This window comes from Carcharhinus amblyrhynchos, unplaced genomic scaffold, assembly GCF_965287045.1.
Source record: "Carcharhinus amblyrhynchos unplaced genomic scaffold, sCarAmb.v2.hapA scaffold_40, whole genome shotgun sequence".
NCBI classification, from domain to species: Eukaryota; Metazoa; Chordata; class Chondrichthyes; order Carcharhiniformes; family Carcharhinidae; genus Carcharhinus; species Carcharhinus amblyrhynchos.
The window spans coordinates 1,768,359-1,840,447 of NW_027649781.1; positions in this window are offsets into that span (position 1 = coordinate 1,768,359).

Consider the following 72,089-nt stretch of genomic DNA (forward strand, 5'->3'; position numbering starts at 1 on the left):
ACTATTTCTTCCCTGAATCTGACTGAGTAGGGTCCCATTCGTAGACATGCAGGGTAGAATAGGTGTAGGGTGATGCGGCGGCGTGGGCTCGTTGGGCCGAAGGGCCTGTTTCCCGTGCTGGGTTGTTCTTTGTTCTTTGTTCTTTGTACTTCATCAGGTCCCAGCGATTTATCGATTTGGTGCATTTTAAGACTTAAACACCTTCTTCTCAGTGATACGTACACTCCTCAAGACATCACTATTTATTTCCCCAAGTTCCCAAACATTCATGATTTTCACAGATGTGAATATTGATGAGAAATATTCATTTAGGATCTCACCCATCTCTTGTGGATCTGCACAGAGATGACTTTGTTGCTCCTTAAGAGGTCCTACTCTCTCCCGAGTTACTCTTTTGTCCTTTATGTATTTGGAGAAGCTGTTTGGATTCTCCTTTGCCTGATCTGACAAAACAAGCTTGTGACCCCTTTTTGCCCCCCTGATGCCTCCTTAACTATCGATTTTACTTCATTCCTTACTGACAATACAACCCCCGCCCCCTTTGTCCATCTGCCTGTCCTTTCGATAGGACACATATCCTTGGATATTTAGATCCCAGCCCTGATCACCTTGTCTCTGTGATGCCCACAACATCGTACCGGCCAATTTCAATGTGTACAACAAGCTCATTTAAATTGTTCCGTATACTGCGTGCATTTAGGTACAACACCATCAGTCCTGCATTGACCATTTCCCTTCTCGGACTTGTCACCTTGTTTGCTCTGCTGGAGGTTAGATTCCTGCCGCCTTCTATACCCTCTGTTCTATTACATGTTCTGGAAACATTACTAATCTCTCCTGAGCCCTCGGCTCCTTTAACTCATTGAAAGTCCTCAGCTTATGGTATGTTAACCTTGATAGGAAGGGGTGTAGAGTACAAGAGCTGGTGTTGAATGTTGCAGTTGTATAGAACGTTGGTTGGGCCGCCTTTGGAGTGATGCGTCCAGTTCTGGAGGCAGGCACGCTGGAGTTGTTTAAGGGATACTTAGATAGGCACATGAGTGGGATGGCGATGGAGGGATGTAGGACACTGTTTTCAATCAGAATCAAGAGCCTTGGGACGTCCCTGGGAATCAATTGATTCCTATGGACCTTCCAACATATTTTCTGCCTCACTTGTTTTACCTTTGAGCTTCTGGGGATTCCCTTGAATGTTTGCGTTAGGATGTACATGTTATTGATGTTTTTCTCTTTTAATCCACAGGTGCTGCGGTCCGCCTTGTTGTCCAACAAGGGGCAGACACGCGGTGGGTCGTGCGAGGGCTGCTCTTGGATGTTTCGAGAGTAGCCGAGTGCTTCACGTCGTCAGTGTACGCTTAAACTGGACCAGCTGATGGGCACCACGACAGCTCAGTGACTATCACTGTTTGCTGAGCAGATACATGGATTTGGGCCAGTATCTGTGGGAGTTTGCGCATTCTCCCCATGCTTGCGTGGGTTTTCTCCGGGTGGTCCGGTTTCCTCCCACACCCCACACACATTGGTGTAACGAATTGTCCCTATATTAGTCTCCCCCCAATCTGGTTTCCAATGTGGAGCGCCATTAGCGTAGGCAAGGGTCATGGGTGGAAGAGGGATTCGCAACATTGAAATGGCGGTGAGGGCTCGTTGGACCGAAGGGCCTGTTTCTCGTGCTGTGTTGTTCTTTGTTCTTTGTTTATCATTAACCTACACTTCTAATCTCTCCTTTAACTATGATTTTCTAATTCTTGATACAGCTGAACCCTCTCCCTCACTATTTAGTTGAAAGCCCTATTTACAGCCCTAGTTATACGGCTCACCAGGACTCTGGACCCAGTTTCAGATGAAGACCGTCCCATCGGAACAGGTTCCCTATTCCCCAATAGTGGTGCCAATGTCACATGAATTCAAACCCATTCCTCCCACACCAATCTGTGAGACACACATTTCCCTCCTCAATCTTATTGACCCTGTGCCAATTAGCTCGTGGCTCAGGTAGTAATCCAGAGATTATTACCTTTATCGTTCTCTTTTGAAATTTAGCTCCAAACTGTTCATACTCCCTGAGGAGAACCTTTGTTCCTGTTCTAGCGATGTCATTGGTATCTACACTGACCACGAGGACTGGATCTTTACCTCCCTTACTCCAAGTTCCTCTGCAGCCCAGATGAGAAATCCCGAACCCGAGCACCAGGCAGACAACACAATCACAGGTCACAGTCTGAGGATTCTGGATAGAGCCTTTAGAACGGAGATGAGGAGACATTTCTTCACCCAGAGAGTGGTGAGCCTGTGGGATTCATTACCACAGGAAGTAGCTGATGCCAAAACATTGAAGGTATTCAAGAGGCAGCTGGATATAGCACTGGGGGCGAATGGGATCAAAGGTTATGGGGAGAAAGCAGGATTAGGTTATAGAGTTGGATGATCAGCCATTAGAGTGATGAATGATGGAGCAGGCTCGAAGGGCAAATGGCCTCATCCTGCTCCAATCTCCCATATTTCTATGTTTCTATGTAATGGACATGTCCCTCGTGTTAAATCCGAATATTGGAATGTAAGTTAGATATTGTAGATTGTTTGACTTTGCAGACTTTGCAGAGTGAATTTTACATTGTTTGTTCCAAACCGTTGTTTATTCTCCGAGCGGTTAACTGGCATTTCAAACTTGTGCCTCCTCGAAGCACAACGTTACTGGTCATTAAATGGACTGTGAGAAAACCGAGTCAGGAGTTCTTTCATGGACAAACACGGTGCAGAAAAAGAGCGATTGATCTGTACACAGCCAGTACCGAGCGGGAGAGTCATGTCAATACCTGTCCGATTGGAAATACAGTGAGTAACAGAATACTGAAAGGCCTGGATAGAGTGGATGTGTAGAAGATGTCTCCATTATTAGGGGAGACTGGGAGCCTAGGGCACAGCCTCAGAGGAAAGGGACAACATTCAGAACTGAGATGAGGAGGAATTTCTTCAACCAGAGGTTGGTGAATCTGTGGAATTCATTTCCACAGAAGGCTGTGTAGAGGAAGGGTCAATCAGTGTAATTAAGACAGAGATAGATGGATTCTTGATGGGAAATGGAATCAAAGGTTACGGGAGAATTGGATTGAGAATCTTATCAGCCATGATGGAATGGTGAAGCAGATTCGATGGAGCGAATGGCCCAATTCTGCTCCTTGTGGTCTCATGGTATAAAAGGCTATTGGATTATGAGGTAAATCAAGAGAACATAATTCTCAAAAACACCCTGAACAGGTCAAGACGCTGCGATGAACAACAGTCTAAAAGCCAGGGGAATAGTGAACCTGCAACTCTCCAAATTACTGTTACTGGTGATGAAATTATCCCCTGATCTGAAAATCATTTCATTAATGATGTTTTGCTGGATTGTCTGTGTCCCCGCTGGCAGCTGTTAGGTAACTTCACCGAGTTATTGGAGGATTGGTTCAGGTATAAATCTGTGTGCTGCTTCCAATGCATTACGCAGAGCGCCAGTTGGAGGCTTGATCTCGGGAAGTTTCAATAATCTCCGTGTAAAATGGGAGCAACCAAATCTGTAGACATCACTGTGATTGGTTATCCAATTCTTGTCATTATCAGTATCCCTGGTGAGTAACAGTAAACAACTATTTATTTTAGAAAGCCCTGGTTTCGATGTGTTGTCTTTTTCTTCCCCCTTGCTGTCTGTTGCTGAATCCACGTTGACCGTTGCTGCTCCCGTTTCTACGAACAGTCCTGCTGAGAATAGAATCGTGTTTTTCCTCATTTACATGGATCTGTGGATCTGAGTCAGGATTTTAACAGGATGCTGTGATTCATAGAGGACTTTGATATATGGGTGAGTCGGTGAGAAATCCATGGAATCTGCCTTGGTCGCATCTGCCATTTAATGTGCAGTGTGGTGAGCTTGAGCACAGTTTGCCTGTTAACTCACATGTACCTCATGTTAATCATGTTAAGGCGATGGCACGGTGGCACAGTTTTTAGCATTGCAACCTCACAGTGCCAGGGACCGTGTACCATTCACGGCTTATATAACTGTGTGTTCAGACTCTGCAAGTTGTCCCCTGTCTGCATGGGTTTCCTCCGGGTGCTCCGCTTTCCTCATACGGTCTGAAACACGTACTGGTTAGTTGCATGGGTAATGCTAATTTCTCCCTCAGTGTACCCGAACAGGCATCAGAGTGTGGCGACAAGAGGAGTAATTTTTTTCCCAATTTCTTACAGCGAACCTGATGGCGATTGTGGTCCTGTCCCGGGGAAGGTGCGGCCTCTCCAAAGGGATCACCTGTTATATGATCACCATGGCGATAGCCGATCTCCTGGTCTGCATTTTTAACGTCACTCTGGGTGGCATCTTTCGCTATCATTTCCCACATTCATTCCTGAGGTACACCAGTGTCTGCCGTGTCAGCACTTTCATGCAAGTATCCAGCGTCCAAACGTCCGTCTGGTCCACAACATTATTTACTTTTGACCGTTTTGTGGCCATTTCTTGTCCAAAACTAAAATTAAAATACTGCACCAGGAGAACTGCCACTGTGATTCTAACGGCCGTGAGTGTACTCAGTTTTGTCATGAATATTCCGGTCTATTTCCGTTATGAACCCTACTCTCTTGTTGGCAATGTGCAGTGGGGCTGCCGCACGGTCAAAAATTATTCTTCTTCTCCAGCATGGTTAGCTTACAAGTGGATCTCTATCCTCAAAGTGCCAATACTGCCATTCTCCTTGATGCTGCTGTTGAATTCTCTCACCATCCGTCACATCTTGGTGGCCAGTAGGTCTCGCAGGGCCCTGAAGGCTCACGGCCCTGGGGAGGGCAGCAGTGACCCCGTGTTGAAGAGCAGAAGAATGACTATCGTCCTGCTCTTCACTGTCTCCGGGAGCTTTATGGTTCTGTGGACACCAATCGTAATAATTGACCTCCTGTTCGACTTCACCGAGGTGCCTCCCTTGGAAGATGTCAGTTCGTTTCACTTAGTAATGAGTATCACACTCCTGATGATGTATTCCAGCACCTGTACAAACACATGCATTTATATATTGACCCAGAGGAGGTTCCGGGAAGAGATTCTGAACATGGTGAAATTTCCATTGACTCTCCTGTTCAAATTTTTTAAGTAATTTGAGAATAATGAAAAACTGGATAGGGTGGACGTAGGAAAGATGTTTCCATTAGTCGGAGAGACTGATATCGGAGGGCATCGCCTCAGAGTAAAGGGACCAACCTTTAGAATCGAGATCAGGAGGAATTTCTTCAGCCAGAGGGTGGTGAATCTGTGGAACTCATTGCCACAGAGAGCTGTGGACACCCGAGCATTGAGTGTTTCTAATACAGAAATAGATAGGTTCTTGATTGTTAAGGGATCAAAGTTTAGTTGGGGAACTAGATGTTGTTTGATACCTCAATTGGACCTCACCAAGTGACCAGTAGATCGAGGCAAGTCTCGCTGATCACAGCTTCTTAATCTCTCACAAAATCAGGGTTTTCTTTTAGCTGAAGGAGTTTGGACTAATATTGTTATCCTGGGCACATGTGGTTACCATTGACCAGAAACTCAACTGCACTCGCTACATAAATACCATGGCTACACAAACAGGTTAGAGGCGAGGGTAACTTTGGGGAGAAACTCACCCCCTGACTCCCCAAAGATTATCGATCATCCACAAGGCAGAGGTCAGGAGTGTGATGGAATATTCCCCACTTGCCTGGATGGGTGTGGCTCCAACAACACTCAAGAAGCTTCACACCATCCAGGACAAATCAGCCCGCTAGATTTGCATCATATCTAAAAGCATTCACTCCCTCCACCATCGACGCTCAGTAGCAGAAGTCTCTACCATTACAAGATGCACTGCAACAATTCACCAAAAAATCCTTAAACAGCATCTTCCAAATCCACGGCCACTTCCAGCTGGAAGGACAAGGGCAGCAGATACATGGGAACACCACCACCTGCAAGTTCCCCTCCAAGCCACTCAGCATCCTGACTTGGAAATATATCACCGTCCCTTCACTGTCGCTGGGTCAAAATCCTGGAATTCCCTCCCTAATGGCATTGTGGGTGAACCCACAGCACGTGGACTGCAGCGATTCAAGAAGGCGGCTCACCACCGCCTTCTCGAGGGCAAAATAGGGATGGACAAGAGATGCTTGTCCAGACAATGCCACCCATTTTTAAACATTCATCTGTGGGACATCCATGCATGGACCTTGGTAAATTCTCCGGAGTGCGGCCAATGGCGGATTTTCACTGGAACTTCAATTCAGTGTTAATATAAGTCTACTTGTGAAATAATAAATAAACTACAGAAATAGTTTGACCGAGTAAAATATGCGAGTCAATGAGTCTATATTCCTCTAAGTCCTGGCCTGGGACTGGAACCCACCACATTCTGACCAGGAGCTGAGGGGATTGGCTGTGCCAGTGTGCGGTTTTGAATTTGGTAAATTAGTGGCAAGTTTAGGAGTGGGAGATTTGGAGAAAATTCCGGAAGAATATTCTGGGGCTCAGCAACTTCAGCATGTCGCCTCCCACTAATTTTCTACAGAGACACGATAGAAAACATTCTCTCTGGTTGTTTCACAGCTCCTGCTCTGTCCAAGACCACCACAAACTACAAAGGCTCATGAATGTAGCCTGATCCAGAATGTAAACCAGCCTCCCATCGATTGACTCTGTCTACTCCCCCCCACTGCCTCGGAAATGCAGCCAGTATAATTCAGATCCCCCGGATGTTCTCTCTTCCACCTTCTTCCATCGGGAAAATGATACAAATATCTGAGGTCTCGTTCCAACTGACTCCAGAACAGCTTCTTCCTTGCTGCCATCAGGTTTTTGATTGGACCGACCAGATATTAAGTTGATCTTTCCCTGCACCCTCGCCTTTAACAATACTCCCTGCCCCCTCTCCTTTCCTTCTCCTCTGTGTAAGTACTTTATGTACATACATACCGTACATACTCTGCTTTGCCTGTATAGCACGCAAGAATCAATACTTTTCACTGGGTGGGATATTACATCTCTTGTTTCCCAAAAACTGGAAAAACCCGACCCGAGATCAACGGATCTCATAGAGTCATAGAATCATAGTCATGGAGGTTTACAGCATGGAAACAGGCCCTTCGGCCCAACGTGTCCATGCCACCCCTTTCTTTTTAAACCTTAAATAGTACCAATTGTCCCTATTTAGCCCATATCACTCTGTACCCATCTTCCCCATGTAACTATCTAAATGATTTTAAAAGACAAAACTGTACCCACATCTCCTCCCACCTCTGGCAGCTTGTTCCAGACACTCATCGCCCTCTGTGTGAAAAAATTGCCCCTCTGGACATATTTGTATCTTTCTTCTCTCACCTTAAATCTATTCCCTCTAGTTTTAGACCCCCTTACATTTGGGAAAAGATATTGACTCTCTAGCTGATCAATGCCCCTCATTACTTTATAGATCTCTGTAAGATCACCCCTCAGCATCCTTCGCTCCAGAGAAAAAGTCTCAGTCTATCCAGCCTCTCCTTTAAACTCAAACCATCAAGTCCTGTAGCATTGTAGTCAATATTTTCTGCACACTTTCTAGTTTAATAATATCCTTTCTATAACAGGGCAACCAGAACCGTACACAAGATTCCAAGTGTGGCCTTACCAATGTTTCATACAACTTCAACAAGACGTCCCAACTCCTGTATTCAATGTTCTGACCAATGAAACCCAGCATGCCGAATGCCTTCTTCACCACTCTGTCCACCTGTGACTCCACTTTCAGGGAGCTATGAACATGTACCCCTAGATCTCTGTGTTCTGTAACTCTCCCCAACGCCCTACCATTTACAGATGATCTTTCCATGGCCTGCCCCTCGCCCACTCCAATTCCCGTGACGGACTGGTAAAATTCCGGCCACTGTATCCAAATATGTGTGAAATTAATAACTCAAATCAAATCAAAATCAAATCAAACTGTGTCTATCCTGTGACACTTTGGCCCTCTGCTCGCACGACATTCCTGCTAACTGCTTCAATGACTTCCTGTACCATGGTGTCCAGGTCAGTTATCCACCTTTGAATAATTCTAATGCTGAGAGAGATGGATCTCTGGGTCTTTAGAGAGTCAATGGATATTGGGGAATGAGATGGGAAGCAGAGGAGAGGAAGGAGATCCTGCTGATTGTATTGAAATCTTTTTGTTTCAAAAATATACTTTATTCATAAAAATCTCAGTTAAAACATTGCAAGTCTACATGTCTATAAAGTGCAAACAGTGCAGAATAAAACATTTTTACAGTCCTATACAAATTCCAGTCATTTCATTTCAATGCTTAAAACTATATACATGCCTCAAAATTACTGTGAGCCGTTATTTCTCAGATTGACACACAGTTACACAGGTCGAGGGTATTCTGCAGTTCCTGGGCCCTCGGTCTGCCTCCGTTAAAAGGCCTTACAGTGTGGCCTTTCCTCATTGTGTCTTTGCAGCGGCTGCTCCAAGCTTCAGCGCGTCCCTCAGCACGTAGTCCTGGACCTTGGAATGTGCCAGTCTGCAACACTCGGTCAAGGACAGTTCTTTCAACTGGAAGATCAGCAAGTTTCGGGCGGACCAAAGTGCGTCTTTCACCGAGTTGATGACCATCCAGTAGCAGTTGATATTTGTCTCGGTGAGCGTCCCCGGAAACAGCCCGTAGAGCACAGAGTCCTGCGTCACCGAACTGCTCGGGACGAACCTCGACAAATATCACCTCATCTCACTCCAGACCTTCTTTGCAAAGGCACATTCCACAAGGAGGTTTGCGATTGTCTCATCAGCCCGGCAGCTGCTTCGAGGGCAGCGTGCGGTGATGTTGAGACCTCGAGCGTGCATAAAGGATCTGACGGGGAGTGCCCTTCTCACCACCAGCCAAGCCAGATCTTGGTGCTTGTTTGTGAGTTCTGGTGATGAGGCGTTCTGCCAGATGACACTGACAGTCTGCTCAGGGAACCATCCCACAGGATCCACCATCTCCTTTTCTCTCAGGGCCCCAAGGACGTTACGTGCTGATCACTGCTTAATCGCCATGTGGTCAAAGGTGTGTTTGCGGAAAAATTTCTCCACGAAGGACAGGTGCTGCGGTTCGCTCCAACTACTCGGAGCGTTCCGCGGCAGTGTGGCCAGACCCATCCTCCGCAACACTCGGGACAGGTAGAACCTCAAAAAGTAGTGGCACTTGCTGTTAGTGTACCGAGGATCTACACACAGCTTGATGCAGCCGCACACAAAGGTGGCCATCAGGATGAGGGCGGCGTTGGGAATGTTTTTCCCTCTGTTCTCTGAAGATTTGTGCATCGTCTCCCTCCGGACGCAATCCATCTTTGATCTCCAGATAAACTTGAAGATGGCCTGGGTCACTGCTGCAGCGCAGGATTTGGGGATAGGCCACACCTGCACCACGTACAATAACCCAGAGAGCACCTCGCACCGGATCACCAGGTTTTTTCCTGTCATGGAGATGGAGCGTTGCTTCCACAAGCTCAGTTTCTGCCTGGCTTTCGCGATGCGCTCGTCCCAGTTTTTGGCGCATGCCCCTGCCGCTCCAAACCATATCCCCAGCACCTTCAGGTAATCTGCCCTGACGGTGAAGGGGACAAAGGATTTGTCGGCCCAGTTCCCAGAGAACATGGCCTCACTCTTACCCTGGGTGACTTTGTCTCCCGAGGCCAGCTCGAACTGCTCGCAGACCTGGAGGAGCCTGTGGACAGACGAGGGGTCCGAGCAGTAGACAGCCACGTCATCCATGTACAGGGAGACTTTGACCTGCGTGCCTCCACTGCCTGGGATTGTCACCCCTTTGATGCCTGAGTCGCTTCTGAGGGCCTCGGCAAAGGGTTCAATGTAACACACAAAAAGGACGGAGGAGAGAGGACAGCCCTGACTGACTCCAGACCTGATTTGAAAGCTATCTGATTCCCACCCATTGACTGAAACTGTGCTACTGATGTCTGTGGAGAGCAGTCGGATCCAATTGCGGATTCCCTCCCCAAAGCCCATTTTGGAGAGCACATCCATCATGTAGCTGTGTGATATTCTGTCAAACACCTTCTCCTGGTCTAGGCTGATGAGACACGTATCCACCTGCCTGTCCTGCACGTAGGCGATCGTATCCCTGAGTAGCGCGAGGCTGTCAGAGATCTTCCTGCCGGGTACAGCACAGGTTTGATCAGGATGGATCACTGACCCCAGAGCAGACGGGACCCGGTTGGTGATGACTTTGGCCAGAATTTTATAATCAACGTTCAATAGTGAGATGGGTCGCCAATTTCTAATTTCTTCCCTTTCCCCCTCCTGCTTGTAGATGAGGGGAATGATGCCTTTCCTCATGGATTCTGACATCCTGACTTCCCGAAGCATACTCTCGTATACTTCCAGGAGGTCCGGGCCCGTCAACTCCCACAACACCAAGTAAAACTCAGCCGGTAAGCCGTCACTTCCAGGAGTTTTACCCTTCTGAAAGGACTCGACAGCCTCGGTCAGCTCGTCCAGAGATACCGGTCTGTCCAGGATTTGAATGGTGGAGCAGCAGGCTGGTGGGGGACATATCGTCTACTCCTGCTCCTATTTCTTATCATCTGATGCCCATCGTGGTTTCCTATTCCTTTTGTTACGACACAGACGTTAATCCCCCAAAGAGGAACACCTCACCTTGTAATGTGTTAAAAGTGTGTGTGAAAGTCTGAACCGTCCTTCAGTCATGTTCAGCGGTTAACTGACAGAAATACCTGTCACTCACTTTAAAATAAAAATTTAACAATTTATTTATCTAACAGGGAACTTTAAATCAACATTAAACACAACGAGAAAACAAGATTCTACTGGATTGCTGTTCAAATAAACACAGTATTATTTCATTAAAAAAGATGGAATTTAGACACTCTCAGACCACATCCAAGCAGGAATTGTGTCTTTCGGAAGGTTCCAGAGTTTCTCATTTGATTTCCCAATTTGGTAACTGTGGGTGAGAGGGTGTTTTCTCTTCAGAGATATATAAAGCTGGCAGGGGGGAGAGCTGGTCACTCCCTCTTCAGACTTGAGAGGTGACAGTTGTTAACACCTCTTTTCCCTTTTGCACAATCTTTTATACCTGTGATGACCTGTCAATTTTCCCACAACTGGATTGGTCTGATTTTTTTTCAATATCATCAAATTCAAATTGTACAGGTTCTTGGTAGCTGAGAACCAGCTTTAAATTATTTGGGTAAATTCAAATGTTCAAATGCCTGACGACTGTTACCAAGGCAACTCTGCTCTCTGGCCTTGGAGAAAAATGTTTCAGCTTGGATTCAGTGTGTACTTTTCATTTTCGGTGCGGCACGGTGGCACAGTGGTTAGCACCGCTGCCTCACAGCTCCAGGAACTTGGTTCGATTCCCGGCTTGGGTCACTGTCTGTGTGGAATTTACACATTCTCCCTGTGTCCACGTGGGCTTTCTCCGGGTGCTCCGGTTTTCTCCCACAGTCCAAAGGTTGATTGGCCATGCTAAATTGACCCTGAGTGTCTCAGGATTTGTGTGTTAGAGGGATTATCAGGGTAAATATGTGAAGTTGTGGATAGAGGTCCAGAGTGGGATTGCTGTTGGTGTAGACTCAATGGGCTGAATGGCCTCTTTCTGCTCTGTAGGGTTTCTCTGATTCCATGATTTTAAACCTGCAAGCACTGAAACCAAAACCAGCTGTTCAAGGGACCACATGATGTTTTCTCCTCTCAAGCATTCTTACATTCTTTACATCTTTACAAATGCAACTTCACAGCACTTTCAAGAAATAACAATATTATTCAGTCGGCTGTGACCACGACACTGGGAGATTTACAATAATGTATTGAGACTCACTCTGTTGAATCTGTCACTACAGAAACCCATTGAAATAAACGGAGAACAACAGCGTGAATTTTTCACTTGTTGGGCAGCCAATGGACCCAGAAGTGACCACGAAGCCAACAAGTGTGAAACTGGTGCTGTGTAAGGCTGATTGGTGCCGGGGAGGGGCAGGTAGAGGGTGGGTGCTGAGAAAAGGGAGGGTGCGGCCTGGCCTTTCCAGTCTGCTCATTGTTGCAAAGTTAGAAACTGGTGTTTGTGAAATTGTAAATAAAATTGTAAAATGCTCAGGTGGTGTGTGTGTGTGGGCCGGTGGGTGGGGGGGAGGGTGGGGAGGGGGGCCATTGCCTCGTCCCGTTACAAGGTGGCACTTTTCCTGTGCTGCGAGAACCCAAACTGAAACATTTGTATGGAAAGGCCAAGCAGCAGTGTTACCAAGGCAACAGGATTTTGAATTTAGCCAATCAATTTGAATGAGGCACTTCAATAAAGAACAACCTATTAGATTTGAATCTGATGGTTTGACAACACAGGACCAATCCTACTGTGGGAAATATTGATATGTCATCAGGGGTATAAAAGAGGGGGCAGTGGGACAAAGAAGAGAGAGCAAGTGTCATCTGTCGGACTTTCCATCTCTCTGCTCAGCTCTCTATCTCTCTCTATCTCTCTCTCTCTATCTTTCTTTCTCTCTCTCTCTCTACGTCTCTCTCTCTCTATCTCCCTCTCTCTCTCGAAAGAATCATTGCCTCTTATAGCCTTGTCAATGTCTTGGAGAAAGCGCCATCGATATACCAAACGTACCAAAGAAGAAAAGGTTCCAGACTGAAGAATCACTCGAGAAGGCCCAGAATGTTCCAGAAGATGCCACACGGGTTGTAATTTTGAGAGTGACTGAATTCTATTTTGTTAATGAGTGGGAATTGTATTTATCTGATCAGCAATCCATTTGAATCGTGTCTATTTGGACATGGTTCTCGTTTGGTTAATTTGTTCAGTGTTAGTTAGATAAATAAATTGTTATGTGTTGAAATTAGAGAGAGTGTCAGGGATTTATTTTTAGTTTGCCACGAGAAGTTGCTAAAGAGCAGTTCACACCACTTCACACACACTTTTTACAGATTATAGGGTGAGGTACTCCTCTGTGGGTGTTTCAGTGTTAGTTCACAGAGGGGGGACTCATCTCTGCTTTATAACATCTCTCAGCGGGACAGACACAGCGGAGCTGTCTCAGGGAGCTCCTGACACATAGAAATAAAATAACAACTGAAAAAAACATGTCTGTGCAATGTGCATGACCATTTTGTAATATGCCTATAGATATAAAATTATATATTTTTTATGTTAAGGGAGTTGTTTTAAGGCCCAGTTATTTACAACAGGTAGTCAGTATGTCTTGAGGGAATACAGCTCAGATGCTGAGAGAGAAGGATAATTACTCATTTTAGCCATGTACTGTTTCCTTAGGAGACAGCTAATGGACTTTTGTTTCCAAACATGAAAGATCCCCAGGAGTTTGAATTGAAGGAATGGAAGTTAGGCTGTGATTGACAGGGTCATGTGGTGTTGTGGTTAATGGAAGCTTCCAGCTACAAAGCAACGGCAAAAATAACTTTCCATTCTGGGTGGGGTTTGTTTAAAGACAGAAGGTTACAACATCTGTGCAACTCAGAATCTCTCTCTGAAATCTTCGAGACTGACAACACTCTTATAGCAAGTATACGTTTGGTTGCTAACTGTAGTTGAGAGTGTTGGCTTATGAGGAGAGACCGAATCGACTGGGACTATACTCATTGGAATTCAGAAGAATGATGGGAAATCTTACAGAAGCATTTAAAATGATGAAGGGAACAGATAAGATAGAAGCAGGGAAGTTCTTTCCACTGGCAGTGAAACTAGAACGAGGGGGGCATGGCCTCAATATTCGGAGGGTCAAGTTTAGTATTGAGTTGAGGAGGAACATCTTCACCCAAAGGGTAGTGATTCAGTGGAATTCCCTGCCCAGTGAAGCAGTTGAGGCCACCTCATTGAATGGATTAAGGCAAGGAGAGATAAATTTTTGAACAGTAAAGGAATCAAGGGCTGTGGTGAGCGGGTGGGTAAGTGGAGTTAAGTCCAAGGGAAAGATCATGATCTTACTCAATGGCAGAGCTGGATCAAAGAGCCAGATGGCTTCATCCTGTTCCTGGTTGGTATGTTCTGAAGCTCTTATGTTCCCCCCCAGCAGCTATGGGAGCAGCCCAGCTGATGCCCCAGTTCCTACATGTCTTCTATGGGCCTTCTAGATATCTCCTACCCAAGAGAGGACTCCACTCCCTGGGGTGATTACTCACTCGCAGTCCCGATTGGTCCCTCAAGTCAGGTGACCCTATTCTGCTGTGCTGTCCTTAAAGGGACAATCACCACAAGATGTTACTATTCAAAACCGCCAGAACTTTACGTACCAAGCTCAGACATGCACCCGACATATAGATGTGTGAAATTACAAAAGAACACTTCTGGCATGTGACACAGTGGTTATTACTGCTGCCTTACAGCACCAGGATCCCGGGCTCAATTCCTGGCTCGGGTCACTGTCTGCACGTTCTCTCCTGTGTCTACATGCATTTCCTCCGGGTGTTCCGGTTTACTCCAACATTCTGCAAGATGTGCTGGTTAGGGTGCGTTGACCCAAACAGGCACCTGAGTGTGGCGACTGGAGGAATTTCACAGTAACTTCACTACAGTGTTAATGTAAACCTTACTTGTGACTAATAAATAAACTTTAACTTGGAGCGACCCTGCTGGTGAATGCATTACAGAACCTGTCATTCAAACATCACTGTTCACAGACAAAAATACCCCATGGAGGACCGTGACTCTGTGTGATAACAGACTCTGAGGCAAAGGGCCAAACACACCACACTGCACATTAAATGGCAGACGCGACCAAGACAAATTCCATGGATTTCTCAGTGCGCCACCCAGATATCAGTGACCGCTGTGAGTCACAACATCTCGTTAAAACTCTGTGTCCCTCAGGACAGCCTTCGACCCTTTACTTTTGTCGATCTGGAGGGGGAGGAGGGGGCCTGCTTATCTAAAAAAGTTCTAATTGTTGAATTTGCAGGAGAACTGGTGTAAATCACAATTGTTTTTTGAGTGGGAGTTCAGACTTGAATCTCCCAGACTCTGTGCACGGGACAGGTCACAGTTGGGAATATTATTAAAAACTCGAGGGCAGGGCCTCTTCATACCGGAGTCTGACTTTCTGGAAGTCTGCGCCTGCACAGTGACCCCTAACTGTCAGCCTGCATTTTGCTGGACAGCTCGGTTCCCCCCTCATGGGCCAGCCCCGATTGTGGTCCCCATGTCCAGTCTCAGGCCAACCCTGCCCACCCCCTGTCATGGAGTGCCCCACCCCTCGCAGTGACAATCACCCCACAGTGCCCAAACACCAGCAGACCACCCCCAATGGGAGGTCAGCTCCCCCATGGGAGGACGGCTCCCCCATCCCCGGCATACCCCAATCATGGGCGGCAGACCCCATGGCAGTCCACCCCATCAGCCCACACAGCTCGCTGGTCTCCCTCTAACGCTGACCTGATCCCAGTGTAGAGTGGCAGTGGAATCTCCCACTGATCACCCCTAAGGCCAGTCCCCAACAGGCACCTCCCCCGATCGGCCACACCCCTAGCCCACACCTCCTTGGCACTGCCCCATGCCCCGTGGGCAGTGCCAAGGTTCCCCTGGGCACTTTGCTCCTTGCACCGTGCCAGGGGGCAGGTTGGCACTGCCAGGGTGCCCCATGCCCAGGGGGCACCACCCGACCCACTGGGTGGTCCTGATTGGACCCCTTCACTCCAGTGGCATTTTCCACCAGTTTTCTGGAAGTGTGGAATTACTTTAAACCCCGCCGGAGTCACATTTTACTGGTGGCGGTGGACAGTTGCGATTGGACCCAGAGAATTCAGTCCCGGGACCAATAATTACATTTAAGTCAGATTTAAAAATGGATCAAAATGCCTTTCCCAGTGTTTGCGCCAATTTCCTGCATGGTCTTGACCCTGCCGGGTACTGGTGGTGGTAGATGGGCATGAATCCCGTGAACGGGTGCATTGGCATATCTCCCGACCCGACCAGCCAAAACATTAAGGGGTCAGAATGGGAGAATCGGCCCCGTGGTCTCTGAGTTCCCAGTAAAGACACTCTGAATCGGACTGTCTCAGCCCTCTGATAGTTTGGTGGGTGGGGAAAATACATTTCCATATGGCCTTCCGGGAGGAAATGAGGGTGAAAGGCAGAGTGAGTCAGGGAAGGATTCCCCGTGAGTTAAGTGACGGCCACCAAGGGTGAGAAATAAGAAGGGACACACACAAGGAAGCAGAGAGTGAGACACACCAAGATTCCTGGAGGCTGGACGTGGTAAACCAGCGGGAGATTACTGGGTTGGACAGGCTTGAAACAATGGAAAGAATACACATGTTGATGGATTGATTTGATTTGAATTACTTTGGTCACATGACACTGTGAAACACATTATTTCTTGCACACGATAAGGACAAAGCATACCGTTCATAGAGCACATCGGGTAGAAGGAAAGGAGAGAGTACAGAATGTAATGTTACAGTCATCGCGAGGCTGTAAGATGAGATCAACTGAGTATAAGGTCAGGCCAGTCAAAAGTCTAATGGCAGCAGGGTGACACAGTGGTTAGCACTGCTGCCTCCCAACACCACGGACCCAGGTTCAATTGTGGCCTTGGTTGACTATCCATGCGGGGTCTATAGCAGTGCTATCCACTGTCACTGTGCCACCCTGAGCTAATTTAGGGGAAAAACAATCAGTGAATCCTGAAGATCGTCATGGACAGGCGTGGAGGATAAGAAACTTCTCTGGTTTCAGTTTATCTGTGTGTTGGCTGGAGAGGTGTCGGTTCCCGTTTGGACCTCATGTTGTTTGCAGATCACAGAGAAACACTGGAACCCTTTACAGCTCAGTGCAGCTGCAAGACTGGAGTTGGGAGAAACCCGGGACAATGTTAGTTTAATGAAACTAGTGATTTGTGAGAAAGAGCTGGAATTGTGGCAGTAGTTAGAGGTGGGAGTGCATTTGTGTGAATCCCAGAGAACACAGGCCCAGGAGAAACAATGGAACCATCGGAAGGCTGAGACAGTCCGAGTCGGAGTGGATTATGAGGGAATTCAGAGTCTCAGGGTGAGATTCTCCAACTTCACAGTTGTGTGTTTTCCACCAATGGGAGGTGGCACGTTCTTTGCTTGCGGCAGGATTCTCTGATCTCCCTACTGTCAATGGGAATTCCCATTTATATCACCCATTGCTGGCAGGAAGCCTACGGGCAGGGCTGGTCTGCTGGAGGGAACGGAGAATCCCACTGGCTGGAGAATTCCAGCTGAAATCTTCAAAGGTTGTGGGTTGAAACGTGTCATGAGAGGGACAGAGATTTAATGAGGTGTTGTGACTCACAGTGGTCATGGGCATCTGGATGGATTTCTGAGGAATCCATGGAACCGCTTTTGGTCACATCAGCCATGAAATGTGTAGTGTGGTGTGTTTGGCCACCGGCTAATGCACATTTACCTCATGTTAAATCTGAATATTGGAGGATGAGGTAGTTTTTGTAGATTGTTTGACTTTGCTGAATTTGCAGAGTGAATTTTACATTGTTTGTTCCAAACCGTTGTTTATTCTCCGAGCGGTTAACTGGCATTTCAAATTTATGCCTCCTCGAAGCACAATGTTACAGGTCATTAAATGGACTGTGAGAAAATCGAGTCAGGAGTTCTTTCATGGACAAACACGGTGCAGAAAAAGAGCGATTGATCTGTACACAGCCAGTACCGAGCGGGAGAGTCATGTCAATACCTGTCCGATTGGAAATACAGTGAGTAACAGAATACTGAAAGGCCTGGATAGAGTGGACGTTCCCATTAGTGAGAGAGATTAGAATCCAAGGCCACATCCTCACACTAAATTTACGGCACTTTAGAACCGAGATGAGGGTGATTTTTCTTTTATCCAGAGGGTGTGGAATCTACGGAATTCATTGCCACATAAGTTGTGAGGAGGCCAGGTCATTGAGATGATTCAAGACAGAAATAGATGGGTGTTTGACTGATAAGGGACCAGTGGTTGCGTAAAATGAGGTTGAGAAAATTATTAGCCATGATTGAACAGCAAGGCAGACTCGATGGGCCGAGTGGCCTAATATTGCACTTTGTGGTCTTATAGTCTAAAAGGTCATTGGATTGGGAGGAATACCGAGAGAACGTAACTCTCGAAAACACCCTGATGGTGTAGAGACGCTGTGATGAACAACAGTCTAAATGCCAGGGGAATAGTGAACCTGCAACTCTCCAAATTACTGTTACTGGTGATGAAATTATCCCCTGATCTGAAAATCAGTTCATTCATGATGTTTTGCTGGATTGTCTGTGTCCCCACTGGCAGCTGTTAGGTAACTTCACTGAGCCATTGGAGGATTGGTTCAGGTATAAATCTGTGTGCTGCTTCCAATGCATTACGCAGAGCGCCAGTTGGAGGCTTGATCTCAGGAAGTTTCAATAATCTCCGTGTAAAATGGGAGCAACCAAATCTGTAGACGTCACTGTGATTGGTTATCCAATTCTTGTCATTATCAGTATCCCTGGTGAGTAACAGTAAACAACTATTTATTTGAGAAAGCCCTGGTTTCGATGTGTTGTCTTTTTCTTCCCCCTTGCTGTCTGTTGCTGAATCCACGTTGCCCGTTGCTGCTCCAGTTTAGGCAAGAAAATAATTGTATTTATCCCTATTTGCGTGGTTGTGTGGATCTGAAACAGATTTTTGACAGGATACTGTGATTCACAGTCGACACTAATATATGGGTGGATTGCTGAGAAATCCATGGAATCTGTCTTGGCAGCATTTGCCATTTAATGTGCATTGTGGTTTGTTTGATGACAGTTTGCCTGGAAACTCACACGCATCTCATGTTAATTATGTTAATGTGACGGTGGCACAATGGCACCATGTTTAGCACTGCTGCCTCACAGCGGCAGGGACAGGGGTTCCATTCCCGGCTCGGGTGAATGTCTGTGTGGAAACTGCACGTTGTCCCCTGTCTGCATGGGTTTCCTCCGGGTGCTCCGCTTTCCTCATACGGTCTGAAACACGTACTGGTTAGTTGCATGGGTAATGCTAATTTCTCCCTCAGTGAACCCGAACAGGTATCAGAGTGTGGCGAGAAGGGGAGTAATTATTTTTTCCAATTTCTTACAGCGAACCTGATGGCGATTGTGGTCCTGTCCCGGGGAAGGTGCGGCCTCTCCAAAGGGATCACCTGTTATATGATCACCATGGCGATAGCCGATCTCCTGGTCTGCATTTTTAACATCACTCTGGAAGGAATCTTTCTCTATCATTTCCCGCATTCATTCCTGACGTACACCAGTGTCTGCAGCATCAGCAGTTTCATGCAAGTATCCAGTGTCCAAATGTCCGTCTGGTCCACAACATTATTCACTCTTGACCGCTTTGTGGCCATTTCCTGTCCAAAACTAAAATTAAAATACTGCACCAGGAGAACTGCCACCGTGATCCTAACGGCCATGAGTGTACTCAGTTTTGTCATGAATATTCCGGGCTATTTCCGTTATGAACCCTATTCTGTTGTTGGCAATGTGCAGTGGGGCTGCCGCACAGTGAAAGAGTACGTTTCTTCACCAGCATGGAGAGCTTACAAGTGGGTCGCTCGCCTCTCAGTCCCATTTTTGCCATTCCCCTTGTTGCTGCTGTTGAATTCACTCACCGTCCATCACATCTTGGTGGCCAGTAGGTCTCGCAGGGCCCTGAAGGCTCACGGCCCTGGGGAGGGCAGCAGTAACCCCGTGTTGAAGAGCAGAAGAACGACTATCGTCCTGCTCTTCACTGTCTCCGGGAGTTTTATTGTTCTGTGGACTCCAATTGTAATACTTGACCTCCTGTTTGACTTCACAGAGACAGCTGCCCTGGAAGGTGCCAGTTTGCTTCATTTGACAATGAGAATCTCATTCCTGATGATGTATTCCAGCACCTGTACGAACACATGCATTTATATATTGACCCAGAGGAGGTTCCGGGAAGAGATTCTGAACATGGTGAAATCTCCATTGATTCTCCTGTTCAAATTCCTTCAGTAATTTTAGAATATTGAAAAGCTTGGATCGAGTGGATGTGGTAGACATCCATTGTTGGGAGAGATTAGTTCTGAGAGCACAGTCTCAGAGTGAAAGAACGACCTTTTAGGACAGAAATGAGGAGGAATTCCTGCTGCCAGAGGGTGCTGAACCTGTGGAATTCATTGCCACAGAAGGCAATGGAGGGTTTTGATTGGTAAGGACATCAAAGGTTACGGGGAGAAGGTGGGAAAATGAGGGTGAGAAATATATCAGCCATGATCCAATGGTGGAGTAGACTAGATGGGCTGAATTACCCAATCCTGCTCCTTTATCATCTGGTCTTCAATATTGGGAGGTTGGGGATCTAATTGTTGTTTGATATCTCAATTGGACCTCAGCAAGTGACCAGTAGATCGAGGCAAGTCTCACTGTTCACTGCTTCTCAATCTCTCACAAAATCAGGGTTTTTGTTCAGCTGAAATGTCTGGATTTATTTTGTTGTCCTTGACACATGGGGTTACCATTGACGAGAAACTCAACTGGACTTGCCACATGAACACATTGACTCAAAGAGCAGGTCAGAGACTCCGAATACTGCAGTGAGTAACTCACCTCCTGTCTCCCCAAATCCTGTCCACCATCTACAAGGCACCAGTCAGGAGTGTGATGGAATATTCCCCACTTGCCTGGATGGGCACAGCTCCAACAACACTCAAAAAACTTGACACCATCCAGGACAAAGCAGCCCCGCTTGACTGGAACCACACCCACAAAAATCCACTCCCTCCACCATAGACGCTCAGTAGCAGCAGCGTGTATTATCTACAAGATACACTGCAGCAATCCACCAAAGACCCTTAGACAGCACCTTCCAAACACACAGCCTCTTCCATCTAGAAGGACAAGGGCAGCAGATACATGGGAACATCACTGCCTGCAAGTTCCCCTCCAAACCACTCTCACCATCCTGACTTGGAAATATATCGCCGTTCCTTCACTGTCGCTGGATCAAAATCCTGGAATTCCCTCCCTCATGGCATTGTGGGTGAACCCACAGCATGTGGACTGCAGCGATTCAAGAAGGCTGCTCACCACCACCTTCTCATGAATAAATTAAGGATGGACAATAAATGCTGGCCAGCCAGTGATGATTATTTTTTTAAAAAATTAATTTGTGGGACATGAGTGTTGCTTGCATTGGCCATGTTAAATTCTCCAGAGTGTGGCCAATATGGGATTTTCACAGTAACTTCATTGCAGTGTTAATGTTAGCCTGCATGTGACTTTGCTAAATAAACTACAAAAATAGTTGAACTGAATAAAACATGCAGATTTGATCTGAATCACCACAGTTACCTTTCCCCCTCAAAGGTATAAGGAGCCTATGGTCACCTGGGACTATGGTGATGTTACTTTATAGTGTGGTACCCAGAATTGTACATAACACTCCAGCTGAGGTCTAACCGGTGTCTGGGGGGACAGAAGGGTTCTCAATTTAATGTTTTCTCTGAAAAACAGAACCAGTGGGAGTGCAGCACCCCCTCAGTGCTGGAATGGAGTTCCAGCCTTCATTACTGATGTCAAGTCCTGGCCTGGGACCCATCACATTCTGACCAGGAGCTGGGAGGATTTGCTCTGCCGCCTGCAGTTTGACATTCGGTAAATTAATGGAAAATTTAGGAGTGAAAAACTTGGAAAAAAATCAGGAAGAATACCCCAGGAGGCGAAGGAAATTTGGTATGTCTGCTTCGATTCTCACCAACTTTTACAGACACACAATAGAAAGCATCCTTTCTGGTTGTATCACAGTTCGGTCTGCCTCCTGCTTGTCCAAGTCCACAAGAAACTATAAAGGGTGGTGATCGTATCCCAGTCCATCACACAAGCCAGCCTCCCATCCATTGGCTCTGTCTATACTTACCGTTGCCTCGGAAAAGCAGCCAGTGTGCCGTGTGTCCCGGACATACTCTCTTCCTACTTCTTCCATCAGGAAAAAGATACAACAGCCTGCGATCACACACCAACTAACTCTAGAACAGCTTCTTCCTTGCTGCCATCAGACTTTTGAATGGACCTACCAGATATGAAGTTGATCTTTCTCCACACCCTCGCTGTGACTGTAACACTATATTCTGCACCCTCTCCTTTCCTCCACCTCGATGTACTCGATGTTAGATATGATTTCTCAGTATAGTGCACAAGAAAGAATACTTTTCACTGGGTGGGATTACATGGCCTCATTTGTCCCAAACCCAGAAAATCCCACCCGGGGCCAATAGAACTTTCCATGGCCTGCCCCTCACCCGCTCCGATTCCTGTGACGGGCGTCTGGTAAAATTCCGGTCACTGTATCCCAATACGTGTGACATGAATAAATCAAATCAGAATCAAATCAAATCAAACTGCTTCTATCCTCTGACTCTACGGCCCTCTGCTCACACCACTGCTTTAATGTCTTCCTGTATCAATGTGCTCTGGTCAATTATCCATTATTGAATAAACCCTGGGCTGAGATCGCTGGATTCCTGGGTTTTTCGAGAGTCAGTGGATATTGGGGAATGAGATGGGAAGTAGAGTAGAGGAAGGAGATCCTGCTGATTGTATTGAATGGTGGGGCAGCAGGCTGGTGGGGGACATATAGTCTACTCCTGCTCCTATTTCTTATCATCTGATGCCGTCATGTTCTCCACTTATTTTCAAGGCAATAACAATATTATTCAGTCGGCTGTGACCATGACCCTGGGAGATTTACAACAATGTATTCAGACTCATTCTGTTGAATCTGTCACTACAGAAACCCATCGAAACAAACATAGAACGTAGAAAACTACAGCACAAACAGGCCCTTTGGCCCACAAGTTGTGCCGATCATATCCCTACCTACCAGGCCTATCTATAACCCTCAATCCCATTAAATCCCATGTAGAAGTTTCTTAAAAGACCCCAATGAGTTCACCTCCACCACCACCAGCGGCTGCCGATTCCACTCACTCACCACCCTCTGAGTGAAAAACTTACCCCTGACATCTCCTCTGTACCTACTCCCCAGCACCTTAACCCTGTGTCCTCTCGGAGCGATAACAATAACAAATGGATAACAATGGCCTGAATTTTTTTGCTTGTCGGGCAGTCAACGGTTCCAGAAGTGGTGACCAAGTCAGTGAATGTGAACATGGCGTTGTATAAAGCTGATTGGTGCTGGGGGAGGGGCAGGTAGAGGGTGGGTGCTGAGGAAAGGGAGGGTGCGGGGTGGCCTTACCAATGTGCTCCCTGTTGCAAAGTCAGAATTTGGGGCTCGATTCTCCCAAAAAACACTCTGAGGGCTGAACTGGTGGGAAAACTGCTGGAAATGATGCTTATTTTTTTTCAGTGGGAGTTCGACTGGAATCTCCCCACTCTGCAACACAGAGGTCACAATCGGGAATACCATTAAAAGCTCGGGGGAGGGTGTGGGGCTTATTCGTGCCAGAATCTGTCAGTTCTGGAACTCTGACCCTGTGCAGTGGGCCCGAACTGTCAGCCTCCCACTTGCTGGTCAGCTCGATCACTGGCCAGCCCGGGAACCCCGCACTGCTGCCCATCCAGAGCCCACCATCACCCCCACTGTCCCAATCGGGGCCCTGCTGTCTATTCCCGGGCCAGGCTCAACTCCCCTCCTGTCCCAGAGCACCCTGGTCTCCAGGCCCCCATCCCCAGAGTGACAATCTCCCCCACTGCCCAGTCACGTCTCCCTGACCACCCTCTCCCCGCAACTGGAGGCGCAGATGTCAGACCCCATCCCTGACCACTCCCCCCCAGCCACTCACCCTGGAAGGCAGAGTGTCCCCCCGCCTCCTGGCAGACAAACCCCCCCAGCCGACTCCAATCGCCGCACTCTCTCCAGCTCCAACTGATCCTATCTACAGAGTGGCAGCAGGACTCCCCCACCCCCACAAATCATCACCAAAGCCCCACCCACATTAGGCCCCATCTTGCTGCTCTTTCTCCTATATTATTGTTTCGTGCCTCCTCTGGATAAGAGATGTGGAATGATGCAAGCTCAGACTGCATCACACCAGCATTTATTAACAAGGAGAAGCTTGCACAGATGCATGAGGCCCTCTCCCCCTCCATCTCAGCAGCTCTGGCAGCAGCCCACCCACTGCTCCAGTTCCTACACGTCTTCCATGGGCCTTCCAGATATCTTCTGCCCGAGAGAGGACTCCACTTCCTGGAGTGATTAGACACTCTCTGTCCCAATTGGTCCCTCAAGTCACATGACCCTCTTCTGCTCTGCTGCTCTTAAAGGAACAATCCTGTTATCAAGTTGAGTTTGTAAAGACCCAAAATAAATGTTTGAAGAGATACAAAAGGATTGTAAAAAAAATGTTCGAGTGAAAGAAAACAGTGCGTGGCCCCTTTAAGAATTGTTTTGAGCTCTGTGTTATAATGCAGAGTGCACACAGATTCCAGGTTACAACATTTGTTTCAAAAGGACCAAGCATCAGGGTTGCCTTGGTAACCGGCTCTGCAGCTTTTTGCTCGCCCATGAGTTTAAAGAAGATACTCAGCTAACAGACTATGAGTTTACAGAAAACACTCAACAATTGACACGGTGGCACAGTGGGTGGCACTGCTGCCTCACAGTGCCAGGGACAAAGGTCCGATTCCCAGTTTGGGTCACTGTCTGTGCGCAGTCTGCACTTTCTCCCCGTGTCTGCATGGGTTTCCTTCGGATGATGCGGTTTCCTCCCAGAGTCCGAATGACGAACTGATTAGTTGTATTTGGCCGTGCAAAATTCCCCCTCAGTGTACCCGAACAGGCACCAGAGTGTGGCGACTAGGGGATTTTCACAGTAACTTCATTGCAGTGTTAATGTAAGCCTGCTTGTGACTAATAAATCAGCTTTCTAGGTAAGATGTTTAGGGAGGGATATGGGCCAAAAGCAGGAAATTGGGAGTATTTTAGGAGCTTAAAAAATTGGGTGGCATGGACAAGTTGGGCCGAAGGGCCTGTCTCCATGCTGGAAACCTCTATGAAGAGCCTATCAGATTTGAGTTTGATCGTGTTGACAACATCAAACCAATCGCGGTGGAAGAAAATTGTGAGGTCATCACAGGAATAACGGCCAAAGTAACAGCTATTACAAGGGAGAACATCTTGGAAGAACATCTCCAGAGACCAGAGCAGCCAATGGAACAGCAAATATTCCTCTCTAGAGCAGCACTTCACTCTGCCAGTTTAATATCCCTTCAGAGAATTATCCAGCTATCTAACCGATGGATACCCAATCAGAAAAACTTATAGACAGTGGACAACTACCGAAGACTTCAACACTTCCCACTACTATCAGACCTGGGGAAATGTATATTTTGAGAGTGACTAAACATCTATTATTACTGTTTTGGATAATGAATGTTCCTTGTATTGTTCAAACAGCATTTCAGTCAAAATTAATTTGGTTAACATATTACTTGTTCAGTTGAAGTTCCTGGTTATTTAAATAAAACACCTCGTTAATTATTCACTGAAAGTGAGTGTCAGGCCTTTATATTAATGAATCTCTAAACTGAAGAACAGATACAACCTTTCCAAAAAATTGTAGCAGATTATGACGCGAGGTAAAGGGGATTAACGTCTGCGTCGTAAAAATCAGCACAAGATATTATCACAGAACTGCCAGAGCTTTACGTTCGAACTTCAGACATGGTCCCAACTCATAAATGTGTGAAATTACAAAAGGAAATGTCTGGAATGCTGCAGAGTGACACAGTGGTTCGCACGGCTGCCTCACAGTTACAGGGACCCGGGTTTGATTCCCAGCTTTGGTCACTGTCTGTGTGGAGTTTGCACATTCTCCCCGTGTCTGCATGGGTTTCCTCTGGGTGCACCAGTTTCCACCCACAGTCCGAAAGTCTGGTTTGGTGCGTTGACCATGATAAATTCTCCCCCAGTGTAACCGAACAGGCGCTGGACTGTGGCGACTAGGGGATTTTCACAGGAACTTCAATCCAGTGTTAATGTCAGCCTTACTTGTGACACTAATAAATAAGGAAAACCTGAAGCAATGTCTTAAAGCAAAATTTTTGATTGGTGGGTGAGTGTGAGTGTCAGACATGCACCATCCAACAGCAAAAAGGCAATTTAAATTAATTAACCACCAACGGCCCAGAATTTTACATTGTCCTTCTGTCTTTGCAATGGGCAGATGTTCCGATTGACAAGGCAGCTTTTACGGTGAAACTGCATCCTGGATCCAGGGCAGGGTGAAAGGTGAGGCTTCAAATCAATTCCCCAATGTGTCTGGGGACTGAGCTCTGTGTCTGATCACGTGTTCGTGCCCTGGAGCAGAATCCCAAATTCCATCAGGAAGACAGATTAGACCCCAGCAACTTTTCTGTTTTGGCATTCATGTGAGGATTGTGTGCTTCACTCCAGGAGTAATTCCACCAACAAATTTGGGACTCCAACCACTTTCCATCAACTAAAACCAACACAGTTCAAATATAGACCACCTCATCCTACTAACTTGGAGTGAGCCCACTGGTGAATGCATTACAGAACCTATCATTCATATCTCATGTGCAAGCACACCACACAGCACATTAAATGGCAGAAGCGACCAAGACAAATTCCATGGATTTCTCAGTCAGCTACCCAGATGTCAGTGACCGTTGTGAGTCACAACATCTCCTTCAATCTCTGTCTCCCTCAGGACAGGATTTGATCCTTTACTTTTGAAGATCTAGTCTCTGAGTTCCAAGAAAAGCCACTCTGAATCGGACTGTCTCAGCCTTCCGATGGTTTGATGGGTGGAGAAAATACATTTCAAGATGACCTTCCAGGAGGAAGTGAGGGTGAAAGGCAGAGTAATTCAGGGAAGGATTTCTCATGAGTTAAGCCATGCCCATCAAGGGTGAGAAATAAGAAGGGACAGACACAAGGAATCACAGAAAGAGACACACCAAGATTTCTGAGGTTGGAGGTGGTAAATCAACAGGAGATTACTGGGGTGGACAGGCTTGAAACACGTAAAGAATTCCATTAGAATATACATTTTGATTGATTGATTTGACTTGGTTCATTTTTGTCACATGGTATAGTGAAAAATATTGTTTCTTTTGCGCTATACAAAGCATACCATTCATAGAGTACATGGGTAGAAGGTAAGGACAGGGTCCAGAATGTAGTGTTGCAGTCACAGCTCTGGTGCAGAGAAAGATCAACTTAATATAAGGTTGATCCTTTCAAAACTGATGGCAGCAGGAAAGAAGCTTTTCTTGAGTCGATTACGACATGACCTCAGAATTTTGCATCTTTCTCCTGATCGAAGTGCGAAGTGCGTATGTCTGGCGTGATGTGGGGTTGATTATTCTGGCTGCTTTTCCGAGGCCACAGGAAGTGTAGACAGAGTCAATGGATGGGAGGCTGGTTTGTGTGATAAACTGGATGACTTTCACCACCCTTTGTATTTTATTGCAGTCCCGGTCAGAGTAGGAGCCATCCCAAACTGTGATACATCCGGAAAGGATGCTTTCCAGGAGCAGGTTAATAACTGCAGGGTCTTGATATCGGATGAGCAATGAGCAGTTTGGGAGGAAGTTTATGGAATGTTCTGGATGTGACGTCAGCCCTGAAATTGTTGTAGAAATTATAATGTATATCGGTCTCACGTTTCATGTTAATATTTCAGTGGTAAGGGTTTAGTTCTGGGATGAGTAAAGTTGAACTGTAGAACATGTGAACATGGCACAGTGACACAATGGTTGGCACTGCTGCCTCACAGTGCCAGGGACCCAGGCACGATTCTGGCCTTGGGCCACTGTCTATGTGGAAGATGGGTGTGTTAGGTTGATTAGTGATACTAAATTGTTTTTTAGTGTCAGGTGAATGAGTGGAGTAAATGTATGGGGTTACGGGGATAGGGCCTGGGTGGGATTGCTGTTGGTACAGATTCGATGGGCCAAATGGCCTCCTTGTGCACTGTCGGGGTTCCATGGTTCTATAATTCTATAATTTTATTATTCTAGAATGAAAGAATCTTGGAGCCGATGACAGTTAAATGTTTGCAGCCATATTGATGTAAGGGGCTAGCAGATTTAATGGTAAGTCCCAAAACTGGAGAGGGGCTTCCTTCACTGAAGAACTGGGAACACGGTGTCTCCACTGAATGTTTGCCTTTTGGCATTAAAGATACTTGTTGAAGTTTATTAGTGTCACAAGTAGGCTTACATTAACACCTCAATGAAGTTAGTGTGAAAATCCCCGAGTCCCCACTCCTGGGTGCCTGTTCGGGTACACTGAGGGAGAATTTAGCGTGGCCAATGCACCCTAACCTTTCGGACAGTGAGAGGGAACCGGAGCACCCGGAGGGAAGGCATTCAGACACGGGAAGAACGTGTAGACTCCGCACAGGCAGTGACACAAGCCAAGAATTGAACCCATGTCCCTGGCACTGTGAGGCAGCAAGGCTAACCACTGTGCTACTGTGCCACTCTGAGGTAAATTAGTTTAAAAGCAATCAGTGAACCCTGAAAGGCCATGTTGTTATGGAGAGGGGTGGAGGATAAGAAACTTCTCTGGTTTCAGTTTATCTGTGTGTTGGCTGGAGAGGTGTCGGTTCCCGTTTGGACCTCATGTTGTTTGCAGATCACAGAGAAACGCTGGAACCCTTTACAGCTCAGTGCAGCTGCAAGACTGGAGTTGGGAGAAACCCGGGACAATGTTAGTTTAATGAAACTAGTGATTTGTGAGAAAGAGCTGGAATTGTGGCAGTAGTTAGAGGTGGGAGTGCATTTGTGTGAATCCCAGAGAACACAGGCCCAGGAGAAACAATGGAACCATCGGAAGGCTGAGACAGTCCGAGTCGGAGTGGATTATCTGGCTACAATAGGGATACCATTCGCATACACACGGGGCAAGGTAGGTGGAGGAAAATGCTTTAAAATGGTGGTGCGGGCTCGTTGGGCCGAAGGGCCTGTTTCCCTTGCCGGGTTGTACTTTGTTCTTTGTTCTTTATTATGAGGGAATTCAGAGTCTGAGGTGAGATTCTCTGGCATCCCAGCTGCGTGTTTCCCACTGGTGGGAGGTGGAACGTTGTTTGCGAGTGGCAGGATTCTCTGGTCTGTCACTGTCATTGGGAATCTCATTGACCCCAACCCATGTCAGCAGGAAACCTGCTGCTGGTGGGGCCAGAGAATCTCGCTGGTGTAAATGGCCAGAGGATTCAGGCCTAAATTCTAAACATTATGAGTTGAAAACTGTCCTGAGAGGAACATTGATTTAATGGCATGTTCTAACTCACAATGGTCACTGATATCTGGGTGGACTGCTGAGAAATCCATGGAATCTATCTTGGTGGCATCTGCCATTTAAAGTGCTGTGTGGTGGACTTGGCCACAACTTCCCTGCTAATGTGCATGTATCTCGTGTTAAAAATGAATATTGGAGTATAAGTTCGATGTTATAGATTGTTTGACTTTGCCGACTTTGGAGAGTGAATTTTACATATTTTGTTCCAAATCATTGTTTATTCTCCGAGTGGGTAACTGGCATTTCAAACTTTTGTCTCCTCTAAACACAACGTTACTGATCACTAACGGGATCGTAAGGAAATCAGGTCTGGAGTTCTTTCATGGACAGGAACGACACAAATAAGAAGCAACTGATCTGAACAGAGCCAGTACCGAGGGGAAGAGTCAAGTCAATGCCTGTCCGATTGGAAATACAGTGAGTAACAGAATACTGAAAGGACTGGATAGAGTGGACGTGGGGAAAGATGTTTCCATTAGTCGGAGAGACTCAGATCTGAGGACACGGCTTCAGAATAAAGGGACGACCCTTCAGAACCGAGATGAGGAGGAATTTCTTCAGCCAGAGGGTGGTGAAACTGTGGAAGTCATTGCCATAGAAGATTGTGGAGGCAGGGTCACTGAGTACATTTAAGACAGAGATTGATAGTTTCTTCTTTGGTAAGGGGAGCAAAGATTATGGGAGAATGGGGTGAGAAGCTTATCAGCCATGATTGAATGGTGAAGCAGATTCGATGGGCAGAATGACCTCATTCTGCTCCTTGTGGTCGTATGGTCTAAAAGGCCAATTGGTTGGTAGGAAAACCAAGAGAATGTAATTCTCAAAAACACCCTGATGGTGTAGAGACGCTGTGATGAGCAACAGTCTAAAAGCCAGGGGAATAGTGAACCTGCAACTTTCCAAATTACTGTTACTGGTGATGAAATTATCCCCTGATCTGAAAATCATTTCATTCATGATGTTTTGCTGGATTGTCTGTGTCCCCACTGGCAGCTGTTAGGTAACTTCACCGAGCCATTGGAGGATTGGTTCAGGTATAAATCTGTGTGCTGCTTCCAATGCATTACGCAGAGCGCCAGTTGGAGGCTTGATCTTGGGAAGTTTCAATAATCTCCGTGTAAAATGGGAGCAACCAAACCTATCGACATCGCTGTGATTGGTTATCCAATTCTTGTCATTATCAGTATCCCTGGTGAGTAACAGTAAACAACTATTTATTTTAGAAAGTCCTGGTTTCGAGGTGTTATCTTTTTCTTCCCCCTTGCTGTCTGTTGCTGTCTCCACGTTGACCATTGCTGCTTCAGTTTAGGCAAGAAAATAATCATATTTTTCCTGAATTGTATTGATGTGTGGATCTGAGACAGATTTTTGACAGGATACTGTGATTCACAGTGGACACTAATATATGGGTGGATTGCTGAGAAATCCATGGAATCTGTCTTGGCAGCATTTGCCATTTAATGTGCATTGTGGTTTGTTTGATCACAGTTTGCCTGGAAACTCACACGCATCTCATGTTAATTATGTTAATGTGACGGCGGCACAATGGCACCGTGTTTAGCACTGCTGCCTCACAGTGGCAGGGACAGGGGTTCCATTCCCGGCTCGGGTAAATGTCTGTGTGGAAACTGCACATTGTCCCCTGTCTGCATGGGTTTCCTCCGGGTGCTCCGCTTTCCTCATACGGTCTGAAACACGTACTGGTTAGTTGCATGGGTAATGCTAATTTCTCCCTCAGTGTGCCCGAACAGGCATCAGAGTGTGGCGAGAAGGGGAGTAATTATTTTTTCCAATTTCTTACAGCTAATCTGATGGCGATTGTGGTCCTGTCCCGGGGAAGGTGCGGCCTCTCCAAAGGGATGACCTGTTATATGATCACCATGGCGATAGCCGATCTCCTGGCCTCCATTTTTAACGTCACTCTGGGCGGCATCTTTAGCCATCATTTCCCGTATTCATTCTTGAGGTACACCAGTTTCTGCCGTGTCAATAACGTGATGCAAACATCCAGCGTCCAAATGCCCGTCTGGTCCACAACATTATTTACTCTTGACCGTTTTGTGGCCATTTGTTGCCCAAAACTAAAATTAAAATACTGCACCAGGAGAACTGCCACTGTGATTCTAACGGCCGTGAGTGTACTCAGTTTTGTCATGAATATTCCGGTCTATTTCCATCATGAACCCGGCTATATTGTTGACAATGTGCAGTGGGGCTGCCGCACAGTGAAAGATTACGTTTCTTCACCAGCATGGAGAACTTACAAGTGGGTCATTCGCCTCTCAGTGCCATTATTGCCATTCTCCTTGTTGCTGCTGTTGAATTCTCTCACCGTCCGTCACATCTTGGTGGCCAGTAGGTCTCGCAGGGCCCTGAAGGCTCACGGCCCTGGGGAGGGCAGCAGTGACCCCGTGTTGAAGAGCAGAAGAACGACAATCATCCTGCTCTTCACTGTCTCCGGGAGTTTTATGGTTCTGTGGACACCACTCGTAATAATTGACCTCCTGTTCGATTTCACCGAGATGCCTACCTCGGAAGATTTCAGTTTGCTTCACTTGGCAATGAGAATCTCACTCCTGATGATGTATTCCAACACCTGTACGAACACATGCATTTATATATTGACCCAGAGGAGGTTCCGGGAAGAGATTCTGAACATGGTGAAATCTCCATTGATTCTCCTGTTCAAATTCCTTAAGTAATTTTTGAATAATGTAAAGCTTGATTGAGTGGACGTAGGGAAGATGTTTCCATCAGTCGGAGAGACTGAAATCCGAGGGCACAGCCTCAGAGTATAGGAACCAAACTTTAGAACTGAGATCAGGTGGGATTTCTTCAGCCAGAGGGTGGTGAATCTGTGGAACTCATTGCCACAGAGAGCTGTGGGGACCCGAGCATTGAATGTTTCTAACACAAAAATAGATAGTTTCATGATTGGTAAGGGGATCAAAGATTATGAGGAAAAGTTGGGAAAATGGGTCAAGAAACATATCAGCCATGATTAAATAGTGGATAAGATTTGATGGGCCGAATAGCCCAATTCTGCTCCTTTATCTTACAGTCTTAAGTATTGGAAGGTTGAGTTGATGGAGTTGGGGACCTAGTTATTGTTTGATATCTCAAGTGGACCTCACCAAGTGGCCAGTAGATTGAAGCAAGTCTCGCTGTTCACGGCTTCTCAATCTCTCACAAAATCAAGGGTTTTTATAACTGAAGAGTTTGGACCAATATTGTTATCCTCGGCACATGTGGTCACCATTGACCAGAAACTCAACTGCACTCGCCACATGAATACCATGGCTACACAAACAGGTTAGAGGCTCGGGTAACTTGGGGGAGTTTTTGTTTGCCCAGAAACAGTAAAAATCCTAACCGAGATCAACGGATCTTATCGAGTCATAGAATCATAGTCATGGAGGTTTACAGCATGGAAACAGGCCCTTCGGCCCAACGTGTCCATGCCACCCCTTTCTTTTTAAACCCTAAATAGTACCAATTGCCCTTATTTAGCCCATATCACTCTATACCCATCTTCCCCATGTAACTATCTAAATGATTTTAAAAGACAAAACTGTACCCACATCTCCTCCCACCTCTGGCAGCTTGTTCCAGACACTCATCACTCTCTGTGTAAAAAAATTGCCCCTCTGGACATATTTGTATCTTTCTTCTCTCACTTTAAATCTATTCCCTCTAGTTTTAGACCCCACTACTTTTGGGAAAAGATACTGACTCTCCAGCTGATCAATGCCCCTCATTACTTTATAGATCTCAGTAAGATCACCCCTCAGCATCCTTCACTCCAGAGAAAAAAGTCTCAGTCCATCCAGCCTCTCCTTTAAACTCAAACTATCAAGTCCTGTCGCATTGTAGTCAACATTTTCTGCACACTTTCTAGTTTAATACTATCCTTTCGAGAACAGGGCAACCAGAACCGTACACAAGATTCCAAGTTTGGCCTTACCAATGTTTTGTACAACTTCAACATGACGTCCCAACTCCTGTATTCAATGTTCTGACCAATGAAACCCAGCATGCCGAATGCCTTCTTCACCACTCTGTCCACCTGTGACTCCACTTTCAGGGAGCTATGAACATGTACCCCTAGATCTCTGTGTTCTGTAACTCTCCCCAACGCCCTACCATTTACAGATGATCTTTCCATGCCCTGCCCCTCGCCCACTCCAATTCCCGTGACGGACTGGTAAAATTCCGGCCACTGTATCCAAATATGTGTGAAATTAATAACTCAAATCAAATCAAAATCAAATCAGACTGTGTCTATCCTGTGACACTTTGGCCCCCTGCTAGCACTACATTCCTGCTAACTGCTTCAATGACTTCCTGTATCATGGTGTCCAGGTCAATTATCCACCTTTGAATAATTCCAAAGCTGAGAGAGACGGATTTCAGGGTTTTTAGAGAGCCAATGGATATTGGGGAATGAGATGGGAAGTAGAGTAGAGGAAGGAGATCCTGCTGATTGTATTGAATGGTGGGGCAGCAGGCTGGTGGGGGCCATATAGTCTACTCCTGCTCCTATTTCTTATGATCTGATGCCCATCGTGTTTTCCTATTCCTTTTGTTACGACACAGACGTTAATCCCCCAAAGAGGAATACCTCACCTTGTAATGTGTTAAAAGTGTGTGTGAAAGTCTGAACCGTCCTTCAGTCATGTTCAGCGGTTAACTGACAGAAATACCTGTCACTCACTTTAAAATAAAAATTTAACAATTTATTTATCTAACAGGGAACTTTAAATCAACATTAAACACAACGAGAAAACAAGATTCTACTGGATTGCTGTTCAAATAAACACAATATTATTTCATTAAAAAAGATGGATTTTAGACACTCTCAGACCACATCCAAGCAGGAATTGTGTCTTTCGGAAGGTTCCGGAGTTTCTCATTTGATTTCCCAATTTGGTCACTGTGGGTCAGAGGGTGTTTTCTCTTCAGAGATATATAAAGCTGGCAGGGGGGAGAGCTGGTCACTCCCTCTTCAGACTTGAGAGGTGACAGTTGTTAACACCCCTTTTCCCTTTTGCACAATCTTTTATACCTGTGATGACCTATCAATTTTCCCACAACTGGATTGGTCTGATTTTTTTTCAACATCATCAAATTCAAATTGTACAGGTTCTTGGTAGCTGAGCACCAGCTTTAAATTATTTGGGTAAATTCAAATGTTGAAATGCCTGACGACTGTTACCAAGGCAACTCTGCTTTCTGGCCTTGGAGAAAAATGTTTCAGCTTGGATTCAGTGTGTACTTTTCATTTTCGGTGCGGCACGGTGGCACAGTGGTTAGCACCGCTGCCTCACAGCTCCAGGAACTTGGTTCGATTCCTGGCTTGGGTCACTGTCTGTGTGGAATTTACACATTCTCCCTGTGTCCACGTGGGCTTTCTCCGGGTGCTCCGGTTTTCTCCCACAGTCCAAAGGTTGATTGGCCATGCTAAATTGCCTCTGAGTGTCTCAGGATTTGTGTGTCAGAGGGATCTATGTCCTCATTGTGGACATCCTCTGGACTCTTTCCAAGGCCAGCGCATCTTTCCTGAGATATGGGGCCCAAAACAGATCACAATATTCCAAATGGGGTCCGATCAGAGCCGATACATCCTCAGAAGTACATCCCTGCTCTTGTATTTTAGCCCTCTTGACATGAATGTGAGCATTGCATTTGCTTTCCTAACTGCCGACCGAACCTGCAAGTTAAGCTTAAGAGAACCTTGAACAATGACTCCCAAGTCCATTTGTATTTCTGATCTGTGAAGCGTTTCCCCATTTACAAAATAGTCTCTGCCTCCATTCCTCATTCCAAAGTGCATAACCTCACACTTTTCCACATTGTGTTCCATCTGCCACCTCTTTACCTACTCTCCCAACCTGTCAAATACTTCTGCACCCTCCTGCTTCCTCAATAATACCTGCCCCTCTTCATGTTTTTGTATCATCTGCAAACTTAGTAATAGTGCCTTCAGTTCCTTCCTCCAAATCGTTGATGTATATTGTGAAAAGCTACGGTCCCAGCACCGTCCCCTGAGGCACATCACTAGTCACTGGCTGCCTTCCGGAGAAGACCCCTTTATCCCCACTCTCTACCTTCTGCCAGACAGCCAATCCTCTATCCGTGCCTGATCTTACCCTTTATACTTTGGGCTCTTAATTTCTTTTATAGTCTGCTGTGTGACACCTTGTCAATGGCCTTTTGGAAATCTAAATAAATCCTGTCCATTGGTTCTCCTTTATCGAACTTCCTTGTTACCTTCTCAAAGAACAGATTTGTGAGACATAACCTCCCCTTGACAAAGCCATACTGACCCTGTCCTGTTTTATCACACACTTCTAAGTACTCCACAATCTCATCTTTAATAATGGGCTCTAAAATCTTGCCAATGACTGAACTCAGGCTAACCAGCCTATAATTTCCCATCTGCTGCCTCCCTCCCTTCTTAAACATTGGTGTTACATGAGCTACTTTCCACTCCTCTGGGACCCTCCTTGCCTCCAACGATTCCTGAAAAATCACCACCAATGCCTCCACAATTTCCTCAGCAATCTCTTTTATAACACAGGGGTGTACTCCATCTGGTCCAGGTGATTTATTCACCTTCAGACCTTTCAGCTTCCCCAGAATCTTCTCCTTAGTGATGGTCACTGCACTCACCTCTGCCCCCTGATTCTCCTGAAGCTCTGGCATCCCACTGGTGTCTCCCACCGTGAAGACTGATGCAAAGGAACTATTCAGTTCTTCTGCCATTTCTTTGTTTCCTATTATTACGACTCCAGCCTCATTCCCACTGGTCCAATGTCTATTTTTGCCTCTCTCTTACCTTTTGTACATTGAAAAAGAAAGCTTCCTATTTTCTTTTATATTCCTAGTTAGCTTACACTCATATTTCTTTGTCTCCCCTCTTATTGCTTTTTTTAGCTGTCCTCTGCTCACATTAAAGTCTTCGCAAACATCTGGCTTCCCACTAATCCTCGCCACTTTGTTTACTTTTCCTTTTGCTTTCATATTTCCCTTGACTTCCCTCATCAGCCATGGATGCCTCATCCTCCCCGGACCATGTTTCCCCTTCCTTGGGATGAATTTCTCTTGTGCCTCCCGAATAACTCCCAAAAACTCCTGCCATTGCTGTTCCACTGTCTTCCCTGCTGGGTTCACCTTTCCAATCAACTCTGGCCAGCTCCTCCCTCATGTCTTTGTCGTTGCCTTTATTTAATTGTAATTCCAATCTATCTGATTCCAGCTTCTCCCTCTCAAACTGCAGGGTGAATTCTATCATACTGTGATCACTGCTCCCTAAGGGTTCCTCCACCTTCCGTTCCCTAATCCAGTCTGTCTCATTACACATCACCAAATCCAGAATTGCCTGTTCCCTCACAGGCTCTGCCACAAGCTGCTCCGAAAAACCATCCCTGAGACATTCCACAAATTCCTTTTCTCAGGATCTAACACCTACCTGATTTTCCCAGTCCTCTTGTATCTTGAAGTTCCCCCATGATAGTTCATTTATTGCCTTTTTTATGTGCCTTTCTGTCTCCTAATTTATTTGCTACCCCGAGCCTGACGACTGCGAGGGGCCTACACATAATTCCCATCAGGATCTTTTTTTTGATTCCCCAAATCCACCCACAGAGATGTTATGCCTTCTGACCCTCGATCGCTTATTCCTATCAAAGAGTCACAGAGTCAGAGGATCAGAGGGTCAGAGAGTCAGAGAGTCAGAGGGTCAGAGAGTCAGAGGGTCAGAGGATCAGAGGGTCAGAGGATCAGAGGGTCAGAGGGTCAGAGTGGCAGAGAGGTTTGCAGCACGGACATAGGCCCTTCGGCCCAACTTGTCCACACTGCCCTTTCTTGACCCCTAAGTTCATCCCAGTTGTCCCAGTTTCACCCATATCCCTCTATACCCATTTACCCATGTAAATGTCTAAAAGGTTTTTTAAAAGACAGGATTGGACCCGCCTCTACAACTAAACCTGGCCGTTTGTTCCAAACACTCACTCCTCTCTGTGTGAAAAAATTGCCCTTCTGGGCCATTTTGCGTCTCTCCCCTCTCAACTTAAATCTATACCCTCGAGTTTCAGACTCTCCTAACTTTGGGAAAATATATTGACTATCTAGATGATTGATGCCCCTCTAGATGATTGATCCCCTATAGGATCTTATAGACCTCGATAAGATCACCCCAGAGCCTCATACATTCCAGAGAAAAAGTCTCAGTTGATCCAATCTTTCCTAAAAACTCAGACCGTCAAATCCCGATCGCATCCATAGAACCATCGAAAATTACAGCTCAGAAACAGGCCTTTTGGCCCTTCTTGTCTGTGCCGAACCATTTTTTGCCTCGTCCCACTGAACTGTACTTGGACCATATCCCTCCACACCCCTCTCATCCATGAGCCCGTCCAAGTTTTTCTACAATGTTAAAAGTGACCTGGCATTTACCACTTCATCCGGCAGCTCATTCCACACTCCCACCACTCTCTGCGTGAAGAAGCGCTCCCTAATATTCCCTTTAAACTTTTCTCCTTTCACCCTGAACCCATGCCCTCTGGCTTTTTTCCTCCCCTCACCTCAATGGAAAAAGCCTACTTACATTCACTCTATCTATACCCATCAAAATCTTGTACAGCTCTATCGAATCTCCCCTCATTCTTCTACACTCCAGGGAATAAAGTCCTAACCTCTTCAATCACTCTCAAGTCCCAGCAACACCCTCGTGATCCTTCTCTGCGCTCTTTCAACCTTATTTACATCCTTCCTGTAACTCGGTGACCAAAACTGTACACAATATTCGAAATTCGGGTTTATAAATGGCTTATATAACCTTACCATAACACTCCAACTTTTATACTCGATACTCCGATTTATAAAGGCCAATGTACCAAAAGCACTCTTTATGACCCGATCCACCTGTGACGTCACTTTTAGGGAATTTTGGACCTGTATTCCCAGATCCCTCTGTCCAACTTCACTCTTCAGTGTCCAACCATTTATCCTGTACGTTCTACTTTGGTTTGTCCTTCCAAATTGCAATACCTCACATTTGTCTGTGTTAAATTCCATTTGTCATTTTTCAGCTCATTTTTCAGCCTATTTTTCGAGTTGTAAATCATCCCAGTAAATCTTTTCTGCACTCTGTTTACTTGAATAACATCATTTCTATAATAGGGTGACCAGAACTGGACACAGTATTCCAATTGTGACCTGACAAAAGACTTGTACAACTTCAACAAGACACCTCAACTCCTGTGTTCAATATTCCGACCAATGAACCCAGGTATGCCGAAAGCCTTCTTCACCACTCTGTCCACCTGTGACTCCACTTTCAAAGAGCTATGTACCCCTAAATCTCTTTGTTCTGTCACTCTCCCCAGTGCCCTCCCATTAACTGAGTAAGTCCTGCCCTGGTTCGATCGATTAAAATGCATCACCTCACATTGATCTAAATTAAACTCCATCTGCCATTCGTCAGCCCACCGGCCCAATTGATCAAGGTTCTGTTGCAATCCGAGATAACATTCTTCACTGTCCACAATGCCACCAATCTTGGTGTCATCTGAAACTTACTAACCATGCATACTAAATGATCATCCAAATCATTAATATAAATGACAAATAACAGTGGGATCAGCACCGATCTCAGAGGAACATCACTGGTCACAGGCCTTCAGTCTGAAAAACAACTCTCTCCAACCACCATTTATCTTCTGTCATCAAGTCAATTTTGTATCCATTTGGCTAGCTCACCCTGGATTTAACTTTATGCAACAACCTACCATGTGTTGCCCTGTCAAAGGCTTAGCTAAATTCCATGTAGATAACATCAACTGCACTGCCCTCATCTACCTTCTTGGTTACCCCTTCAAAAAACTCAATCAAATTTGTGGGATATGTTTTTCCACTCACAAAGCCATGCTGACAGTCCCTAATACGTTCTTGTGTCTCTAAATGCCTGTAGACCCTGTCTCTAAAAATACCTTCCAACAACTTTTTCAGGATGGATATGAGGCTCACCTTCCTGTAGTCCCCAGGCTTTTCTCTGCAGTCCTCCTTGAACAAATGCACATTTGCCACCCTTCAATCTTCAGGCACCTTCCCTGTGACTATCAATATTCAAATATCTCTCCTAGTGGACACACAATTTCCTCCCTAGACTCCCACAGTGTCCACGGATACACTTCATCAGATCCCAGCGTTTATCGACTTTGATGCATTTTAAGACTGAAACACCTTCTTCTCAGTGATACGTACACTCCTCAAGACATCACTTTTTATTTCACCAAGTTCCCAAACATTCATGATTTTCTCAGATGTGAATATTGATGAGAAATATTCATTTAGGATCTCACCCATCTCTTGTGGATCTGCACTGAGATGACTTTGTTGCTCTTTAAGAGGTCCTACTCTCTCCCGAGTTACTCTTTTGTCCTTTATGTATTTGGAGAAGCTGTTTGGATTCTCCTTTGCCTGATCTGACAAAACAAGCTCGTGACCCCTTTTTGCCCCCCTGATGCCTCCTTAACTATCGATTTAACTTCATTCCTTATCAAGTTTAGAGATTCATAAATATAAAGGCCTGACACTCACTTTCAGTGAATAATTAACAAGGTGTTTTATTTTAATAACCAGGAACTTCAACTGAACAAGTACATGTTAACCAAATTAACTTTGACTGAAATGCTGTTTGAATAATACAAGGAACATTCATGACCCAAAACAGTAATAATAGATGTTTAGTCACTCTCAAAATATATATTTCCCCAGGTCTGATAGTGGTGGGAAGTGTTGAAGTCTTCAGTAGTTGTCCACTGTCTATAAGGTTTTCTGATTGGGTCTCCATCGGTTAGATAGCTGGATAATTCTCTGAAGGGATATTAAACTGGCAGAGTGAAGTGCTGCTCTAGAGAGGAATATTTGCTGTTCCATTGGCTGCTCTGGTCTCTGGAGATGTTCTTCCAAGATGTTCTCCCTTGTAATAGCTGTTACTTTGGCCGTTATTCCTGTGATGACCTCACAATTTTCTAACACCGCGATTGGTTTGATGTTGTCAACACGATCAAACTCAAATCTGATAGGCTCTTCATACAGGTTTCCAGCATGGAGACAGGCCCTTCGGCCCCTTTTTAAACTCCGAAGATACACAATTTCCCGCTTGTGGCCCATATCCCTCTCTACCCATCTTACCCAGAAAGTTTATTTATTAACCTCAAGTAGGCTTACATTAACACTGCAATGAAGTTACTGTGAAAATCCCCTAGTCGCGACACTCTGCTCCTGTTTGGAGGCACTGAGGGAGAATTTAACATGGCCAATGCACCCTAACCAGCACGTCAGTCAGAAAGCGGAACATCCAAAGGAAACCCAGACTGACATGGGGAGAAAGTGCACACTCCGCACAGACAGTGACCCAAGCCAGGAACTGGACCTATATCCCTGGCGCTGTGAAGCAGCAGTGCCACCCACTGTGCCACTGTGCCAATTGTTGAGTGTTTTCATTAAACTCACAGGCTAAGAAAAATACAAAAACCTGTCGAGCCGGTTACCAAGGCAACCCCGCTGCTATTGGTACTTTTGAAACAAATGTTGTAACCTGGAGTCTGTGTGTAATCTGCATTTTAACATGAAACTCAAAACAAGATTTAAAGGGACCACACACTGTTTTCTTTCACTCTAACTTTTTTTAAATAGTCTTTTTAATTCTTTTTGAGCACTTTTTATGATTTTACAAAGTTAACTTCACAACATGATTGCTCCATTAAGGGCAGCACAGGAGATGAGGGTCAGCTGACTTGAGGGACCAATCGGGACAGAGAGTGTGGAATCAGCCCCAGGAGTGGAGTCCTCTCTCGGGCAGGAGATATCTAGAAGGCCCAGAGAAGACATGTAGGAACTGGAGCAGAGGGTGGGCTGCTGCCAGAGCTGCTGGAGGGGGAGGGGGAGAGGCTGCAAGCTTCTCCTTGTTAATAAATGCTGGTGTGGTGCAGTCTGAGCTTGCATCATTACACATCTCTTATCCAGAGGAGGGACTAAACAATAATATAGGAGAAAGAGCAGCAAGGTGGGGTCTAATGTGGGTGGGGCCTAGGGGTGATTGGTGTGGGTGGCAGGGGGTCCCGCTATCATTCTGTGGATTGGATTGGTCGGGGCTGGGGGTGGACAGTGATTGGGATGGGCTGGGATGTTGGTCTGCAGGGGGGACTCTGCCTCCCGGGGGGGTGTCTGCCTCTGGTGGGGTGGTCAGGGACTGGGTCTGCCGGAGGGGGATTGAGGTGTATCGTCACTGCTGTGGGTGGGGGTGCTGGAGACCAGGGCACTGCAGGACGGGAGGGGGGGTTGGGACTGCCTCGGGAATGGACAGCGGGGCTGTGATTGGGCTGTGGGGAGGTCTGGAGGGGCAGCAGTGTGGGGGTCCCGGGTTGGTCAGCGATCGAGCGAGTGGGATGCAGACAGTTTGGGGCCACTGCACGTGTGCAGAGTTCTGGAACTGGTGACTCTGTCCTGAATAGGCCCCCCCGAGCTTTTAATGATATTCACAACTGTGACCTCTGCATTGCACAGTGGGAGATTCCAGTCTGAACTCCCACTGAAAAAAACAACAGTGATTTACAGCATTTTTCAAACCAATTCAGCACTTAGAATTTTCTTGGGAGGATCAGGCCCCAAATTCTAACTTGACAACTGGGAGCAGACTGGAACGGCGAACCCACACCCTCACTTTTCTCAGTAACCAATCTGTACCTGCCCTCCCCGGCACCAATCAGCCTTACACAGCATCAGTTTCACACTTGCTGGCTTCGTGGTCACTTCTGGGCCCATTGGCTGCCCAACAGGTGAAAAAGCCACCCATTTGTTTCAATGGGTTTCTGTAGTGACAGATTCAACAGAGTGAGTCTCAATACATTATTGTAAATCTCCCAGTGTCATGGTCACAGCTGGCAAAATAATATTGTTATTTCTTGAAAGTAATGGGAGAATACGACAGTATCAGATGATAAGAAATAGGAGCAGGAGTAGACTATATGGCCCCCACCAGCCTGCTGCCCCACCATTCAATACAATCAGCAGGATCTCCTTCCTCTACTCTACTTCCCATCTCATTCCCCAATATCCACTGACTCTCTAAAAATCCAGAGATCCGTCTCTCTCAGCTTTGGATTTATTCCAAGGTGGATAATTGACCAGGACCCCATGGTACAGGAAGTAATTAAAGCAGTTCAGTGGAATGTAGTATTAGCAGAGAGCTGTAGATCGGAGGCTGGATGGAGTTTGATTTCATTTGATTTTGATTTGATTTATTAATGTCACACATATTGGGATACAGTGACCAGAATTTTCCCAGACACATGTCACAGGGATCAGTGTGGGTGAGGTGCAGGCTATGGAAAGGTCCGTTGACCTTGGTTGGGATATTCTGGGTTTGGGACAAGTGAGGCCATGAAATCCCAACCAGTAAAAAACATTGTTTCCTGAGCATTATACAGGCAAAACATACAGTACATAGAGTACATGGTGGTGGATTCCAGTCCCAGGACAGGACGTGAAGTCAATAATGAAGGCTGTCACTCCATTCCAGCACTGAGGGGGTGCTGCACTCCCACCGGTGCTGTCTTTCAGAGCAAACATTAAATTGAAACCTCTGCTGTCCTCTCAAACACCAATTAGACCTCAGCTGCAGTCTTGTGTGCAGTTCTGGGCGCCACACTGTAAAGTAACATCGCCATAGTCCCAGGTGACCACAGGCTGTTCTGCACTTTGAGTGGGGAGCGGTGACTGGTGGTGATTTAACCTGAAAGTCACCACACCTCAGGCACAGGGCAAGGTAGGACCTTCATGGATAACCTCAGCCAGTGTGGGAATTGAACCCTCGCTGTTAGCGTCGCTCTGCATCACGAACCATCCAGCCAGCCCCTGAGTTAAGTGGCTAGCACCAGGAGTGGGACTGACAGGCTGTTCAAGTCAATGGAGAAGACTTCAGCATTGGGGACGTGGGTTCACTTCAACTCTAGGGAAAGCTGGACACCGGATATGGAATTGGTCCCCCACGGTGACTGATTTTCCTCTCTGTTGATGGGGAAGGTCATTGGATTTGGAGGCCAGCTCTCCGACACAGCCGAAAGTTAAAATTAACATCGGGTCCCCCCCCAGCAGTTGTGAAACAGCTGAAGAGGCTGGATTGCTGCTTTCTCACACGGACACATTTCTCCTTCCAGGAAAACCTTGTGATTCCGTTCCAAACAAAACATCCACATTAACTCTGATCGAATCTGTCGATATTATTCAGTCAAACTATTTCTGTAGTTTATTTATTATTTCACAAGTAGACTTATATTAACACTGAATTGAAGTTACAGTGAAAATCCACCATTGGCCACACTCCGGAGAATTTATCAAGGTCCATGCATGGATGTCCCACAGATGAATGGTTAAAAATGCGTGGCATTGGCTGGACAAGCATCTCTTGTCCATCCCTATTTTGCCCTCAAGAAGGTGGTGGTGAGCCGCCTTCTTGAATCGCTGCAGTCCACGTGCTGTGGGTTCACCCACAATGCCATTAGGGAGGGAATTCCAGGATTTTGACCCAGCGACAGTGAAGGGACGGTGATATATTTCCAAGTCAGGATGCTGAGTGGCTTGGAGGGGAACTTGCAGGTGGTGGTGTTCCCATGTATCTGCTGCCCTTGTCCTTCCAGCTGGAAGTGGTCGTGGATTTGGAAGATGCTGTTTAAGGAATTTTTGGTGAATTGTTGCAGTGCATCTTGTAATGGTAGAGACTTCTGCTGCTGAGCATCGGTGGTGGAGGGAGTGAATGCTTTTAGATATGATGCAAATCTAGCGGGCTGATATGTCCTGGATGGTGTTGAGCTTCTTGAGTGTTGTTGGAGCCGCACCCATCCAGGCAAGTGGGGAATATTCCACCACACTCCTGACCTCTGCCTTGTAGATGGTGGATAGACTTTGGGAAATCAGGGGGTGAGTTTCTCCCCACAGTTACCCGAGCCTCTAACCTGTTTGTGTAACCATGGTATTCATGTGGCGAGTGCAGTTGAGTTTCTGGTCAATGGTAACCACATGTGCCGAGGACAACAATATTTGTCCAAACTCTTCAGCTATAAAAATCCTTGATTTTGTGAGAGATTAAGAAGCTGTGATCAGCAAGACTTGCCTCGATCTACTGGCCACTTGGTGAGGTCCAGTTGAGATATCAAACAACATATCATTCCCCAACCCAATCATCTCCACCTTCCAATACTGAAGACTGGAGCAGAATTTGACCATTAGCCCATCAAGTCTTCTCCACCATTTAACCATGACTGATATGTTTCTCGATCCATTTTCCCAACTTTTTCCCGGAACCTTTGATCCCCTTACCAATCATGAAACAATCTATTTTTGTGTTAGAAACATTCAATGCTCGGGCCCCCACAGCTCTCTGTGGCAATGAGTTCCATAGATTCACCACCCTCTGGCTGAAGAAATTCCTGCTGATCTCGATTCTAAAGGTTGGTCCCTTTGCTCTGAGGCTGTGCCCTCGGATCTCAGTCTCTCCAACTAATGGAAACATCTTTCCTACATCCACCCTGTCCAGTTTTTCATTATTCTAAAATTACTTAACGGATTTGAACAGGAGAGTCAATGGATATTTCACCATGTTCAGAATCTCTTCCCGGAACCTCCTCTGGGTCAATATTTAAATGCATGTGTTCGTACAGGTGCTGGAATACATCATCAGGAGTGTGATTTTTATTGCCAGGTGAAACGAACTGACATCTTCCAAGGTAGGCATCTCGGTGAAATCGAACAGGAGGTCAATTATTACAATTGGTGTCCACAGAACCATAAAACTCCCGGAGACAGTGAAGAGCAGAATGATAGCCGTTCTTCTGCTCTTCAACACGGGGTCACTGCTGCCCTCCCCAGGGCCGTGAGCCTTCAGGGCCCTGCGAGACCTACTGGCCACCAAGATGTGACGGACGGTGAGAATATTCAACAGCAGCAACAAGGAGAATGGCAATATTGGCACTTTGAGGCTCGTGATCCACTTGTAAGCTAGCCATGCTGGAGAAGAATAATAATTTTTGACCGTACGGCAGCCCCACTGCACATTGGCAACAAGAGAGTAGGGTTCATAACGGAAATAGGCTGGAATATTCATGACAAAACTGAGTACACTCACGGCCGTTAGAATCACAGTGGCAGTTCTCCTGGTGCAGTATTTTAATTTTAGTTTTGGACAACAAATCGCCACGAAACGGTCAAGAGTAAATAATGTTGTGGACCAGACGGACAGGTGGACACTGGATACTTGCAAGACGGCAGTGACTCGGCAGACACTGGTGTACATCAGGAATGAACGTGGGAAATGATGGCGAAAGATGCCGACCAGGGTGACGTTAAAAATGCAGACCAGGAGATCGGCTATCGCCATGGTGATCATATAACAGGTGATCCCTTTGGAAAGGCCGCACCTTCCCCGGGACAGGACCACAATCGCCATCAGATTAGCTGTAAGAAATTGGAAAAATATTACTCCCGAGTTGCCACACTCCAGCTCCTGTTCGGATACACTGAGAGAGAAGTCAGCATGGCCAATGCACCTTACCACTACGTATTATGGACTGTAGCAGGAAACCGGAGCACCCGGAGGAAACACAGGCAGACAGGGAACATCATGCAGAGTCCAAACATACAGACATATAAGCCGTAAATGGCACACGGTCTCTGGCACTGTGAGGCAGCAGTGCCAAAAACTGTGCCACTGTGCCACCACCTTAACATAATTAACATGAGGTAGATGTGAGTTAACAGGCAAACTGTGCTCAAGCTCACCACACTGCACATTAAATGGCAGATGTGACCAAGACAGATTCCATGGATTTCTCACCAACCCACCCAGACATCAATGTCCTCTATGAATCACAGCATCCTGTTAAAACTCTGTCCCGGATATACAGATCCATGTAAATGAGGAAAAACACGATTCTATTCTCAGCAAGACTGTTAGTAGAAACTGGAGCAGCAATGGTCAACGTGGATTCAGCAACAGGCAGCAAGGGGGAAGGAAAAGACAACACATCGAAACCAGGGCTTTCTAAAATAAATAGTTGATTACTGTTACTCACCAGGGATACTGATAATGACAAGAATTGGATAACCAATCACATTGATGTCTACAGATTTGGTTGCTCCCATTTTACAGGGAGATTATTGAAATTTCCCGAGATCAAGCCTCCAACTGGCGCTCTGCGTAATGCATTGGAAGCAGCACACAGATTTATACCTGAACCAATCCTCCAATGGCTCGGTGAAGTTACCTAACAGCTGCCAGTGGGGACACAGACAATCCAGCAAAACATCATTAATGAAATGATTTTCAGATCAGGGGATAATTTCATCACCAGTAACAGTAATTTGGAGAGTTGCAGGTTCACTATTCCCCTGGCTTTTAGACTGTTTCTCGCCACAGCGTCTCTACACCATCAGGGTTTTTTTGAGAATTACGTTCTCTTGGTCTTCCTACCAACCAATTGGCCTTTTAGACCATACGACCACAAGGAGCAGAATGAGGTCGTTCTGCCCATCGAATCTACTTCACCATTCAATCATGGCTGATAAGCTTCTCACCCCATTCTCCCATAATCTTTGCTCCTGTTACCAATCAAGAAACTATCAATCTCTGTCTTAAATGTACTCAGTGACCCTGCCTCCACAATCTTCTATGGCAATGACTTCCACAGATTCACCACCCTCTGGCTGAAGAAATTCCTCCTCATCTCAGTTCTGAAGGGTCGTCCCTTTATTCTGAGGCCGTGTCCTCGGATCTGAGTCTCTCCGACTAATGGAAACATCTTTCCCCACGTCCACTCTATCCAGTCCTTTCAGTATTCTGTTACTCACTGTATTTCCAACAGGACAGGCATTGACTTGACTCTCCCCCTCGGTACTGGCTCTGTTCACATCAGTTGCCTCTTATTTGTGTCGTTCCTGTCCATGAAAGAACTCCAGACCTGATTTCCTTACGATCCCGTTAGTGATCAGTAACGTTGTGTTTAGAGGAGACAAAAGTTTGAAATGCCAGTTACCCACTCGGAGAATGAACAATGATTTGGAACAAAATATGTAAAATTCACTCTACAAAGTCCGCAAAGTCAAACAATCTATAACATCTAACTTATACTCCAATATTCATTTTTAACACGAGATACATGCACATTAGCAGGGAAGTTGTGGTCAAGTCCACCACACTGCACTTTAAATGGCAGATGCCACCAAGATAGATTCCATGGATTTCTCAGCATTCCACCCAGATATCAGTGACCATTGTGAGTTAGAACATGCCATTAAATCAATGTTCCTCGCAGGACAGTTTTCAACTCATAATGTTTAGAATTTAGGCCTGAATCCTCTGGCCATTTACACCGGCGAGATTCTCTGGCCCCACCAGCAGCAGGTTTCCTGCTGACATGGGTTGGGGTCAATGAGATTCCCAATGACAGTGACAGACCAGAGAATCCTGCCACTCGTAAACATCGTTCCACCTCCCACCAGTGGGAAACACGCAGCTGGGATGCCAGAGAATCTCACCTTAGACTCGGAATTCCCACATAACAAAGAACAAAGTACAACCCGGCAAGGGAAACAGGCCCTTCGGCCCAATGAGCCCGCGCCAACATTTTAAAGCATTTTCCTCCACCTACCTTGCCCCGTGTGTCTGCGAATGGTATCCCTATTGTAGCCAGATAATCCACTCTGACTCGGACTGTCTCAGCCTTCCGATGGTTCCATTGTTTCTCCTGGGCCTGTGTTCTCTGGGATTCACACAAATGCACTCCCACCTCTAACTACTGCCACAATTCCAGCTCTTTCTCACAAATCACTAGTTTCATTAAACTAACATTGTCCCGGGTTTCTCCCAACTCCAGTCTTGCAGCTGCACTGAGCTGTAAAGGGTTCCAGCGTTTCTCTGTGATCTGCAAACAACATGAGGTCCAAACGGAAACCGACACCTCTCCAGCCAACACACAGATAAACTGAAACCAGAGAAGTTTCTTATCCTCCACGCCTGTCCATAACAACATGGCCTTTCAGGATTCACTGATTGCTTTTCCCCTCAATTAGCTCAGTTTGGCACGGTGTCACAGTGGATAGCACTGCTGCCTCACAGCGCCAGGAACCGGGGTTCAATTCCCTGCTTGGGTCACTGTGTGGAGCCGACACATTCTCCCCATGGCTGCATGGGTTTCCTGCCAGTGCTCCAGTTCCCTCCCACAGTCTGAAAGACGTGCTGGTTCGGTACATTTGCCACACTGAAATTCTCCTTCAGTGTACCCAAACAAGCACCGGAGTATGGCAACTGTGGGATTTGCACAGTAACTTCATTGCTATGATAATGTAAGCCTACTTCTGAAACTAATAAATAAACTTTTAAAAAATAGTGCCAAAATACAAGCATTTAGATGAGACATCGTGTTCCCAGTTCTTCAGTTTTGTAAACCCATCTCCTGTTTTACGGTCTGAGCATTAAACCTGCCATCCCCTTACATCAATATAGCTCCAACCTTTTAACTGTAATAGACTCCAAGATGCTTTCGTTCTTGAATCATAAAGTTATAATATCCCTTCAGTGCAGAAGGAGGCCATTTGTCCCATCAAGCCTTCACCAACAGCAACCCCACCCAGGCCCTATCCCTGTAACCCCACATATTTACTCTGCTAATCCCCTGACACTAAGGGACAAATTAGCATGGCCAAACAATTTAACCAACAACGTTGTTGGACTGTGAGAGGAAACTGGAGCACCTGGAGGAAAGCCATGCAGACATGGGGAGAATGTGTAAACTCCACACAAACAGTGACCCAAGCCAGGAATCGAACCTCGGTCCCTGGTGCTGTGAGGCCTCAGTGCTAACCACTGTGCCACCGTGCCACTTTCTCATTTCCTGGAGTTCAACTTTCCTCATCCCAGAACTAAACCATCACCACTGAAGGTGGTGGGGCCCATTGTGGGTGGGCTTCGGGGTGATCAGTGGTGGTGGGGGGTCCCTCTGCCAATCTGCATAGGGATCAGTCAGGGAGGGCAGCAACTGGAGTGTGCGAAGGGGGTTGGTCTGCAGAGGGGGTCTGCCACCTGGGGGGGGGGGGGGTGGGGGGGGGTCTAATGGAGTAGGGGGGATTGTTAATGTTGGGGGCAGCTGCTGGAGATCTTCATTTTCCAAAATAATGGTTCAAATCCTGTCCTGAGGGAGACAGAGCTTGAAGGAGATGTTGTGAATCACAGCGGTCACTGATATCTGGGTGGCTTTCTGAGAAATCCATGAAATTTGTCTTGGTCGCGTCTGCCATTTAATGTGCAGTGTGGTGTGTTTGACCCTTTGACTCAGAGTCTGTTATCACACAGTGTCACGATGTTCCACGGGGTATTTTTGGGTGTGAACAGTGATAGATGAATGACAGCTTGAGTAATGCATTCACCAGTGGTGTCGCTCCAAGTTATTCGGAGGAGGTGGTCTATATTTTAACTGTGTTGGTTTTAGTTGATGGAATGTGTTTGGATCCCTAATTTGTTGGTGGAATTACTCCTGGAGTGAAGCACACAATCCTCACATTAATGCCAAAACAGAAAAGTTGCTGGGCTCTAATCTGTCTTCCTGATGGCATTTGGGATTCTGCTCCAGGGCACGAACACATGATCAGACACAGAGCTCAGTCCCCAGACACATTGGTGAATTGATTTGAAGCCTCACCTTTCACCCTGCCCTGGATCCAGGCTGCAGTTTCACCGTAAAAGCTGCCTTGTCAATCGGAACATCTGCCCATTGCAAAGACAGAAGGACAATGTAAAATTCTGGGCCATTGGTGGTTAATTAATTTAAATTATCTCCTTGATTGTTGGTGGGTGCACGTCTGACTCTCACTGATCTCAACATTGGACAAAGTTTTACTTATTTAATACATCATAAGGAGGCTTACATTAACATGACAATGGAGTATATTTGAAAATCCCCTAGAGACCACACTCCGGTGCCAGGCTGGTTACAATGAGTGAGAACTTAGCATGGCAAATGCACCGAACTAGCTCGTCTCCCAGACTGTGGGAGGAAACCCACGCAGACACGGGAAGAATGTACAGACACCACACAGACAGGGATCCAAGCCAAGAATCGAAACCGGGTCCCTGGTGCTTTGATGCAGCAGCACTAACAGCTGTACCACCGAGCTGCCCCAGGGCATTCGTGGGGTTATGGGGATAGAGTTTGTGTAAGAGTCAATGCAATCTCAATGGGTTGAATGGTATCCTTCAGGGAGGAAACCAGGGCACTCGGAGGAAACCCACACAGACACGCGGAGATTGTACAAACTCTGCACAGACAGTGACCTGAGCCGGGAATCGAACCCAGGTCCCTGGCGCTGTTAGGCAGCTGTGCTATCCACTGTGCCACCGGGATGTATGCCTGATGTTTCCTTTTGTCATTTCACACACTTCTGATTCAGTCACATGCTGAACATGGTGAATATTCAGTGATGAATGATTAACCAGAACACCATGGTACAAGAACCATTCAAGCAGTGAAGAGGAATGTAGTGCTAGCAGAGGGCCGGAGAGTCAGAGGATAGACACAGTTGGATTGAATTTTGATTTGATTTGATTTATTGATGTCACACGTATTGGGAAACAGAGGCTGGAATTTTACCAGCCTGTCAATCGTGGGAAATAGGGAGAGTGAGAGACAGGCCGTCGAAAGACCCACTGACCTCGGGCAAGACTTTCCGGTTTTGGGGCAAATAAGGCTGTAAAATCCCACTGGTGAAAAGTATTGTTTCTTGTGCACTGTACAGAAAGTATACAGTATATAGAGTACATCGGGGAGAAGGAAAGGAGAGGGTGCAGAATGTAGTGTTACAGTCATAGCTAGGGTGCAGGGAAAGGTCAACTTAATATCTGGCAGGTCCATTCAAAAGTCTGAAGGAAGCAGGGAAGAAGCTGTCCTTGAGTCAGTCGATACGTCACCTCAGACTTTAATAACTTTTTCCTAACGGAGTAAGGTGGAAGAGAGTATGTCCGGAGTGTGTGGGGTTCTTGATGATGCTGTCTGCTTTTCCAAGGCATTGGGAAGTGGAGATGGAGCCAATGGATGGGAGATTGGTTTTTGTGATGGAGTGGGCTATTTTTGAACCCTTTGTAATTCCTTGTGGTCTTGGTCAGAGCAGGAATCATGCCAAGCTGTGATACATTCGAAAGGACGCTTTCTAAAGTTGGTGAGAATCGTAGCAGACATGTCTAATTTCCTGGGATATTCTTCCCAAATATTCTCCAAATCTCTCACTCCTAAACTTGCTACGAATTTACCAAATTTAAAACCATACACTAGCAGAGCAAATCCCCTCAGTTCCTGGTCAGAATGTGGTGGGTTCCAGTCCCAGGCCAGGACTTGAAGTCAATAATGAAGGCTGTCACTCCATTCCAGCACTGAGGGGGTGCTGCACTCCCACTGGTGCTGTCTTTCAGAGAAAACCTTAAATTAAGACCTGTTCTATCCTCCCAGAGACCGGTTAGTCCTCAGCTGGAATATTGTGTATATTTCAGGGAACTACACTATAAAGTAACTTCTCCATAGCCCCAGGTGACCATAGGCTGTTCTCCCCTCTGAGGGAAAAGGAGACTCGTGGTGATTTAACCTGAAAGTCGCCCCACCTCAGGTGAGGGGCAAGGCAGGGCCATCCTGGATAACCTCAGCCAGTGTGGGAATTGAACCCTCGCTGTTAGTGTCGCTCTGCATCACTAACCATCCAGCCAGCCCCTGAGCTAAGTGGCTAACACCAGGAGTGGGACTGACAGGCTGTTCAAGTCAATAGAGAAGACTTCAGCATTGGGGACGTGGGTTCACTTCAACTCTGGGGAAAGCTGGACACCGGATATGGAATTGGCCCCCCACGGTGACTGATTTCCCTCACTGTTGATGGGGAAGTTCATTGGATTTGGAGGCCAGCTCTCTGACACAGCCGAAAGTTAAAATTAACATCGGGTCCACCCCGCCCCAGCAGTTGTGAAACAGCTGAAGAGGCTGGATTGCTGCTTTCTCACACGGACACATTTCTCCTTCCAGGAAAACCCTGTGATTCAGTTCCATGAAAAAAAATCCACTGAAACTCTGATCAGTTAAACTATTTTTAAGTTTTTTCAGTCAGTGTCACAAGTAGGCTGACATTAACATTGCAATGAAGTTACTGTGAAAATCCCCTAGTGGCCACACTCTGGAGAAGTTTGCATGGTCAATGCATGCAATGCCCATATCCCACAAATGATTTTTTTAAAAAATGTGCCTCGCTGGCTGGCCAGCATTTATTGACCATCCCTTGTTGTCCTTGAGAAGGTGGTGGTGAGCCCCCTTGTTTAATCGCTGCAGTCCCTGTGTTGTGTGTTCACCCACAATGCCGTTAGGGAGGGAATTCCAGGATTTTAAGGCAGTAACTGTGAAGGGATAGCGATATATTTCCAAGTCAGGACGGTGAGTGGCTTGGAGGGGAGCTTGCAGGTATTGGTGTTCCCGTGTATCTGCTCCCCTTGTCCTTCTAGGTGGAAGTGGTCATGGGTTTGGAAGGTGCTGTCTAAGGATCCTTGGTGAAAAGCTGCAGTGTATCTTGTCGATGGTACACACTGCTGCTTCTGATCGTCAGTGGTGGAGGGAGTGGTCGCTTGTGGATGTGGTGCCAAAAAAACAGGCTGCTTTATCCTGGTTGGTGTTGAGCTTCTTGAGTGTTGTTGGAGTTGTAACCATCCAGGCGAGTGGAGAGTATTCCATCACACTCCTGACTTGTACCTTGCAGATGGTGGACAGGATTTCGGGAGACAGGAGGTGAGTTACTCGCTGCAGTATTCAGTCTCTGACCTGCTTTGTCAGCCAATGTGTTTGTGTGGTGAGTCCTGTTGAGTTTCTTGTGAATGGTCACCCCACAGAAATATAGAAACATAGAACATTACAGCACTGTATAGGCCCTTTGGCACTCAATTTGTGCTGAGCTATGTCCAATCCTCAGATCAAGCTATCCCCTCCCTATAATTTTGGTGTGCTCCATGTGCCTATCCAATCACTGCTTGAAAGTTCCGAAAGTGTCCGACTCCACTATCACAGCAGGCAGTCTATTCCACATCCCAACCACTCTCTGAGTGAAGAATCTACCTCAGGCATCCCTCCTATATCTCCCACCATGAACCTTATAGTTTTGCCCCCCTAGTAACAGCTACATCCACCCAAGGAAATAGTCTCTGCAAGTCCATTCTATCAGACTACCATGTGTCTGGGACAACAAAATTAGACCAAACACCTTCAGTGAAATAAAACCCCTGATTTTGTGAGAGATTGAGAAGCCATGAACAGCAAGACTGGACTCGAACTACTGACCACTTGATGATGTCCAATTGAAATATCAAACACCAGTTCGTTCTGCCAACCTCCATTCCCACCTCCCAAAATGTCCGACCAGATGATAAAGGAGCAGGATTAGGTAATTCAGCCCATCTAGTCTACTCCACCATTCCATCATGGATGATATATCTCTCCAACCTCATTTTCCCACCTTCTCCCTGTCACCTTTGATCCCCTTACCAACCAAGAATCCATCAATATCTATCTTAAAAAACCCTCAATGATTTTGCCTCCACAGCCTTCTGTATCAATGATTTCCACAGGTTCACCACCCTCTGTCTGAAGAAATTCCTCCTCTTCCCATCTCTAAAAGGTTGCTCCTTTACTCTGAGGCTGTGCCCTCGGATTCCAATATCTCCTCATCATGGAAACATCTTCCCCACGTCCACTCTATCCAGCTTTTCATTATTCTAAAATTACTTTCGGAATTTGAACAGGAGAATCAATGGATATTTCACCAAGTTCAGAATCTCTTCCCGGAACCTCCTCTGGGTCAATATATAAATGCATGTGTTCGTACAGGTGCTGGAATACATCATCAGGAGTGAGATTCTCATTGCCAAGTGAAATGAACCTGTACCTTTCAAGACAGATGTCTCGGTGAAGTCGAACAGGAGGTCGAGCATTACAATTGGCATCCACAGAACCATAAAACTCCCGGAGACAGTGAAGAGCAGGACGATAGTCGTTCTTCTGCTCTTCAACACGGGGTCACTGCTGCCCCCCCCAGGGCCGTGAGCCTTCAGGGCCCTGCGAGACCTACTGGCCACCAAGATGTGCCGGACGGTGAGAATATTCAACAGCAGCAACAAGGGGAATGGCAATAAGGGGACTGAGAGATTTGCGACCCACCTGTAAACTCTCCATGCTGGTGAAGAAACGTACTCTTTCACTGTGCGGCAGCCCCACTGCACATTGCCAACAACAGAGTAGGGCTCATAAAGAAAATAGACCGGAATATTCATGACAAAACTGAGTACACTCACGGCCGTTAGAATCACAGTGGCAGTTCTCCTGGTGCAGTATTTTAATTTTAGTTTTGGACAAGAAATGGCTACGAAACGGTCAAGAGTAAATAATGTTGTGGACCAGATGGACATTTGGACACTGGATACTTGCAAGACGGCAGTGAGACGGCAGACACTGGTGTAGATCAGGAATGAATACGGGAAATGATAGCGAAAGATGCATTCCAGTGTGACGTTAAAAATGGAGACCAGGAGATCGGCTATTGCCATGGTGATCATATAACAGGTGATCCCGTTGGAGAGGCCGCACCTTCCCCGGGACAGGACCACAATCGCCATCAGGTTAGCTGGAAGAAATTGGAAAAATATTACTCCCCGAGTTGCTACACTCCAGCTCCTGTTCGGGTACACTGAGAGAGAAGTCAGCATGGCCAATGCACTGAACCACTACGTATTATGGACTGTAGCAGGAAACCAGAGCACCCAGAGGAAACACATGCAGACAGGGAGGAAATTACAGAGTCCAAACATACAGTCATATAATCCATGAATGGCACACGGTCCCTGGCACTGTGAGGCAGCAGTGCTAAAAACTGTGTCACGGTGCCACCAGTTTAACATAATTAACATGAGGTACATGTGAGTTAACAGACAAACTGTGCTCAAGCTCACCACACTGTGCATTAAATGGCAGATGCGACCAAGACAGATTCCATGGATTTCTCACAGACCCACCCAGATATCAATGCCCTCTATGAATCTCAGCATCCTGTTAAAACTCTGTCCCAGATCCACAGATCCATGTGAATGAGGAAAAGCTTGATTCTATTCTCAGCAGGACTGTTAGTAGAAACTGGAGCAGCAATGGTCAACGTGGATTCAGCAACAGACAGCAAGGGGGAAGAAAAAGACAATACATCAAAACCAGGGCTTTCTAAAATAAATAGTTGTTTACTGTTACTCACCAGGGATACTGATAATGACAAGAATTGGATAACCAATCACAGTGATGTCTACAGATTTGGTTGCTCCCATTTTACACGGAGATTATTGAAACTTCCCGAGATCAAGCCTCCAACTGGCGCTCTGCGTAATGCATTGGAAGCAGCACACAGATTTATACCTGAACCAATCCTCCAATGGCTCGGTGAAGTTACCTAACAGCTGCCAGTGGGGACACAGACAATCCAGAAACACATCATGAATGAAATGATTTTCAGATCAGGGGATAATTCCATCACCAGTAACAGTAATTTGAAGAGTTGCAGGTTCACTATTCCCCTGGGTTTTAGACTGTTGCTCGTCACAGCGTCTCTACACCATCAGGGTGTTTTTGAGAATTACGTTCTCTTGGTCTTCCTCCCAATCCAATGGCCTTTTAGAGCATAAGACAACAAGGAGCAGAATTAGGCCATTTGGTCATTCAGGTCTCCTGCACCATTCCATCATGACTGACAGTCATGGATTTCTCAACCTCATTCTCACATAACCTTTGACCTCCTTCCCAATTGAGAATCTATCTATCTCTGTTTTAAATACACTCAATGACCCAGCCTCCCCGGCCTTCTGTGGCAATGATTTCCACAGATTCATCACCCTCTGTCTGAATAAATTTCTCCTCATCCCGATTCTTAATGGCCGCCCCTTAACTCTGAGGCCGTGATCTCAGATCCGAGTCTCTCTTCCGAATGGAAACACCTTCCCCACGTCCACTCTATCCAGGCCTTTCAGTATTCTGTTACTCACTGTGTTTCCATTCGGACAGGCATTGACTTGACTCTCCCGCTCGGCACTCTCTGTGTTCAGAACAATCACTCTTTTTTACACCGAACCTGCCCATGAAAGAGCCCCACACTTGATTCTCTTATTGTCCAGATAGTGACCAGAGACATTGTGCTGAGAGGAGACAAAAGTTGGAAATGACAGTTAACCGCTAAGGGAATAGACAACGGTTTGGAACAAACAATGTAAAATTCACTCTACAAAGTCAGCAAAGTCAAACAATCTACAATATCTAACTGACACTCCCATATTCAGATTTAACACCAGGTACATGAGAATTAGCAGTTAGTGGTGGGGAAGCACACCGCACTGTATATTAAATGGCAGATGTGACCAAGATAGATTCCATGATCTCAGCAGCCCACCCAGATGTCAGTGACCATTGGGAGTCCCACCGGCAGCGCACCCCTGTCCGTAGGTGCATGGGTTGACATCAATGGGAATTCCCATTGGGAGTGGAGGGACCAGAGAATACTGCCGCTGGCAAACAACATGCCTCATCCCGCTGGTGGGAATCAGGTGGCTGGGAGGCTGGAGTATCTCACCCTTAGACTCTGAATTCCCACATCAACCACTCCGACTCGGACTGTCTCAGCCTTCCGATGGTTCCATTGTTTCTCCTGGGCCTGTGTTCTCTGGGATTCACACAAATGCACTCCCACCTCTAACTACTGCCGCAATTCCAGCTCTTTCTCACAAATCACTAGTTTCATTAAACTAACATTGTCCCGGGTTTCTCCCAACTCCAGTCTTGCAGCTGCACTGAGCTGTAAAGGGTTCCAGCGTTTCTCTGTGATCTGCAAACAACATGAGGTCCAAACGGGAACCGACACCTCTCCAGCCAACACACAGATAAACTGAAACCAGAGAAGTTTCTTATCCTCCACCCCTCTCCATAACAACATGGCCTTTCAGGATTCACTAATTGTTTTTGCACTCAATTAGCTCAGTTTGGCACGGTGTCACAGTGGATAGCACTGCTGTCTCACAGCGCCAGGGACCAGGGTTCAATTCCCTGCTTGGGTCACTGTGCGGAGCCGACACATTCTCCCCATGGCTGCATGGGTTTCCTGCCAGTGCTCCAGTTCCCTCCCACAGTCTGAAAGACGTGCTGGTTCGGTACATTTGCCACACTGAAATTCTCCTTCAGTGTACCCAATCAAGCACCGGAGTATGGCAACTGTGGGATTTGCACAGTAACTTCATTGCAATGTTAATGTAAGCCTACTTCTGAAACTAATAAATAAACTTTTAAAAAATAGTGCCAAAATACAAGCATTTAGATGAGACATCGTGTTCCCAGTCCTTCAGTTTTGTAAACCCATCTGCTGTTTTAGGGTCTGAGCATTAAACCTGCCATCCCCTTACATCAATATAGCTCCAACCTTTTCACTGGAATAGACTCCAAGATGCTTTCGTTCTCGAATCATAAAGTTATAATATCCCTTCAGTGCAGAAGGAGGCCATTTGTCCCATCAAGCCTTCACCAACAGCAACCCCACCCAGGCCCTATCCCTGTCACCCCACATATTTACTCTGCTAATCCCCTGACACTAAGGGACAAATTAGCATGGCCAAACAATTTAACCAACAACTTTGTTGGACTGTGAGAGGAAACTGGAGCACCCGGAGGAAACCCACGCAGACATGGGGAGAATGTGTAAACTCCACACAAACAGTGACCCAAGCCAGGAATCGTACCTGGGACCCTGGTGCTGTGAGGCCTCAGTGCTAACCACTGTGCCACCGTGCCACTTTCTCATTTCCTACAGTTCAACTTTCCTCATCCCAGAACTAAACCATCACCACTGAAGGTGGTGGGGCCCATTGTGGGTGGGCTTCGGGGTGATCAGTGGTGGTGGGGGGGGTCCCTCTTCCAATCTGCATGGGGATCAGTCAGGGAGGGCAGCATTTGGAGTGCGCTAAGGGGGTTGGTCTGCAGAGGGGGTCTGCTACCTGGGGGTGGGTCTAATGGAGTAGGGGAGATTGTCAATGTTGGGGGCAGCTGCTGGAGATCTCGATTTTCCAAAATAATGGTTCAAATCCTGTCCAGAGGGAGACAGAGTTTGAAGGAGATGTTGTGACTCACAGCGGTCACTGATATCTGGGTGGCTTGCTGAGAAATCCATGGAATTTGTTTTGGTCACGTCTGCCATTTAATGTGCAGTGTAGTGTGTTTGGCCCTTTCACTCAGAGCCTGTTATCACACAGAGTCACGATCTTCCATGGGGTATTTTTGGATGTGAACAGTGATATATGAATGACAGTTTGAGGAATGCATTCACCAGTGGGGTCGCTCCAAGTTAGTCGGATGAGGTGGTCCATATTTTAACTGTGTTGGTTTTAGTTGATGGAATGTGGTTGGATCCCTAATTTGTTGGTGGAATTACTCCTGGAGTGAAGCACACAATCCTTACATTAATGCCAAAACAGAAAAGTTGCTGGGGTCTAATCTGTCTTCCTGATGGAATTTGGGATTCTGCTCCAGGGCACGAACACATGATCAGACACAGAGCTCAGTCCCCAGACACATTGGTGAATTGATTTGAAGCCTCACCTTTCACCCTGCCCTGGATCCAGGATGCAGTTTCACCGTAAAAGCTGCCTTGTCAATCGGAACATCTGCCCATTGCAAAGACAGAAGGACAATGTAAAATTCTGGGCCATTGGTGGTTAATTAATTTAAATGCCTTCTTGATTGTTGGTGGGGGCATGTCTGACTCTCACTGATCTCAACATTGGACAAAGTTTAACTTATTTAATACATCACAAGGAGGCTGACATTAACATGACAATGGAGTAACTTTGAAAATCCCCGAGAGTCCACACTCCTTTGCCAGCCTGGTTACAATGAATGAGAAAGTCGCATGGCAAATGCACCGATCGAGCTCATCTCCAAGACTATGGGAGGAAACCCATGCAGACACGGGAAGAATGTGCAGACACCGCACAGACAGGGATCCAAGCCAAGAATCAAAACCGGGCCCCTGGTGCTTTGATGCAGCAGCACTCACTGCTGTACCACCGAGCTGCCCCAGGGGATTAGTGGGGTTATGGGGATAGAGTTTGTGTAAGAGTCAATGCAATCTCAATGCGTTGAATGGTATCCTTCAAGGAGGAAACCAGGGCACTCGGAGGAAACCCACGCAGACACGCGGAGATTGTACAAACTCCGCACAGACAGTGACCTGAGCCGGGAATCGAAACCAGGTCCCTGGCTCTGTGAGGCAGCTGTGCTACCCACTGTGGCACCGGGATGTATGCCTAATGTTTCCTTTTGTAATTTCACACACTTCTGATTCAGACACATGCTGAACACGGTATATATTCAATGATGAATCATTAACCAGGACACCATGGTACAAGAACCATTCAAGCAGTTAAGAGGAATGTAGTGCTAGCAGAGGGCCGTAGAGTCAGAGGATAGACACAGTTGGATTTAATTTTGATTTGATTTGATTTATTGATGTCACACGTATTGGGAAACAGAGGCTGGAATTATACCAGCCTGTCCATCGTGGGAAATAGGGAGAGCGAGAGACAGGCCGTCGAAAGACCCACTGACCTCGGGCAAGACTTTCCGGTTTTGGGGCAAACAAGGCTGTAAAATCCCACTGGTGAAAAGTATTGTTTCTTGTGCACTGTACAGAAAGTATACAGTATATAGAGTACATCGGGGAGAAGGAAAGGAGAGGGTGCAGAATGTAGTATTACAGTCATAGCTAGGGTGCAGGGAAAGGTCAACTTCATATCTGGCAGGTCCATTCAAAAGTCTGAAGGAAGCAGGGAAGAAGCTGTCCTTGAGTCAGTCGATACGTCACCTCAGACTTTAATAACTTTTTCCGAATGGAGTAAGGTGGAAGTGAGTATGTCCGGAGTGTGTGGGGTTCTTGATGATGCTGTCTGCTTTTCCAAGGCATTGGGAAGTGGAGATGGAGTCAGTGGATGGGAGATTGGTTTGTGTGATGGACTGGGCTATTTTTGAACCCTTTGTAATTCCTTGTGGTCTTGGTCAGAGCAGGAATCATGCCAAGCTGTGATACATTCAAAAGGACTCTTTCTAAAGTTGGCGAGAATTGTAGCAGACATGTCGAATTTCCTGAGCTTCCTGGGATATTCTTCCCAAATATTCTCCAAATCTCTCACTCCTAAACTTGTCACTAATTTACCAAATTTAAAACCGTACACTTGCAGAGCAAATCCCCTCTGTTCCTGGTCAGAATGTGGTGGGTTCCAGTCCCAGGCCAGGACTTGAAGTCAATAATGAAGGCTGTCACTCCATTCCAGCACTGAGGGGGTGCTGCACTCCCACCGGTGCTGTCTTTTGTAGAAAACCTTAAATTAAGACATGTTCTAACCTCCCAGAGACCGGTTAGTCCTCAGCTGGAGGAATGTGTCCATTTCTGGGAACTACACTATAAAGTAACTTCACCATAGTCCCAGGTGAGCATAGGCTGTTCTCCCCTCTGAGGGGAAGAGGAGACTCGTGGTGATTTAACCTGAAAGTCGCCCCCACCTCAGGTGAGGGGCAAGGCAGGGCCATCATGGATAACCTCAGCCAGTGTGGGAATTGAACCCTCGCTGTTAGCATCGCTCTGCATCACTAACCATCCAGCCAGCCCCTGAGCTAAGTGGCTAACACCAGGAGTGGGACTGACAGGCTGTTCAAGTCAATGGAGAAGACTTCAGCATTGGGGACGTGGGTTCACTTCAACTCTGGGGAAAGCTGGACACCGGATATGGAATTGGCCCCCCACGGTGACTGATTTTCCTCTCTGTTGATGGGGAAGGTCATTGGATTTGGAGGCCAGCTCTCCGACACAGCCGAAAGTTAAAATTAACATCGGGTCCCCCCCCAGCAGTTGTGAAACAGCTGAAGAGGCTGGATTGCTGCTTTCTCACACGGACACATTTCTCCTTCCAGGAAAACCCTGTGATTCCGTTCCAAACAAAATATCCACATTAACTCTGATCAGATCTGTGTATTTTATTTGGTCAAACTATTTCTATAGTTTATTTATTATTTCACAAGTAGACTTATATTAACACTGAATTGAAGTTACAGTGAAAATCCTCCATTGGCCGCACTCCGGAGAATTTATCAAGGTCCATGCATGGATGTCCCACAGATGAATGTTCAAAAATGGGTGGCATTGGCTGGACAAGCATCTCTTGTCCATCCCTATTTTGCCCTCGAGAAGGTGGTGGTGAGCCGCCTTCTTGAATCGCTGCAGTCCACGTGCTGTGGGTTCACCCACAATGCCATTAGGGAGGGAATTCCAGGATTTTGACCCAGCGACAGTGAAGGGACGGTGATATATTTCCAAGTCAGGATGCTGAGTGGCTTGGAGGGGAACTTGCAGGTGGTGGTGTTCCCGTGTATCTGCTGCCCTTGTCCTTCCAGCTGGAAGTGGTCGTGGATTTGGAAGATGCTGTTTGAGGATTTTTTGGTGAATTGTTGCAGTGCATCTTGTAATGGTAGAGACTTCTGCTGCTGAGCATCGGTGGTGGAGGGAGTGAATGCTTTTAGATATGATGCAAATCTAGCGGGCTGATTTGTCCTGGATGGTGTGAAGCTTCTTGAGTGTTGTTGGAGTCGCACCCATCCAGGCAAGTGGGGGATATTCCATCACACTCCTGACCTCTGCCTTGTAGATGGTGGATCGACTTTGGGAAGTTGGGGGTAAGTTTCTTACTGCAGTATTTCGAGCCTTTTACCTGCTCTTGTAACCACTGTGTTTATGTAGCGAGTGCAGTTGAGTTTCTGGTCAATGGTCACCACATGTACCCAGGATAACAATATTAATCCAAACTCCTTCAGCTAAAAGAAAACCCTGATTTTGTGAGAGATTGAGAAGCTGTGAACAGCGAGACTTGCCTCGATCTACTGGTCACTTGGTGAGGTCCAATTGAGATATCAAATAACAACTAGGTCCCCAACCCCCTCATCTTAACCTTCCAATACTTAAGACCATCAGATAAAGGAGCAGGATCAGGCTTTTCGGCCCATTGTGCCTTCCCTGCCATTCGATCATGGCTGATAGGTTTCTCAACCCCATTCTCCCACCTCCTCCCTGTAACCTTTGATCCCCTTACTAATCAATACCGATCTATTTCTGTATTAAAAACACACAATGACCCAGCCCCGACAGCCTTCCACAGAGTTCCACAGATTCACCACCCTCTGGCTGAAGAAATCCCACCTGATCTCAGTTCCAAATGGTCACCCCTTTACTCTGAGGCTGTGCCCTTGGATTTCAGTAGTTGAGGGGGTTGAGCTATGAGGAGAGGCTGAATAAACTAGGCTTGTACTCGTTGGAGTTTAGAAGAATGAGGGGAGATCTCATTGAGACGTATAAGATGATGAATGGGATGGATAGGATAGAGGTGGAGAGACTCTTCCCGCTCAAAAAAGACAGTAGGACTAGGGGGCACAGCCTCAAGATAAAGGGTGGGCGGTTTAAAACAGAGTTGAGGAGGAACTTCTTCACTCAAAGGGTGGTGAATCTCTGGAATTCTCTGCCCGTTGAAGTGGTGGAGGCTGCCTCGCTAAATATTTTTGAGACGCGGGTTGATGGGTTTTTGATAAGAGAGGGGATAAAGGGTTACGGGGAGAAGGCGGGAAGGTGGAACTGAGCCACGACAGATCAGCCATGATCTTATTGAATGGCGGGGCAGGCTTGAAGGGCTCGATGGCCGACTCCTGCTCCTATTTCTTATGTTCTTATGTTCTTAATCGAATCATCTTTCCTATGTTCACTCGTTCCAGTTTTTCATTATTCTAAAATTACTTAAGGAATTTGAACAGGAGAACAAATGGAAATTTCACCATGTTCAGAATCTCTTCCCGGAACCTCCTCTGGGTCAATATATAAATGCATGTGTTCGTACAGGTGCTGGAATACATCATCAGGAGTGAGATTCTCATTGTCAGATGAAGCAAACTGGCACCTTCAAGGGCAGCTGTCTCAGTGAAATTGAACAGGAGGTCAAGTATTACAATTGGTGTCCAGAGAACCATAAAACTCCCGGAGACAGTGAAGAGCAGGACGATAGCCATTCTTCTGCTCTTCAACACAGGGTCATAGCTGCCCTCCCCAGGGCCGTGAGCCTTCAGGGCCCTGCGAGACCTACTGGCCACCAAGATGTGACGGACAGTGAGAATATTCAACAACAGCAACAAGGGGAATGGCAATAAAGGGACTGAGAGGCGAGCGACCCACTTGAAAGTTCTCCATGCTGGTGAAGAAACGTACTCTTTCACTGTGCGGCAGCCCCACTGCACATTGCCAACAAGAGAGTAGGGTTCATAACGGAAATAGACCGGAATATTCATGACAAAACTGAGTACACTCACGGCCGTTAGAATCACAGTGGCAGTTCTCCTGGTGCAGTATTTTAATTTTAGTTTTGGGCAACAAATGGCCACAAAACGGTCAAGAGTAAATAATGTTGTGGACCAGACGGACATTTGGACACTGGATACTTGCACGAAACTGCTGATGCTGCAGACACTGGTGAACAGCAAGAATGAATACGGGAAATGATAACGAAAGATGCCTTCCAGAGTGACGTTAAAAATGCAGACCAGGAGATCGGCTATCGCCATGGTGATCATATAACAGGTCATCCCTTTGGAGAGGCCGCACCTTCCCCGGGACAGGACCACAATCGCCATCAGGTTCGCTGTAAGAAATTGGAAAAAATAATTACTCTCCTACTCGCCACACTCTGATGCCTGTTCGGGTTCACTGAGGGAGAAATTAGCATTACCCATGCAACTAACCAGTACGTGTTTCAGACCGTATGAGGAAAGCGGAGCACCCGGAGGAAACCCATGCAGACAGGGGACAACGTGCAGTTTCCACACAGACATTCACCCGAGCCGGGAATGGAACCCCTGTCCCTGCCGCTGTGAGGCAGCAGTGCTAAACATGGTGCCATTGTGCCACCGTCACATTAACATAATTAACATGAGATGCGTGTGAGTTTCCAGGCAAACTGGGATCAAGCGGACCACAATGCACATTAAATGGCAAATGCTGCCAAGACAGATTCCATGGATTTCTCAGCAATCCACCCATATATTAGTGTCCACTGTGAATCACAGTATCCTGTCAAAAATCTGCCTCAGATCCACACAATCATGCAAATAAGGAAAAATACAATTATTTTCTTGCCTAAACTGGAGCAGCAATGGTCAACGTGGATTCAGCAACAGACAGCAAGGGGGAAGAAAAAGACAACACATCGAAACCAGGGCTTTCTAAAATAAATAGTTGTTTACTGTTACTCACCAGGGATACTGATAATGACAAGAATTGGATAACCAATCACATTGATGTCTACAGATTTGGATGCTCCCATTTTACACGGAGATTATTGAAACTTCCCGAGATCAAGCCTCCAACTGGCGCTCTGCGTAATGCATTGGAAGCAGCACACAGATTTATACCTGAACCAATCCTCCAATGGCTCAGTGAAGTTACCTAGCAGCTGCCAGTGGGGACACAGACAATCCAGCAAAACATCATGAACCAAATGATTTTCAGATCAGGGGATAATTTCATCACCAGTAACAGTAATTTGGAAAGTTGCAGGTTCACTATTCCCCTGGGTTTTAGACTGTTGCTCGTCACAGCGTCTCTACACCATCAGGGTGTTTTTGAGAATTACGTTCTCTTGGTCTTCCTACCAACCAATTGGCCTTTTAGACCATACGACCACAAGGAGTAGAATGAGGTCATTCTGCCCATCGAATCTGCTTCATCATTCAATCATGGCTGATAAGCTTCTCACCCCATTCTCCCATAATCTTTGCTCCCCTTACCAATCAAGAAACTATCAATCTCTGTCTTAAATGTACTCAGTGACCCTGCCTCCACAATCTTCTATGGCAATGACTTCCACAGATTCACCACCCTCTGGCTGAAGAAATTCCTCCTCATCTCGGTTCTGAAGGGTCGTCCCTTTATTCTGAGGCCGTGCCCTCAGATCTGAGTCTCTCCGGCTAATGGAAACATCTTTCCCCACGTCCACTCTATCCAGTCCTTTCAGTATTCTGTTACTCACTGTATTTCCAATCGGACAGGCATTGACTTGACTCTCCCCCTCGGTACTGGCTCTGTTCACATCAGTTGCTTCTTATTTGTGTCGTTCCTGTCCATGAAAGAACTCCAGACCTGATTTCCTTACGATCCCGTCAGTGATCAGTCACGTTGTGTTTCGAGGAGACAGAAGTTTGAAATGCCTGTTACCCGCTCGGAGAATAAACAATGATTTGGAACAAAATATGTTAAATTCACTCTACAAAGTCCACAAAGTCAAACAATCGATAACATCTAACTTATACTCCAATATTCATTTTTAACACGAGATACATGCACATTAGCAGGGAAGTTGTGGTCAAGTCCACCACACAGCACTTTAAATGGCAGATGCCACCAAGATAGATTCCATGGATTTCTCAGCAGTCCTCCCAGATATCAGTGACCATTGTGAGTTAGAACATGCCATTAAATCAATGTTCCTCTCAGGACAGTTTTCAACTCATAATGTTTAGAATTTAGGCCTGAATCCTCTGGCCATTTACACCAGCGAGATTCTCTGGCCCCACCAGCAGCAGGTTTCCTGCTGACATGGGTTGGGGTCAATGAGATTCCCAATGACAGTGACAGACCAGAGAATCCTGCCACTCGCAAACAACGTTCCACCACCCACCAGTGGGAAACACGCAGCTGGGATGCCAGAGAATCTCACCTTAGACTCGGAATTCCCACATTACAAAGAACAAAGAACAAAGTACAACCCGGCAAGGGAAACAGGCCCTTCGGCCCAACGAGCCCGCGCCACCATTTTAAAGCATTTTCCTCCACCGACCTTGCCCCGTGTGTATGCGATTGGTATCCCTATTGTAGCCAGATAAGCCACTCTGACTCGGACTGTCTCAGCCTTCCGATGGTTCCATTGTTTCTCCTGGGCCTGTGTTCTCTGGGATTCACACAAATGCACTCCCACCTCTAACTACTGCCACAATTCCAGCTCTTTCTCACAAATCACTAGTTTCATTAAACTAACATTGTCCCGGGTTTCTCCCAACTCCAGTCTTGCAGCTGCACTGAGCTGTAAAGGGTTCCAGCGTTTCTCTGTGATCTGCAAACAACATGAGGTCCAAACGGCAACCGACACCTCTCCAGCCAACACACAGATAAACTGAAACCAGAGAAGTTTCTTATCCTCCACCCCTCTCCATAACAACATGGCCTTTCAGGATTCACTGATTGCTTTTCCCCTCAATTAGCTCAGTTTGGCACGGTGTCACAGTGGATAGCACTGCTGCCTCACAGCGCCAGGGACCGGGGTTCAATTCCCTGCTTGGGTCACTGTGCGGGGCCGACACATTCTCCCCATGGCTGCATGGGTTTCCTGCCAGTGCTCCAGTTCCCTCCCACAGTCTGAAAGACGTGCTGGTTCGGTACATTTGCCACGCTGAAATTCTCCTTCAGTGTACCCAATCAAGCACCGGAGTATGGCAACTGTGGGATTTGCACAGTAACTTCATTGCTATGATAATGTAAGCCTACTTCTGAAACTAATAAATAAACCTTTAAAAAATAGTGCCAAAATACAAGCATTTAGATGAGACATCGTGTTCCCAGTTCTTCAGTTTTGTAAACCCATCTCCTGTTTTACGGTCTGAGCATTAAACCTGCCATCCCCTTACATCAATATAGCTCCAACCTTTTCACTGTAATAGACTCCAAGATGCTTTCGTTCTTGAATCATAAAGTTATAATATCCCTTCAGTGCAGAAGGAGGCCATTTGTCCCATCAAGCCTTCACCAACAGCAACCCCACCGAGGCCTTATCCCTGTAACCACACATATTTACTCTGCTAATCCCCTGACACTACGGGACAAATTAGCATGGCCAAACAATTTAACCAACAACTTTGTTGGACTGTGAGAGGAAACTGGAGCACCTGGAGGAAAGCCATGCAGACATGGGGAGAATGTGTAAACTCCACACAAACAGTGACCCAAGCCAGGAATCGAACCTGGGTCCCTGGTGCTGTGAGGCCTCAGTGCTAACCACTGTGCCACTGTGCCACTTTCTCATTTCCTAGAGTTCAACTTTCCTCATCCCAGAACTAAACCATCACCACTGAAGGCGGTGGGGCCCATTGTGGGTGGGCTTCGGGGTGATCAGTGGTGGTGGGGGGTCCCTCTGCCAATCTGCATGGGGATCAGTCAGGGAGGGCAGCAATTGGAGTGCGCGAAGGGGGTTGGTCTGCAGAGGGGGTCTGCCACCTGGTGGGGGGGGGGGGTCTAATGGAGTAGGGGGGATTGTTAATGTTGGGGGCAGCTGCTGGAGATCTTCATTTTCCAAAATAATGGTTCAAATCCTGTCCTGAGGGAGACAGAGCTTGAAGGAGATGTTGTGAATCACAGCGGTCACTGATATCTGGGTGGCTTGCTGAGAAATCCATGGAATTTGTCTTGGTTGCGTCTGCCATTTAATGTGCAGTGTGGTGTGTTTGACCCTTTGACTCAGAGTCTGTTATCACACAGTGTCACGATCTTCCACGGGGTATTTTTGGGTGTGAACAGTGATAGATGAATGACAACTTGAGTAATGCATTCACCAGTGGTGTCGCTCCAAGTTATTCGGAGGAGGTGGTCTATATTTTAACTGTGTTGGTTTTAGTTGATGGAATGTGTTTGGATCCCTAATTTGTTGGTGGAATTACTCCTGGAGTGAAGCACACAATCCTCACATTAATGCCAAAACAGAAAAGTTGCTGGGCTCTAATCTGTCTTCCTGATGGCATTTGGGATTCTGCTCCAGGGCACGAACACATGATCAGACACAGAGCTCAGTCCCCAGACACATTGGTGAATTGATTTGAAGCCTCACCTTTCACCCTGCCCTGGATCCAGGATGCAGTTTCACCGTAAAAGCTGCCTTGTCAATCGGAACATCTGCCCATTGCAAAGACAGAAGGACAATGTAAAATTCTGGGCCATTGGTGGCTCATTAATTTAAATTATCTCCTTGATTGTTGGTTGGTGCACGTCTGACTCTCACTGATCTCAACATTGGACAAAGTTTTACTTATTTAATACATCATAAGGAGGCTTACATTAACATGACAATGGAGTATCTTTGAAAATCCCCGAGAGACCACACTCCTGTGCCAGGCTGGTTACAATGAGTGAGAACTTCGCATGGCAAATGCACCGAAGTAGCTCGTCTCCCAGACGATGGGAGGAAACCCACGCAGACACGGGAAGAATGTACAGACACCACACAGACAGGGATCCAAGCCAAGAATCGAAACCGGGTCCCTGGTGCTTTGATGCAGCAGCACTAACTGCTGTACCACCGAGCTGCCCCAGGGGATTCGTGAGGTTATGGGGATAGAGTATGTTTAAGAGTCAATGCAATCTCAATGGGTTGAATGGTATCCTTCAGGGAGGAAACCAGGGCACTCGGAGGAAACACGCAGACACGCGGAGATTGTACAAACTCCGCACAGACAGTGACTGAGCCGGGAATCGAACCCAGGTCCCTGGCGCTGTGAGGCAGCTGTGCTATCCACTGTGCCACCGGGATGTATGCCTGATGTTTCCTTTTGTCATTTCACACACTTCTGATTCAGACACATGCTGAACATGGTGAATATTCAATGATGAATGATTAACCAGAACACCATGGTACAAGAACCATTCAAGCAGTTAAGAGGAATGTAGTGCTAGCAGAGGGCCGCCGAGGTAGAGGATAGACACAGTTGGATTTAATTTTGATTTGATTTGATTTATTGATGTCACACGTATTGGGAAACAGAGGCTGGAATTTTACCAGCCTGTCCATCGTGGGAAATAGGGAGAGCGAGAGACAGGCCGTCGAAAGACCCACTGACCTCGAGCAAGACTTTCCGGTTTTGGGGCAAACAAGGCTGTAAAATCCCACTGGTGAAAAGTATTGTTTCTTGTGCACTGTACAGAAAGTATACAGTATATAGAGTACATCAGGGAGAAGGAAAGGAGAGAGTGCAGAATGTAGTGTTACAGTCATAGCTAGGGTGCAGGGAAAGGTCAACTTCATATCTGGCAGGTCCATTCAAAAGTCTGAAGGAAGCAGGGAAGAAGCTGTCCTTGAGTCAGTCGATACATCACCTCAGACTTTAATAACTTTTTCCTAACGGAGTAAGGTGGAAGAGAGTATGTCCGGAGTGTGTGGAGTTCTTGATGATGCTGTCTGCTTTTCCAAGGCATTGGGAAGTGGAGATGGAGTCAGTGGATGGGAGATTGGTTTATGTGATGGAGTGGGCTATTTTTGAACCCTTTGTAATTCCTTGTGGTCTTGGTCAGAGCAGGAATCATGCCAAGCTGTGATACATTCGAAAGGACGCTTTCTAAAGTTGGTGAGAATCGTAGCAGACATGTCTAATTTCCTGGGATATTCTTCCCAAATATTCTCCAAATCTCTCACTCCTAATCTTGCTACGAATTTACCAAATTTAAAACCATACACTAGCAGAGCAAATCCCCTCAGTTCCTGGTCAGAATGTGGTAGGTTCCAGTCCCAGGCCAGGACTTGAAGTCAATAATGAAGGCTGTCACTCCATTCCAGCACTGAGGGGGTGCTGCACTCCCACCGGTGCTGTCTTTCAGAGAAAACCTTAAATTAAGACCTGTTCTATCCTCCCAGAGACCGGTTAGTCCTCAGCTGGAATATTGTGTATATTTCTGGGAACTACACTATAAAGTAACTTCTCCATAGCCCCAGGTGACCATAAGCTGTTCTCCCCTCTGAGGGAAAAGGAGACTCGTGGTGATTTAACCTGAAAGTCGCCCCACCTCAGGTGAGGGGCAAGGCAGGGCCATCATGGATAACCTCAGCCAGTGTGGGAATTGAACCCTCGCTGTTAGCATCGCTCTGCATCACTAACCATCCAGCCAGCCCCTGAGCTAAGTGGCTAACACCAGGAGTGGGACTGACAGGCTGTTCAAGTCAATAGAGAAGACTTCAGCATTGGGGACGTGGGTTCACTTCAACTCTGGGGAAAGCTGGACACCGGATATGGAATTGGCCCCCCACGGTGACTGATTTCCCTCACTGTTGATGGGGAAGTTCATTGGATTTGGAGGCCAGCTCTCTGACACAGCCGAAAGTTAAAATTAACATCGGGTCCACCCCGCCCCAGCAGTTGTGAAACAGCTGAAGAGGCTGGATTGCTGCTTTCTCACACGGACACATTTCTCCTTCCAGGAAAACCCTGTGATTCAGTTCCATGAAAAAAAATCCACTGAAACTCTGATCAGTTAAACTATTTTTAAGTTTTTTCAGTCAGTGTCACAAGTAGGCTGACATTAACATTGCAATGAAGTTACTGTGAAAATCCCCTAGTGGCCACACTCTGGAGAAGTTTGCATGGTCAATGCATGCAATGCCCATATCCCACAAATGATTTTTTTAAAAAATGTGCCTCGCTGGCTGGCCAGCATTTATTGACCATCCCTTGTTGTCCTTGAGAAGGTGGTGGTGAGCCCCCTTGTTTAATCGCTGCAGTCCCTGTGTTGTGTGTTCACCCACAATGCCGTTAGGGAGGGAATTCCAGGATTTTAAGGCAGTAACTGTGAAGGGATAGCGATATATTTCCAAGTCAGGACGGTGAGTGGCTTGGAGGGGAGCTTGCAGGTATTGGTGTTCCCGTGTATCTGCTCCCCTTGTCCTTCTAGGTGGAAGTGGTCATGGGTTTGGAAGGTGCTGTCTAAGGATCCTTGGTGAAAAGCTGCAGTGTATCTTGTCGATGGTACACACTGCTGCTTCTGAGCGTCGGTGGTGGAGGGAGTGGTCGCTTGTGGATGTGGTGCCAAAAAAAAGGCTGCTTTATCCTGGATAGTGTTGATCTTCTTGAGTGTTGTTGGAGTTGTAACCATCCAGGTGAGCGGGGAGTATTCCATCACACTCCTGACTTGTACCTTGCAGATGGTGAACAGGATTTCGGGAGACAGGAGATGAGTTACTCGCTGCAGTATTCAGTCTCTGACCTGCTTTGTCAGCCAATGTGTTTATGTGGTGAGTCCTGTTGAGTTTCTCGTCAGTGGTAACCCCATGTGTCTGGGACAACAAAATTAGTCCAATCACCTTCAGTGAAATAAAACCCCTGATTTTGTGAGAGATTGAGAATGCATGAACAGCGAGACTTGCCTCGAACTACTGGCCACTTGATGATGTCCAATTGAAATATCAAACACCAGTTAGTTCTGCCAACCTCCATTCCCACCTCCCAATATTTAAGACCAGATGATAAAGGAGCAGGATTGGGTAATTCAGCCCATCTAGTCTACTCCACCATTGGATCATGGCTGATATATTTCTCACCCTCATTTTCCCACCTTCTCCCCGTAACCTTTGATCCCTTTACCAAACAAGAATCCATCAATATCTATCTTAAAACCCTCAATGATTTTGCCTCCACGGCCTTCTGTATCAATGATTTCCACAGGTTCACCACCCTCTGTCTGAAGAAATTCCTCCTCTTTCCATCTCTAAAAGGTTGTTCCTTTACTCTGAGGCTGTGCCCTCGGATTCCAATATCTCCTCATCATGGAAACAT